The sequence below is a fragment of the Cervus canadensis genome, chromosome 28 (assembly GCF_019320065.1).
Source record: "Cervus canadensis isolate Bull #8, Minnesota chromosome 28, ASM1932006v1, whole genome shotgun sequence".
Taxonomy (NCBI): Eukaryota; Metazoa; Chordata; class Mammalia; order Artiodactyla; family Cervidae; genus Cervus; species Cervus canadensis.
The window spans coordinates 20,815,428-20,883,132 of NC_057413.1; the positions used below are offsets into that span (position 1 = coordinate 20,815,428).

The window sequence follows — 67,705 nt, forward strand, 5'->3', positions numbered from 1 at the left end:
TGGGATTCTCTAGGCAAGAATACTGGAGTGGGAAGCCATTCCCTTCTCCAGGGGATCTTCCCGACTGCTTCGTAAATAGTTGCTGAATGATTAAATCAATGGATGAATAAATGCTCAGCTCTTAAAGCTCAGCTGCTTAATGAAAGCAGCTCTTAAGGCCTAGGGGACACTAAGAGAAAAATGATTAGTGAATGTCTAAGGGGGAATTTAAAGGATGGATAAATAAATGTCAGTGATACTAACGGAGGGTTATCAGAAGGAAAGAGAATAAAAGGGCATCCCAAATGAACTTGAAGGAGAGGCAACATCTGGGAGAAACCGTTAGCCTTAAGCTTGGATTTAAAGGGAGAGGGACAAAGGAGGCTTCCAGGAGGGAAAACAAAGTCTCACAAGAGAGGAAGTAATGCTTAAGGGAAAGAGCTTAGAATTCGGAAGTGGGAAATCTGAATTTCAGTCCCACTTCTGCCTCTAACCCGCTGTTTGAGCCCAGGCAAATCTCTTACCACGATGGAATCCAAGTTGTCACTGTAAAATATCTGGATTCTCAACCCTACAGCTGATAAATGGCTAAACAAGAGATCAGGCAATATGGATGACAGTTCTTTACAACCCTGGTCACATTTTTGAGCATCAAGATTTCTCATTTAATCTGACCTAATCTTTGTCCTCTATGTCAGTCTTAAATTCATACTGCCTGAAGCTGCCCTGAGCCTCAGAGGATGTTTTACCCAGAGTTCTTGGAGCCATTGAATAGGAAAGTCACCATGCTCTATTAGGATCAGTCATGTTAAAGCACACTGTAAACAGCAGTCTTTAAAAAAAAAAAAAAAGTATTTCTGGAAGCAATCTAGGTTGAAGATACTCTTTGGGAAGGAGTATAGTGAGTGGGAATTGAGAAAGAGTAATGGTTTCCTTCATTAATGCTCCTTACCCCTGGCCCTCTTCTCCCACTTTCAGTTTTTTCCCCCAAGATGCTTCACATGCTTTGTTCAGGCTTTTTCATTTCTCTCCAACTCAACCCAACCCATCCTTCATTTACAAACCACCTCCTCCAGGAAGCCTTCCTGAAATAGTTTCCACTCATTCTCTGACCTGTAAACAAAACCCTCCACTCACTCTTCTCTCTTTAGCACACCTTTACAATTTGGTAATGACAGATCTTGGTCGATGATGGAGATACCTTATTTGTTTCATCACACTCCCTGATTCAGTAATGGCAGATTTTGGATGATGATGGATATACTTTACCCGCCTTATCATACTTCCTAAGGGCAGGGGCCATGGCTGGCTTGTCATCAGTCTCCCAAACACCTTTTCTTACCTGCTTTTCCCCCTCCAAGGCTCCTAAAGACTTGTAGGCTCTTTAAAAACACGGGGATGTTGGAGACACATAGTCTTTCAAGGCAGAAGCCTGGTGTGTCTCCCTTTGCCTGGCAAAGCAATAAAGCTATTCTTAAAAAAAAAAAAAAAAAAGATGTGGATGTTACTGATATGGGGAAGAGATAGACTGAAAAATAAAAGAAGAAAAAAAGGAAGAGATGGAAAAGAAATGAGGGAATTATACAAGGCCTTCCCACCTCTAGCATCTCCATTGCCACCCACGGATGTCTGACTACAACATTCCACAGCATCACAAGCAGATATCCTGAATGGAGTTGGAAAGGGGTGGGAACAGTTATGTTGGAGACACCTGTATTAAGAAGATGTGGTGCTAATTGAGAGGCAGGATGCAGTCAGGACCAACTAGAGCAGAGCAAGCCAAGCCAAGCCAATACACCAAAAATCAGCTCTGCCCATCCGGTTCTCTGAAGATAGAATAAACCCAAGGGAGAATTAGAGAATCAAGTGTAGAATTGTTGGGGATTCTGGCAAGGAAGGGAGAAAGTCTTAAAAACTGAGACAGTGAAACTACCGAACCACTGAAGCTCGTGTGGTCTAGAGCCCATGCTCTGCAATAAGAGAGTAACCCCTGCTCACCAGCAACTAGAGAAAGCTAGCATGCAGCAATGGAGACCTAGTGCAACCACAAAATAAATTAATTTAATTAAATTAAAAAGACAAATTATCACGAACTTTTGTTTGAAATCTGTGAAACAACACACATTTGTTATCTTATAGTTTTGTAGTTCAGAAGCCTAAAATGGGCCTTACAGGGTGTCAGCGTGCTGGACTCCATCTGGAATCCATCTCCTTGCCTTCTCCAGCTTCTAGTGGCCACCTACCTCCTTTGCTCATGGCTCCCCATCCTCAGTCTTCAAAGCCAGCAGTGTCAGGCTGAGTACTCTTGTGACTCTTTAATCCAAAGAGGAAGATTGTCTTCTTCTGCTTCTGTCCCCCACCTTTTTTGGCCACACCACAATGCATACCAATCAATTCTTAGTTCCCTGACCAGGTATCCAATCCGCATTCGCAGCAGTGGAAGTGTGGAGTCTTAATCACTGGACTGCCAGGGAAGGCCCTGTCCTCCACTTTTAAAGACCCTTGGTAATCTAGAATAATTTCCCTACTTAAAACTCAACTGATTAGCAACCTTAATTCCATCTGCAAGCTTAATTCTGCCATGTAAGGTAACATGTTCACAGGAATTAGAACAAGGGCATCTCTAGGGGTTCGTTATTCTTCCTATCATAACATGGAAGTCCATTTCACAACATAGATTTTGGTCATATCTGTAGCCATTTGCTTGAGTAGCTGTGCGTTTTATGAGCAGGGAGCTGGGAGGTTTGTTTCAAGATGAGTGTACTTTGTTTATCAGAGTGTCATGTTTGAGTGTCTCCCTGAAGTAAAGGGGGAGAAGGATGCCTGGAGGGGTTGCCTAATAACCTGCTTCTGCTCCATAAAGACTTACTGCTGTTGTATTGTTGTTTTTGTTGACAATAAAACTAATGACAGAGTGTCTTTGCATGTTTTCTTCCAGTATGTCTATCTGTCCCTAAAAAATCCGGGTGTCCATCCCAGTGATACAGTATGTATGAGACTACCTGTGGCATATGTGTGGTTTTGCATTATATGAGTGTATCTGCCTATTAGGTCTGCAATTGGGGGCATTTAGACATTGCTGTATGCACACGCATGTTTGTGCAACAGTGTGTGATTGCAGTTGTAGACATCTGAATGTTTACTTATTCACAACCCCCCCCAGGAGTACCCAGACAGAACAGCCTAGCATGAGAAAGGCAGAGGAACTAGGAAGAGGAGGAGAGAAGAGGAGGGCGGAGGAGGAAAGAGACAGAGACGGAGATAATGACACAGCATGAGGAAAAATCTGGAAAAAAAAAAAAAAAAATCAGAAAGTAGCTTTCCTGGTGGTCCAGTGATTAAGAATTCTTCTGTCAATGCAGGGGACATAGGTGCGATCCCTGGTCTGGGAAGATTCCACATGCCAGGGGACAACTAAGCCTCCTGTGCCACAACTTCTGAGACTGTGCTCTAGAGCCCAGAGACCACAGCTACTGAGGCCTGCGCGCCTAGAGCCTGGGCCCCACAACAAAAGAAGACACTGCAATGAGAAGCCTGCTCACTGAAGCTAGAGATGGACTGTGTGCAATAACGAAGACCCAGCGCAGTCAAAAATTAATAAATAAATGAAATTTAAAAAAATATAGAAGGGAGTTCTAGGGATCTGAAATTAAAGAGGGGCAGGGTGGAGTCACAGCAAGGCCATAAATCAGAAGATCTGGGTATGGCTTCACTTCAGGTCATTGCCTGGCTGTGTGACCTTCACAATGCCAGCTGTCTGGGCCTCAGTTGACCAAAAGAGTGAAAATAGATAACCTTTGGGCACATGCCAAAGAAGGAGAGGAGAGAAAAGTAGAAATAAAAACATACACAGGGAAAAGAGAGAGAAACGACTAGAAACAGAGAAATAGGAAGAAACAAGAGAGGCCTGGGAGCCAGCCAGAGGTAGAGCGGAGAGAACCCGACCAGGACTCCTTGAGGCAGGAGTGTGGGCGCCTGCTCCCCACCCCTTACCCCCAAACTTCGGTGTCCTTAAGCCCTTAATAGGTAAGGCAGGAAGATGGAGAGAGGCGCCTGGAATGACAGCCACACGCCAGCGCTCAGAGGCCCGCCAAAGCCACACAAACCAGATCTGTCTTCAGTGCCCCCAGCCCCCCAGATGTAGGTGTGCCAGCCACCTGGAATGACTCATACCCTGGCGATGTGGGCACACATGCCAAAAGCGATCCTGGGCACCCTGCCCACCTGCACACTGCAGGCCAAGGGGAAGGCGAGATTCCGGCTCTTAAGGGAGGTGGGGGCGGGGAGGGGGTGTTGGTGATACGGGCTACCCACACACACCTTGCTACTTTGCTACCTTGCCCCCAGAGCGCCTCCTAGCGACCACCTGCTCGGCTCGATATCTAAGTGTCCCTTCCACCCTCCTCCCCCGAACCTTACTGGGAAGCGGGAGAACCAGATGGGGTGTTACGCAAGGCCTGATGTTTACCTCCCGCAGGGGCCTCCTCCCTCCCTATAAAGCCTGACGTGGTGGGGAGATTGGCGGAGACAGACTGGTCGAAGACCGAGGCGATCCCAGGAGAGCGCCAGGAAAGCGTCAGAAAGTTAATGCGGGAGGCGGAGAGCGGGGCAGAGACGCAGCCAGCAGCCGAGGCGCACCGCCATCTGCGCAGCCGAAGGCGGTCGCGGTGGTCGCGGAGGGGACGGCGCCCGGGCGCTGGCTCCCCATGGAGGCGTCCGAGCTTCTGGGACCCGGGCTGGTGGAGCGTCTGGAGCAGCTGGCGACGTGCCCGCTGTGCGGGGGCCCCTTCGAGGACCCGGTGCTCCTGGCGTGTGAGCACAGCTTCTGCCGCGCGTGTCTGGCCCGCCGCTGGGGGACCCCGCCGGCAACCGGCCCCGAGACGCCCCCCACCGCCTGTCCGTGCTGCGGCCTGCCGTGCCCCCGCCGCAGCCTGAGGTCTAACGTGCGGCTGGCGGTGGAGGTGCGCATCAGCCGCGGGCTGCGGGAGAAGCTGGCCGAGCCCGGGGCGCGCGCAGGGAAACGCCGAGGCGGGCGCATCCCTACCATGGGCTGCCTGGACCCGCAGGGAGAGGTGAGGCGGGGTGCGCTTCGCGAGTCCGCAGCTGTCCGCGGAAGGGGCGATCGGCTGGGGGGAAAGGCAAGTCCCGACCCGAGGCCCTTCTAGAAGTTTAGGCAAAAGGAGTTGGGAGGAGACCGGCTGAGGACGAGGGGGCGGCGGCTGTCAACTGAGAGGTGCCGGGACGCACGGCGGGGAGTTGAAGCTGCGCCCAGAGCCAAGGGGGCTGGACGGATGCCTGGCTCTTATTAGAGGGGCTGGAGGGAAGGGGCTGGGGCACTAGACCGAACGCAGGGAGACCCCCGAGGCCCTGCGAAGAGCGCGCGAACTGGGAAGCTGGGAAAGACGCCACTGGGCGCCCGTGAGAAGGCCTGGCGGGGAGGAAAGGGGAGGAAGCAGACCGGGGCGGGAGCGAGCTGGGGGCCTGGGAGGTTGGTGAGGGAGATCGTAACTCGCCCAAGGGAGGAGGAGCAGGAGGGAGGGCGGAGAAAAAGCGGGAGTGGAGGAGAGAAGGAGGGGGGCTGTCAAAAGGAGGGAAGAAGAGAGGCAGGTCCAAACTTTTCTGCTGCGTCCTGGGGTAGGTCCCCGTGCTCCGGTCTGGACCTTGCTGTATTGTTTGTTATTGTTGTTCTCAGCTCCTCCCAGGGCCCCAGGCAGAGGCGGTCACGGGTGGAGGCAAGATCCGGGAGAACAGCCTGGGGACCCCTGGCTCCTCTCCACTTCCCACCCTGATCACCCACCCTCCCACTCTCCCTCCTGGGCCTCTGACTCCTTGGCGGTCAACCATCCTCGTTCCCTTGCCCGACCCCCAGGCGCCCCGGATTCCCTACTGGCTTCTTGCCAGCAGCCGAGCCGGTCTAGAGTCTTGTTTCCACCCTTTGAAGTCTACACATACCTAATTAGTCTAGGTGTAATTGGCATAACTAGACAAGTTGTCTTTCCTCTCTCCCCTTCACCATCCCTCTGGTCTGCCCCAGTCTTCCCCACTGGACAGAGAAATGGAAAGAGGGAATCCTAGACTTTGGAAAGGGAGCACCCCGCGCCCTCTCCTGGCTCCCAGGGTGCCCTGCAGGTCGGCGGGGCCTTCTGGGACACATCCAAGTCCAGCTGCCTCCTTGGTCAGGGTAGAGAGACACAGAACAAAAGGCCCAGTAAACGCCACTGGGCTTTTATGGCAAGAGGGGAAGCGGTTTTATTATAAGACTTCTGTAAACGAACTCTTAGCCTAAGGACTCGAGGTATGTGTTTGGTCTCTGTGATGGATAAAGCGGGATGTTTATCTGGGATACACCCTCAGGAAGGTGGATGAAGATAGGGGCCACAGACATAGAGAAGGGAGGTGGGGAGGAAGTAGGGAAAGGCGAGGACTCCGGGGGCAGGAAAAGGCCGGGATGAGACTAGGGAAGGGGAACTGAGTGGCTCTGGGGGGAGGGAGGCGGATGGTGGGGGGTGGGGTTCGGGGGATGAGCAAGTGGTGACCGACAGGAAAGAAAGGTCATGCAAGGAGAAGGGGAGTGAGAGGAATAAGGAGCACATGGGGCTAAAGACGTGAGATCACTCTGAGATGTGGAGAGGGCCTTCACCAGAACAGACCCAGCCACCTGAGGGCGGGGGAGCTTCCCTCAGGATGAAGCCCGGAGCTCACATCCATGTTTTTTTCTGTCCACTCCAGGATATGAAGATGACATGGAAAAGGTGAGTTCCATTTTTACTGTTTCTTCCTTTCCACTACCAGCGGCCACATCCATCACCTTGTCACGGGAACCACATCTTTGTCCCCACTCCCAGACAGGTTTCCTGGGTTGGCCTCACCCTTTTCTGCCCCAGAGATGTGAGTGGGGGAGGGGTGCAGGCATCAGAGGGCAGAGAGTGTCTACGGATTTCTTGACCCTTCTCCCTCATCCCTCCAGGTTTGATGCCCCAACATCTAAGGCGTCTAATTCAGAGGACGAGCTCCCTGAAGAGTACCCAGTAGTCAAAAACATGCTTCACAGGCTGACGGGTAAGGAGGGCAGAAGAGAGGCAACTAAATGAGAGGCTTTTCAGTTTGTTCCCTTTTCTCAAATATGATCCAGTCCTTTTTGATGTCTCTGTTAATTTCCTAGGGCTGCCGTAACCAAGCATCTCACACTAAGTGGCTTAACAGAAATTTAGTGTCTCATGATTCTGCAAACAGAAGTCAGGTGTCAACAGCATTGGTTCTTTCTGATCCCTGAAAGGGAGACTCTGTTCCAGGACTTCTCTCTTAGCTTCCCTCAGCCTCAGGTGTTCCTTGGCCTGTGGATGGCATTCTCCCTGTGTCTTCCCTCTAGACACACTTCCCTCTATACACACTTTTTGGGTCCAAACTTTCCCTTTGTATAAGGACATGGGTTATATTGGATTAGGGTCCACCCTAATGACCTCATTTTGATTACCTTTATAAAGATTCTATTTCCAAATACAGTCAAATTCTGAGGTCTTGGGGGGACTTCTTATCTTTGGGGGCGGGAAGAACACGATTTAACCCATAACAAGGTCAATCCTTAACCCTCATGTTCCAGCCATTCTCCCCGCTTTCCTGTTTACTCACACAACAGAGCCCTGGAGGTCAGGTGCTTCTGACCTGCTGTCACCACCTCTCATCACTCCCTTCCAGAAGTGTCCCAGAACTCGCGTGTCTCCTTGCCCCTGGGGCTCTGGGCCTTCTCTGCAGCTTCTGGGGAGTTCCTTCCATCACTCCCACGGCTGCCCTCTGCCCCTCTTTAAACTGCCTAGAGAAGTTGCTCCACCCTCCTGGACACCCACCATCCCACCGACCCAGATGGCTTCTAGTACCCCTAGTCCAGAAATCTTTTTTCAAAGCACCCCATACCCACAAGGCCAAGGACTACTTCTTTCTGGTCCCTTGGCTATCACCGCCTTCTCTCTCCTCCGCCCCACCCTCCCTCTAGAACTAGGCCTGTCTACTCCCACCTATTCCCGTGGGTGGTGGGCTGGTTTCTCAGGATACTTCGGATTCCTCCCTCAGCCCTCCCCCCCCCCCCACTTGGGGTGCTGGTTTCTGGTATCAGTCCTCCTCTTTAGCTCCACCTTTCCCATCCTGTTGACCCAGCTCCCACGCCCTGCCCCAGATGCTGCAGATTGAGGTATCGATCCTCCCGCTCCTAAGAAGTCAGTCCAGCTTCACTCTCCCCAAGGCCACAAACCAGGAAACCCCTCCCCTATGCTCCTGCCCTGGGCCGGCAAGGACCTTCTCCAGGCCCAACTCTCCGGAAGGAAGTGGCCCATCAGCGCAGGCGGGGTCTCGCCCAGCCTCCTCTTCATTCGCCTTCACCCTCGGTGGTCCTACGGCCGCCTTCGTAGAGCGCTGTTGTGAGCCTCTGGCGTCCGACCCCGCCTCCGCCTGGGAAAGCCCTCTCACACGGTCTTCCTCGCGCCTTCCTCTCTCCAGCCGACCTGACCTTGGATCCTGGCACGGCACACCGCCGCCTGCTCGTCTCTGAGGACCGCCGCAGCGTCCGACTGGCCCCACCGGGGACACCGGCGCCCCCCGACGGCCCGGCGCGCTTCGATCAGCTTCCGGCGGTGCTGGGCGCCCAAGGCTTCGCGGCTGGCCGCCACTGCTGGGAGGTGGAGACCGCGGACGCCGCCTCCCGCGGAGACTCTTCCGGAGAGGATGAGGACGACGGGGAGAGCCTCTACGCCCTGGGCGCGGCCGGGGAGTCGGTGCGACGCAAGGGCCGAGTAGGGCTGTGCCCCGCGGGGTCCGTGTGGGCCGTGGAGGGTCGCGGCGGCCGGTTGTGGGCGCTCACCGCCCCGGAGCCCATCCCGCTGGGCGGCGCCAGGCCCCCGCCGCGGCGCATCCGCGTGGACTTGGACTGGGAGCGGGGCCGCGTGGCCTTCTACGACGGCCGCTCCCTCGACTTGCTCTTCGCCTTCCAGGCGCCGGGTCCCCTCGGGGAGCGCGTCTTCCCGCTGCTGTGCACCCGCGACGCCCGCGCCCAGCTCCGCATCGTGCCCGCGGAAGGCTGAGAAGCTCGCCCACAACCCTCGTTCTGGCCTGGCCCAAATGAGGCAGCTTCCTCTTGAGCACGGACATCCTTACTCATTACAGGGATCCTGTCCGCGCCCACCGGGCAAGTGTATTGATAAGCACCCCGGACCTCCCCCCCTCCATTTTCTCCAAATAGGACCTCCACTGGCCTCCAATTTCCACATCCATGCCCAAAGCTGAATTCCTGAACCCCCTTCCCCCCATCTTGGGATGCTCCTCCCCCTCGGTTATCTCAGTACTTCCCCCAGGGATCCCTCCCCTTCTATATTTCCCAGGCTTGATTGGGGAAGAGGTCCTGCCCCACCAGTACTGGTAAATGGCCCATTTTAATACGCAGAGGGCCAGCTGGTCAAATATTTACCTCCCACCCCTGCCGCTCCTCCTGGCAAAGAAGAGCACGGTGCCCTCTCCACAGCTCTGAGGTTTGGGCTTCCCTGCCTCGTCCACTCTGAGGTTTCTCTTCAAGACCCTCCTCCCCTAAAACAAGAGGCTTAACTGTGGCCTGGGCCTTAGGGCTCTCTGTTTTTGGGAGATGGGGGGCAGGACAGTTCTATTCCACCCTGACAACCTTCCATGTTTACAGCTATTTCTTGTTAAGAATCTTAACCAATATCCCGTTTCCCCCGCCAGCCCCACAACCAGCTCCTTGTGAGTATGGCACATACTTGTAACATGGAACCAATGGTGCTACCTCTCCATTTCTCAACCTGGGAACGACCCAGACACCCCAAATTTGCCCTTGTATATATAGCCTCACTTCTTTCCCCATATGTATAAATGGGTCCATATTTAACACATTTTTATGTTGGGTTATTTATTTTGTGCATCTGTGGCAATAAATGAGATCTCAGTGGTGGTATGGATTTGACTGATCTCTGCAACCGTGCACTGCAAAAGGCCTGGAAAATGATATCCAGATCCCAGTAAGGAGTGGGGAGGGCTGGGAGGGCTGGACATCTGGGCTGGGAGAGACATCAAGGCCTTGGAAGGAAGGGGTAAGATTGCATCTCTTGGCTCCCTCCCTTTTCCATCCCCTCCCAGGGACCCAGGCCCCTAGGGCCGGGTTGGATCTGTTTCCTAAGTTGGAAGACCAAAGGCTGAGGAGATAGTGGGCTCTAAGTGACTAGTCTTGGAGCCAGTTTTGTCAGAAACCCTAGTCACATGAGAACGGTGAGGAGAGAGGACATGCCTATTTTTTTCCCCCCATTTCTCATTAAAGGTGAGAATGGCAAAGACCTCCCTCTCTCCTAACTCCTCTTAAGGGCTTGAGGGAAGTGGGCAGGAGAGGAGGGAAAGGGCTAGGAGCCCTGAGGTCTCACAGAAGACCTCACATCCCACAGGCAAGGACTAAGAGTTAGGATGACATAAATACATTAGTGGAAGAGCTCTAAGCCAGGATTAACAAGCATAGCTGGAGCAAGATTGCCTGGAATCTGACTAGGACCCTGGCAGTGAAAGCTGGGGCTGCTGGAAACCCATATTAACTGTTTGGAACTCAAGTAGAGAGTGCAAGGGGCCAAGGTAACTGGATCCCAGGACAGGCAGTTTGGCAGTGAGAACAAAGGAAAAAGATTGGGATCAAGATGGCTGGATCCCTGGAGAGAGAAGGCTGGGTATTGTAAGGAGAAATGAGGGCTGGGGGAACCCAGAAGCCTGGGTTCTGGAATAGCAGCAAGTCAGAATTCCAGGATCTCTGTCCACCTTCCTCTCCCTCTTCCCTTTGTCAGGCAGAGGAGAGGGGAGGAGGGGGCTGGAGAAGGGATCAAATCATGGGTTTAGTCCCCGAGTAGCCACATGAATACATTCAGGGCCAGACAGACACAGGAATGGTGGGGGAGCGAGGAATTTAGTGCTGCATGGGCCCTGGAGGGGGCTGGGAGGGGTCAGGAGGCTGGGGAGGGGTGGTGGGGCTTGGTCCCGGGGTTGCATGACGCCGTCCTTTGCGGTGGCCCCGAACACAGTGTGTATGACCACAGCCCTCCTCTTCCTCGTCATCACTCTCCGTGGAGCTCTCGCCAAAGGCCCGAGGTTTCTCATAAATACAGCAGCCTGGATTTGATGCAGGAGCCCAGTGAAAAAGGAGGAAGAGTTCAGATGTAGTGTCAGTTCCATTCCCACCGGATCTCAGTCAAAATTCCTACTTCCCACCATTTTCTCCTTCTACCTTCCAGATCCAGCTTCCCCAGGCCTACACCCTGGGACTCTGTCACCCACCCACCTTGCTTTGCCAGCCGGGAATCCAAAGCTCCTCTTCTCCCACCTCAAATACCTCTTGACTTTAGGCCTTGGCACATAGAAATTCAAGCCCTTCCCTACCTCTTTCCCTCTAATTTAACCTCCTCTCCCTGATAACAGAGAACCACCAAGGCAGCCACAGGACTGTGAGCATCTGGGGGCTTCGCGAAGGCTAGTGAATGCCAGAAAGCAAAAGATATGCTGAGGGGAGCCAGGACTCCAGCGTTACTGTGGGGCAGCAATTACTCACATTTTGATGAGCGGCGGCCCATGTGTTCATTGTCCACAGTATCACTCGTCCATTCCACCTTTTTCTCTGGCTTCCGTTTCCGAAGTTTGATGGTTAGGCTCCGGTTTTCCTGGAAGGTTAAGAAGGATAGACATACCTAGCTAGTCCCCTCCTACTAACTCTTCCCGCTTCCTCCCTGGGGCCTCCTTTCTTCCCTTCCCCAGTTCAATCAGGATCACAAACACAGCAACAGAGGAGCTGATGCTGGGAGAAGATAGAACAGGTTTTTGACCTCAAGGAGTCCCTTGAGGAATTCTGTTCTTAGTAACTACTGGTATACAGAGAAGATACAATTCCTAACCTAGGGAGAGTCCCAGCAAATCTTCAAAGGAAAATATAATTCTTGCTGTTCCTCCGTCTTCCTCCCCAAAACATCCTTGGTGGTATTAATACATGGAAATTATTTTCTCAGTCACCAACACCTAAACTTTGATCTCCCTTTCTTTTCCCAGAACCCCTATTCTTTTTCCCATTAAAGAAATAACTCTGTTCTCACATCTCTCATCCTCAAGCCCAGCCCTCCCAACCTGTTTTCCACCTATTCTCCAGCATCCTGGCATCTCTAGTAACTATTACTCTAAACTCCCTTAATCCAAGGGTTATTAAGTCCGACAGGAACTTCTCCCTTTGAAAGAAATGTTTTTGCAAAAATGCTATTTTTCTCTACATGTCTGATTTTTCAAAATACTCTCATCATCTCCCTTTTCTTGTACTCTCATTCCCTCTGCTTCCGTTTGCAATAATCCCTTCAAGTAATATTTATTGATAAGCATGCTTCGTGTTAAATTTCCCTACAATGAGTTTCCAACCATGCGTTCTTACACAACCCTTCATTTCCCCCAGCACATCCCTTGCTCATTAATCGCCAAGTTCGCGGTCTTTCAGTACTTACACACACCACCATCCCAAGCAGCATCACCTACATCTTAACTCTATTGCATGTCACTTGACCAGCCTTCTGCACCAACTCTGACACACCAAAAAATCCCTAATGCCCTGCGATTCTCCCAAACCCACTTTCTCCCATATCCCCAGGCCCAGCCCACCCAGCTACTCTCCAAAGCCCTATCCCTTCCCTCCCGGTATCTCCCAGACCCCTAAACAGCACCGCCCCCCGCCTTTCTCACGGGCTCGGTTGTCACGGTAACCGTTGTCTCAGTGACGGTCTCACTCAGCCCGGCCCCTGCCTCCGCCATGGCTAAGGCTGAGGAGAGAAGCGGAGGAAAGGGGATGGGGCACCCTTCTGTCTTTTCTGTGTCTCTGAGGTCTAAGAGAATCGGTATCGATTCAGATTAGCAGCCAGGATCCTCCACCTTCTTTTTTCCCCCTCCTCCTGGGCCTCCGCTGCCCCACCCCTGGGGATAACCTGTCCAACCCCACTTCCGGCTCCCTACTTCCGGGTGTGACGCGTTCTGTGGTCCCCCTTTTCCCTTCCTGGCACTAAATGCGTCAAAGCCCCGGGTCGCCGGATTAGTTCCGCCGTAATGTGACAGTGCGCAGGCGCCGCAAGGAGGCGACACAACTTTGGCGGAACAGGCGTCACTTCGGTACGGGAGCCGGAGGCGGGGCGAGCAATGACTGCCTGATCCTGCAAACGCAGAGGTTGAGCAGGAATCCGCGGTGGAGGTTAGAGCTGGGCCTGTTGCTGAAGACTGGGTACCGCACCCGGTTCAGACGTCCCGTAGCTGAGTCCATCCCATTGCCATCCCTTGTGTGTGTGTGTGTGTGTGTAGCTGAGTCCATCCCATTGCCATCCCTTGTATGTGTGTGTGTGTGTGTGTGTGTGTGTGTGTGTGTAGCTGAGTCCATCCCATTGCCATTCCTTGTGTGTGTGTGTATGTGTGTGTGTAGCTGAGTCCATCCCATTGCCATCCCTTGTGTGTGTGTGTGTGTGTATGTGTAGCTGAGTCCATCCCATTGCCATCCCGTGTGTGTGTGTGTGTGTGTGTAAAAAACTAAGGGGCAATAGCAATGATCCTACCACAGCCTAACTTCATTTCCTTTGTCTGGGAATTAGGCAATTGGGACCTGGGAGCAGCTGGAAACACACTCGATTCAGAGTTTTAATCCTCCTTCTGTGCCGGTAGGGGTTGGAGCAGGGCATTTAATGTGCCTTCAACATGGATTCTTTCCTGTCACTGGCACGTGAAACACTCTAGAGTCTGCATTTTAGCTCCAAGTCTACAACAGCTAATGGGGAAGACTGGCAAAAATACTAGCAAAATATAAGACATTAGAATATTAACGTAGATGTTAAGACTCATCTGTGAAACTGAATTTAGTCACATGCTGCCTACACATGCTCTGAGGTGGAGATGAGAAAGCTTAAACACAGAAATGGTCATCAGTTCATTTCAGTCACTCAGTCGTGTCCAACTCTTTGCAATCCCATGGACTGCAGCATGCCAGGCTTCCCTGTCCATCACCAACTCCCAGAGCTTACTCAAACTCATGTCCATCGAGGCAGTGATGCCATCCAACCATCTCATCCTCTGTCATCCCCTTCTCCTCTTGCCTTGAGTCTTTCCCAGCATCACGGTCTTTTCAAATGAGTCAGTTCCTCGCATCAGGTGGCCAAAGTATTGGAGTTTCAGCTTCAGCATCAGTCCTACCAGTGAATATTCAGGACTGATTTTGTTTAGGATGGACTGGTTGGATCTTTTTGCTGTCCAAGGGACTCTCAAGAGTCTTCTCCAACACCACAGTTCAAAAGCATCAGTTCTTCAGTGCTCAGCTTTCTTTATAGTCCAACTCTCACATCCATACATGACTATTGGAAAAGCCATAGCTTTGGCTAGACGGACCTTTGTTGACAAAGTAATGTCTCTGCTTTTTAATAAGCTGTCTAGGTTGGTCATAACTTTTCTTCCAAGGAGCAAGCATCTTTTAATTTCACGGCTGCAATCACCATCTGCAGTGACTTTGGAGCCCCCAAAAATAAAGTCTGTCACTGTTCCCCTATCTATTTGCCATGAAGTGATGGGACCGGATGCCATGATCTTAGTTTTCTGAATGTTGAGCTTTAAGCCAACTTTTTCACTCTCGTCTTTCACTTTCATCAAGAAGCTCTTTAGTTCTTCTTCACTTTCTGCCATAAGGGTGGTGTCATCTGCATATCTGAGGCTATTGATATTTCGCCCAGTGATCTTGATTCCAGCTTGTGCTTCATCCAGTCCAGTACTTCTCATGATGTACTCTGCATATAAGTTTTAAGCAGGGTGACAGTATACATACTCCTTTGCTCATTTGGAACCATGTGTTGTTCCATGTCCAGTTCTAACTGTTGCTTCTTAACCTGCATAGATTTCTCAGGAGGCAAGTCAGGTGGTCTGGTAGTCCCATGTCTTTAAGAATTTTCCACAGTTTGTTGTGATCCACACAGTCAAAGGCTTTGGCATAGCCAATAAAGTAGGTGTTTTTTCTGGAACTCTATTGCTTTTTCGATGATCCAGTGGATGTTGGCTCTTTGATCTCTGGTTTCCCTGCCTTTTCTAAAACCAGCTTGAACATCTGGAAGTTCATAAATTACAATATAAGCCAGTTTGTAAGATAAAAATACGTGTGTTTCTCAAGGAGCAAAAGAGTGGTAAAGAACAGGCAAGCAGACGAATGACTTTTTTAGATAAAGAAAGCAGCTTATAAAGTACTTGTGTGTACTGAAGAAAATGGATTCCTGTATTGCAGGGATGTAAGGAGTTTCAGTTGACTGACAGGTAGACATGGTTATGAGGCCCTGTAAACTTTGCAAGAAACTTGGACTTTATCTAGTCAGTGAAAGGCTTAAAGTATAGCAGACATGAACAGATTTTATTAGATTTCAGGAGTGTGGCAGTAAAGTCAATTACCAGAAATGTTCAAACATACAGTGGAGGAAACTGTCTTGCCCATCTGTCTAAGTTGCCATGGATAGCATATCAGTTCAGTTCAGTCGCTCAGTCGTATCCAACTCTTTGTGACCCATTGGACTGCAGCAAGCCAGGCTTCCATGTCCATCAACTCCTGGGGCTTGCTCAAACTCATGAGAACTCCCAAAATAGAAAGGGCCACACAACTGTAAGATAATCATGACTGCCACCTTCTAGTCACTACTTAAACCAAAGAATGCAGGAATACTAATTCCCAGGCTGAAATTTGAATATGCTGATTGTGCCTGGACTAAATATTTGTTTGCCTTTAAAGTTTTTGGCTCAAACTGAAAAAAATAAGCTACGACTCAGCATGTAGAGTAAAGCCCATTAAAATAAAAAATCATTGTGGAGTGGGATTCCTGTTGATTTTTTTTTCTTTCTACTTTTCTCTATATAAATCTGTTACAGTGTAAAAAAATGTGTGTATACACACACACACACACACACACACACATATATATATATAACATTATCTCAAGAGCAATAAAAAAATTTCCAGAATGTCCACTTGTGTCTTTGAGTGTAGATTTTATTGTTCAAACTTACATATCAAATGAATCTGATTCAGAGCTTTCTGTTGAAGCTCACTATCCAAACTCCCACTTTTTGTTTCCCTAAACTCAGGAACCAAGTAAGATTTAGCTAACAAGGGAATACTTATAATTGCCTTTTTATGTTATTAGCCTCATTCCTGGCTCCATTTTTTATCCTAGTTTTTTATTTTTTTTCCCCCTTTTTCTTTCTGCTGTACTAATTTATATTCCTTTTTTGTCACTGATACATTTGTTGAGAGAATGAATATATCTCTCTAAGCTAATATAAATTTCTTTTGGAACAAGATAGATTATAAATCACATACGTATGTCTGGCTTTTGTAGAAAAATATAACTTTAATAAGGACACTCAATTAGGGTAGGAGTACTCTGGGGACAATGGTAATCCACACATGATGATCTGCTTTTCCTCTGAGAGCAGAACACTGCAATCGGGAGATGGACAAAGGACCTAAGAACCCAATATCCTTCAGCTTCCAAGTAAGAAAACGATTGTGAGTCGCTCAGGAAAAAAATCAAGAATCTTCCTTCTCTTGGAACCTATAGAGAAAGAAAGGACTTGTTACATTTGACCAAAGGAAGAGGTACTAGCAGTGTAAGATGAAAGAAATAATCAAGGAAGGACTTTCATTTATGACCATAGAGGACTCGCTCCCCTAAAAACCCTCCACAAATTCAAGACAATTAAAAATGCTGGGATTAAAAATGTATCTTGCAAATTATGAATTAAGTCAAGATTTCTTAGGAAAACAAAAAGCACTAGCCATAAAAGAAGAACAAATAAACTAGACCTCATAAAAATGAAAAACTGGTCACTTAAAAAAAAATGTTAAGAAAATAAATAGGCCAGGCTGAGAAATACTCCCCAAAGGCATTTCTAACTATAAATATTTTTAATCCATTGATGAGAAGGCAAGAAAGTAAAGGCAATCTTCGTACTGAGTGAAACTATATAAAATCAGGAATCTAGACAGGTACATTAAAACTGAAGCCCCTGGTAAGCTGGTGCCCTTGCTGTTTTGATAGCCACATGAGTGAACCAGAGACAAGCCTACAATATCTGATAGGAGATACTTTGAATAAGTTTGAAACCCCCAAAGGGCTACACCTGTGTATAAAAGTGAACAAGAAAAAAAAAAAATCCAACTCTGCAGAAGAGGAATTTGACTGTCTCACTAGGTAGAGGGAGAAAAAATTAAAAATTTCCCTCTAGAATTTCTAATCAAAAGCTGGCCTTACATTGGATTTGCAGCCCAAACACATGAAGCTGAGAATTTATTTAAAGTCATTCCAGCTTGGTAGTGCTTCAAGGCACCTGAAGAGGAACACACATGCCAAGAATATAGTTTTCACTGCAGGCCTCAAAGAATCCCATAGTCCAAATTCTAAAAAATCTGAGCTTATATTAAAAACTACAAAACAAAAAAAGCACCATGAGAAAAGTCTGCAGGAATAATGGCAGCATCAGACCCGTAAAAACTATGGGTATGAGAATTAGGAGACACAGAATATAAATATCATGCTTTATATATTTAAATATAATATATGTAAGAATTAAAAATAATTTTAGGATTAAAGAATCATGAATTATTAAAAGTGATTGAGGAGACTTGAAAAATAAGCAGAACTCAAAAAAAATTTTTTTAAGTACCAATAACTCACATAAACTGAAGACAGAATTAGTGAAGTGGAAGAAAGACCAGAAGAATTTACCCAGAAGCAATATAAAGAGAAAATAGATGGAAAATTATGAAAGGGTGAGAGAAATGGAGTAGTGGGTAAAGTCTAATAAGCAATTAGTTAATTAGAACTCCAAAATGTGAGAACATAGGTAAAGGCAATATTCAATGAGATATGGCAGATAATTTTCCAAGGTTGATGGAAAAGAAAAAAAAAAATCAATCTTTACTTTCAGAAAGCCCAACAAATCCTAAACATGATAAACAAAAGAAAGCCACATCCAGATATACTGTAGTGAAACCACAGAACACCAAAGACAAAGGGGAGTTCTCAAAACTATTCAGAAAATCATGTTCTTTAAATCACCCATGACTAATTCTCACCAAAGTAAACCTACCTTGAGTACAGTGGAAGATGCAACAGTAATACCCAGATCATCAAGCAACATTTGCCTTTTGTATTTTTTTTTCTTTCTTTTTAAATATCTTAAAAGGTTTAATTCACCAAGTATAAAAAGGATAAGAAAAGTGTAATTTTCTAAAATAAAAAACGACTACAAGTTTCCCTATTATTTCAATTGTACAGAAGAGAGGGATGGGACCAAAGAACACAACTGTTTATTCAGTACAAAAAGCAAATCACTGGATTTATTTAGGTCGCAAACAGACCGAGAAAGGGCAGAGAGGAGAGAAAGGATACGCACTTGCAGTTGGTACAGGTGTAGAAGACGGTCTGCCCTTCATCCGCTGATCGCATCTGCCTGGTGTGGTACGCCATCCCCTCGTGCCCACATCGAGAGCAGCGCCTGTCAACCTGGGAAGCAACTGGTGGGATTAATAATTCCCCTTTCCGCTCACAGACATGGGGCTGTCACAGTCTCCAGACTCTGACGTTTTAAAGACCCCTCTTCCCTCTTAGAGGCGCAGTGGTAAAGAATCCGCCTGCCAATGCTGGAGACGCGGGTTCCATCCCTGGCTCGGGAAGATCCCCTGGAGGAGGAAATGGCAATCCGCTCCAGTATTCTTACCTGGAAAATTTCATGGACAGAGGAGCCTGGCAGGCTACAGTCCTCGGGGTCGCAAAGAGTCAGACACGACTCAGCATAGCACACACCCTTCCCTCTTGGAATTGGGTACAAAACTCTCCAGATTTGAGCAATCGCCCCTCCATTTCTTTCCCACCCTCCTTTGATGGGCCCAGTCCTCGATGTCATTCACTCACCACGGGTCCCTGGAACTCAGGTCCTTCCTCCATCGACAAAGGCATGGCTGTCCCCAGTTTGTTAAATACAACTGAGGTCTTCACAACCTTCCCCTCAAAGTCTGCGCAAGCAGTAAGAACTGGTTGTGGAGACAGTCAGGAGGGCTGACACCCATAACTCCCTCTCGGTTAGGACAGGGGGGCCTTATATTCTTCCCTTCAGGTTTCGACCCAAGGCCAAAAGTGCCTGATTCTCTGCTTCAGGGTCCCCCTCTTCAATCCAACCGATATTAGGGTCCTCAAGCCACTGACTCTTTCACGCTGGGCCCCCGGCCGGGGTCGCTGCGTACAAGCCCCTTACCTCGCACGTTGATGGAGAAGCCACAGCGGATACAGGCGACCGCATCCTGAGCCCCGGGCAGAGGCAGGACCGAGCCGCAATCTGGGCAGAAATCCAAGTCCGACTGAAAGCTGGAGCAGATGCCGTTGAGGTCCATGACGGAGGGTGGTCGAGGGCTGGGAAGGAGAGATTGCTAACAAAAGAGAGTCGCTCCCTCTCCTCCCCTATTCTGTCCTTGGACCTACGCATACAGAACTCGAGTCCTTCTCCCACGTACGCCTGTGCCTCTAAGACCAAGAAGCCCATATATCCATAATTTCAAGCCGGGGTCCGGTACTTCGACTTGGGGGCTTACCTAGGACAGGCGAGAAGAGGAAGTCAACTCCGCGAGCTAGAACGTCGGCTCTACGCTGCAGCGAAGTAGCGAGAGCAGGGCGGGCTAGAGCGCCCTGTCGTCCGGCCTGTCGATTGGCTGTTACGTCATAATTAATCGCAATCTTGGTCCCGGGAGGGAGAGGAACCTCTCTGAAGGAAGGTTGTAGCGCTACCTTCAGGCTGGTTTTGTGGCGTTGGATAAGACAACAGGTGATTGAAGCTGAGCCACCGGTTGTTTTCCCCCTCAGTACCCAGTTCTAGGAACTACAACTTCCTCTGTTCCTGAGTTGTTGTTGTTTAAAATAAAAATTAAAAAAAAAAAAAAAAAGCGAAACATTCTGGGAGTTACAGTTCTAGCGCTCCTCGGACCTCGCGATGCAAGCAAGGGCGCTCTGCAGAGCACCGCCTGGCTCGAGTGCTGGGCCCTTGGCGACGAAGAATTGATGCTTTTGAACCGTGGTGTTGGAGAAGACTCTTGAGAGTCCCTTGGACTGCAAGGAGATCAAACCAGTCAAGCCTAAAGGAAATCAGTCCTGAATATTCACTGGAAGTACTGATGCTAAAGCTGAAACTCCAATATTCTGGCCACCTGATGCGAAGAACTGACTTATTGGAAAAGACCCTCATGCTGGGAAAGATTGAAGGCAGGAGGAGAAGGGGAGGACAGAGGATGAGGTGGTTAGATGGCATCACCGACTCGATGGACGTGAGTTTGAGCAAGCTCCGGGAGTTGGTGATGGACAGGGAAGCCTGGCGTGCTGCAGTCCATGGGGTCGCAAAAAGGAGTACGACACGACTGAGCGACTGAACTGAACTGGGCCTTTGGAAGGGGTGAGTCGACCTCTTACGGGGCATGAAGTAGAGAGAGTGAAGGCGGAGGAGGAATGCCTAGTCACTAGGAACGAAAGGAAGCAGGGATGAAGTAGGACACTTAGGAAGGGGCTCTAGACTTTGGAGGTAGTGAAGCAGAAGAGATTGGGACTCCTTCCTCTATAGATGCCTGTCAGATGAGGGAGGTTAGCATTAGTCAAGGGAGCAGCCTTGTGATGACGACTATCAAGGTTTGCTTTCAGTTGCAGACCCCTTCCACCTTGTCCCCCGCCTCCCATCCGGCCAGCTCTACATCATCATTGCATCCATTAGATGGAGAGTTGACATATCCCTGATCTTTTATAAAACATGAGGACAAGTGTCTTAAAAGTCTTGCTATTTTAATTCATCTGGAACCTACAATCTAAAGTGTAGAATCTTGTCCTGAAGGGACAGCTTCTAGATGAGTTTCTTAGTTCTCTCCCAGTCCACCCACCCCCTCTCAACCTCATAGCTGTGCTAAGCTGCTTATGTGTGAAAGTTCTGGAGCCATCACTATTTTCTCCTGTTTGAAAGAGAACCAGCTGTTGTCACTCCTAGAGAGGTTTTGATCCGCTACTCTCTGCAATAATGGAAATACACAAACTAGTGAGAGGGTTAAAACTGATCAATCTACTAGAAAGTGACAAGCCCCATAATAATTTGTCTTACAAGGAGAGATCTGCTGAGCCCATGATGGTTGGCAAGTTTTTATTCTCTCTTCTCTGTGTGTCTGTCTCCTTTGAAAATAGAAATTGAAATTAGTCCAACTTTCCCTTTCAGTATCAGTTCAGCTGCTCAGTTGTGTCTGACTCTCTGCGACCCCATGAACCGCAGCACGCCAGGCCTCCCTGTCCATCACCAACTCCCGGAGTTTACCCAAACTCATGTCCATTGAGTCAGTGATGCCATCCAACCATCTCATCCTCTGTTGTCCCCTTCTCCTCCTGCCCTCAATCTTTCCCAGCATTAGGGTCTTTTCAAATGAGTCAGCTCTTCGCATCAGGTGGCCAAAATACTGGAGTCTCAGCTTCAACATCAGTCCTCCCTTCCAATGAACACCCAGGACTGATCTCCTTTAGGATGGTCTGGTTGGATCTCCTTGCAGTCCAAGGGACTCTCAAGAGTCTTCTCCAACACCACAGTTCAAAAGCATCAGTTCTTTGGCGTTCAGCTTTCTTTATAGTCCAACTCTCACATCCATACATGACTACTGGAAAAACCATAGCCTTGACTAGACAGACCTTTGTTGGCAAAGTAATGTCTCTGCTTTTATTATGCTGTCTAGGTTGGTCATAACTTTCCTTCCAAGGAGTAAGCGTCTTTTAATTTCATGGCTGCATTGACAAAACTCAGTGAAGATCCACAATGAGTTGAATACTGTCCTAATGCAGCAAAGTAACTAAGCATTATAAGGCATGACTCTTTCCCAACACAAGCTCAACAGTCTGTTCTGTTCGTATTTATTAAGCACATATGCCAGTCTTTGAGCTGAAGCTGTGGCTGTCAAGCTAAAAACTGTGTCTCTGACCTTAAGGAATACAAATGAATAATTAGAATGCAATGAAAGTACACTTACAGGACAAAATGAGAGCCCAGGAAAGGCATAAACAACAGATATGCCTGTATACTTCAAGGAGGACTATTTATTAAATGTTTCAATAAAAAATTGAAATGTAAGAGAAGAAGATGCTCATTCTGTGGTGAGGATAATCACCAATCAACAAATCATTAATTTTGAGAACTTGGAATTACAGACTCTAATGTTAGGTACTGTGCTAGGTACTGTGTACACAGAAATAAAAGTAAGGTGGTCATATTTTTAAAATCTCAAAATAAGTATATGTAGTCAGGCAAGAGGTTAATGCCCAAGAGGTTAATGCGATCCAATATTTGATATCAGATCCTTTCTAATATGATAGATAGATTCTGTATTTGTAGATAAAAAAAATTATAGCTCCTACTCTATGAGTCTGAATTTCAGCATCAAAATGTTAAAAGTGATATATGGATACAGATATCACAGTGGAAACCAGGATTGATTTTCAAATGAGTTGAAGTAAAAAAATATTATGTTCATAGGGAGGCAAAAATTGCTGTTACACAGAGAAGACTGGGCAGATTTTATGGTCAAGTCTTGACCTGAGGAGAATGGACAACTGCCATTTATTGAGAACTTACCATATATAAAGCATTGTGCCAGGATCTTTAATTCTCATTTGTTCTTTATAACTCCAAGAGGCAAATTTTTGTCTTATAGTTCCATTTTATAGATGAGGAAACTGATTTAGAGAGAGACTGAGTTACCTACCCTGAGTTACACACCTGGGAAATGGTGGAATTAGGATTCAGGCATAGCCCTATAAGGCTTCAAAGTCCATGCTGTGTAAACCATAAACGGTATAAATAAAGGCACAGAGATGAGATGCCAGGCATCCTTAGTGGCTTAAATATGACCTCACAGTAAACTCAGATTAGACCAGAGATGACACACAGAGAGTTGGTAGTCTTCACTTGTGTTGCCATCAGCTTGTCCTGTAAATAAACCCAGAGTGACCCTAGATTCTCATCCCTAGTGGATCAACAGGGAATAGTCTCAATGGATTTAGGTTGAAGAATGACAGGCAGAATAAGGCAGGCAAGCAGAGAGTGAACAAATAAGAATAGAATTTCAGAACAAAAGATTATAGGGCAGAGATGCTGTATGTGGTGATAGAGGCAGAGAGGGCCCGGCTCAAGAAACTGTACAAAGAGAATGAACCGATAGCACCGAAGTCTAAACTTATCCCAGAAGACAAAGGAGGAAACCGGACTGAGCAGTATGTCGTAAATGTGCTTGGACAACACTTCACCAAGGAGCCCGTCTCTTCCCATGCCCAGTCCCTGGTGCAAGATTCAGAATGGTTCATGTTGAGTCCACAGGAGAAGTATGCTTTTAAGTTTATATGAGAGGATTACACTTGGCCCTCTATATTGGAGGTTTCCCTATCCACAGATTCAATTGTGGATGGAAAATACTCAGGGAAAACAGAATTATGGAAAGTTCCCAAAAGCTAAACTTGAACTTGCCACTTACTGGCAACTGTTACATAGTATTTACATTGTATTTACAACTATTTACATTGTAGTAGGTATTATAAGTAATTGAGAGATAATTTAAGGTATATGGGAGGATGTGCCAAGGTTATATGCAGATATGATATCATTTTATATAAGGGATTAGCACATGGATTTTGGTATCTGGAGGAAGCAGGTCCTGGAACCAAGGGACATTGGTGGGGAGAGTGGTCCACAAATACTGAGGGATGACTGTATGCTCTTATTTATATGTCCTTATTTTTAAAAGAGTTTTCGTTATTTGTCACCATAGGAATGTCATGGTTTCTCATCAGAAAATGGCCCTGTTGTAGTCCTACCTATTCCCAGGTGTTTTCTTTCTGAGGGAAATATCCTTGGCCTTGGCCAAAATAATTGGATTCTTTTGATTCAGTTGATATGAGAGCAAATTTGTTCTGACATCTCCCACCTTATGTTTTACCTTTGCTTTTTTATCTTACAGATTGGCCTGGGCTAAAGTATCAAAAGACCCTAGGATTGCAGAAGGTCAACAGTCTCCACTGGAGAAAAAAATATTGGTAAATAAATCATCCTAACATCATACTGTTTGAAAAGACTAGAAGAAGGAAAGTTAGGTTTAAAATCCTACTGGCACCCAAGTGACACTTTGCGGTAATGTGTCCACACTGGCAAATATTTTCCAGCTAAATCTTTACTTGCAAAACAAAGTATTATTTTCAAAACTCCCAACACTATTTTAAAAAACAAAACAACTAGTTATTGATTTTGGTGGTAAGAACACCAACTTTGAGAGCTTGCAGGCTCACCTAGGAGTGATGGAAGTAAAATCCCTGTTACTCCAAAGTTAATGACAGGTCCTTTCTTCCCCCACCTCCACCCCCACCATGGTCCTTTCTTGGTGTCAATAATGAGAATAGGCTCCTGTTTAAATATGTTCAAAGTAAAAAGATGGTCATATTACAAAATTCTGCACCTCACCTTGACAGAGTCTAGGTGGCGTACATACATCAGAAGCAAAACAACTGATAATTCAAAAATATCAAGAGGAGTATGAAATACGCTGTAGGGAGCAAGGGCTTTCCCTTGACTACTGGCTTGCCAAAGCGGAGTCTTACTATAATAAAAGAATAATGGAAACGGTGAAAGAACAAGAGAAAGGCAGTGAAATCAAGAAGAGATTGGAGGGAAAAACAACCCAAAGCATAGAGAGACAAAAACGGTTTTATTTGCTACCCGAGAGAGAAATGAAACACATAGAAAGGCACATACATCGAGGTGGACAGATCAGAGAGTTTAACAGTAAAACATTTAAACAATCAACACCACACTCTAGTGACATAAAATTTCCCAGAATTGTGCCGGAAGAGCATGGCATCCAGAACACACAGAGAAGAAAGCAGGTAAATGAGAGAGAACAGATACAGATTAAAGATCACCGGGAACGCATGATTCGAGGGAGAGAACTTGTAGAGCAAAAACTCAAGGAAAGAATCTTGAGAAAAGACCAGAGCCAGCCTCCTGTTCGTAAGAAGTGTGAGAGCATAAAGAGCATAAAAAAAGAGATAAAAGAGTATGAAAGTGTTATTGCATACCCACTTTTCCAGCCATCCGGTAGCAGTCGGATTAAAGTGAATGTTCTGATGGAAAAGTCTCAGAATAGAGAAGAAAACAACACAATGATCAAGCCACTTCAAAGAAGATTCTTAACTATGCCACCCTTTTTGAGAAGTCAAATAGGAAAAATAAAAGATTCAGTGCTTTCATGATGAGATCATGTCTCTTAAATGAACCTTTATTTTTTAAATAGGAGAAATCAAACAAAAGTTTAATAACATATACATGAGAGAGACCCTGGAAAACTGAGTAACTCCCCCCACCACACACACTTTTTTTTTAATGCTGGTCTGTTCCACAAGGTTCAGTGACGTTTCTCATTTATACAGAAGCGTCAGATAGTTCTGGAGTTTAAAACCAGCTTGGCTATTTTTCATTGCCTTGTGTTTGTTCAAGTTGCTTATCCTTTTGATGTTCATTACTAATCTGTAAAGTTGGAAAATAATAGTTCCTAGCATTTATAAGAGGACTTCATTTTTGTGAAACAGTAGCATGTATCAGATATTTCATAAATATTGGGTTTTCCATTTGGAAAGACCTGGGTTGGGCAAAGATGGTGAATAAGGAATTGTTCTAATCTGCCTCTTCCATTCCTCCTACCCTCAGCCTCAAAGGTTATCTTGAGATTGCTGTAGGTCACCATGCAGTTTTTTTGTTTTCTATTCATATCTTTATCAGGGAAGTACAAACCAGGCTGTAAAAGTCTAACTTATAACATGTAATTTATTTGTATGAGAAACTTAATTTTGAGAACCTTCTATGTGCCAGGCATTGTTAGTTACTGAGATGAATTAAGAGAAATCCTTGCTCTAGCCGGTTTACAGCTAATGGCATAGATCACTCTATGAACAGATAATAAAATAGGGTTATGACAGAGGTATGTCTAGGTGTGTACAGAGGAGGGACATCTAACCTAGGTGAGCAGAGTGAGGAAGAAGGTCAGAGTATAAAGTTGTAGTAATCTCTCATATTTCTGCCAGCTCCATATTTTGTCAGTTTCTATCACCCACTTAAACAAGACCTTCCCAATGTCTGGATTCACTTAGAGGTAACCCAACTCACCTTCTCTCAAATAGAGATCCTTCCAAAAGTTGGTAAATTTGGGGTTCAGAATTGGTGAATAGAGAAGCCGAAAAATGGAAACTGGATGGCCTAAGGAATATTATACTTCAGTTGTGATCATCCTGATGCCTACCCTTTTGTATCAGCAGGACACCCTTTACAAAAATGCAGATATTGCTAGATCAGTGCTGTCAATAGATCTTTCTGTGGTGATGTAACTCTTCTATAGCTTTGCTCTTCAATACAGTAGTGGTTTCTCACATGTGGCTACTGAGCATTTGAAATGTGGCTAGTGCAACTGAGGGACTGAATTTTTCATTTTATTTCACTTGCATTGATTTAAAATTGTTACATGTGAAAAAAAAATAAATAAATAAAAAATAAATAAATAAATAAAAAATAAAATTGTTACATGTGGCAAGTGACCACCATGTTGTACAGCATGGTTCTAGATAAATATAACTCTTGTGTTAGACCTCAATCCCACAGTCCGTTTCTTGCCTTTAACAATATTTGCAGGTATAATAGATCACTTACCTTAGTATCAGTTTAGTTTCCTTTATATTTGAGATGCTCCTTAATCCCACAAAGAGATTAAAAAATTACTGTAGGCAACTTCTATGTGGACATGAGATGATTGAAGTTGCTTAAATTGGGTTTAGGAACTCGCCCTCCCCTTGCTCCTTTTGGAATGTGACCAGGACACCTACCAAAATCTTATTCCTACTCACCTGATTTGCCTTATGCAGACTTTTTTTGTCCTGTTGTTCTCTAATCTTCCATCTTCATGTCACAGTTTTAGATTATATACCTTGCAAAAATGTGGATCATCAGCATGCAAGAAGCAAAAGACTTAGAAATCCAAATCACTAGGGTACTGATAAGCCATTTGAATTGCGTGGGGTAGAAAAGTAACCTGATACATAGCTGCTGGTAATTGTTTACCAGGCAGATATTCACTGTTGGACCATCCTTTTGACCTGTAAATGTACTCAAATCTCTCCCATCTAAATAAGCTTCTATGTGCAGAAATTCCCTGGCAGTTCAGTAGCTAAGACTCCGTGCTCTCACTGCTGAGGTCCTGGTCAGGGAACTAAAATCCCAAAAGCTGAGTGGCATGACCAAAAAAATTTTTTTAATTAAAAAATGTAAAAAAAGAATAAATAAGCTACTTTGCTATTTATCTGCACTCCTTCATAGTAAAGTCTCTTTAGAACGTCTATACCGGCTCCCTGCATTCTGGCTTCAGTGCCCATCCGTCCACCAAATCCCTTTCTGCTGAGTCATCAGCAAAGAGCTCCATGTGGCTATATCCAATGAACAGTTAAGGGTGGAATGAAGAGAAGAATGTGCCAACAACAGCAGAAGACCCAATAGGCATTTGGCAGCAAGAGGAGTCAAGAATTTAAGGGTAGGAATGCAGTATGTAGAAAATGAGAGAGCAGAGAAGAGCAGTCGTGCTGAGAAGCTGGAGATCAGGCAGGGCACAGTGGGACCTGTTTAAGAAACTGGAGTAAAGTACCAAAGGAACAAGATAAGCAAGCAGTCATAAGACTCAGGATAAAACACTGGAATATGAATAGAAGCACTGACAGATCCAAACTATTGAATTGGTCCCCACTTAGGATCGAACAAGTTCTGAGTCTTAGGCTGAGCTGAGCTGACAATTGAGGGTTTAAGAAAGTCCAAACTACTTTTCCGGCGGTGACGACCTCCTCACGAGAACATGCCTCTCGCAAAGGATCTTCTTCATCCCTCTCCAGAAGAGGAGAAGAGGAAACACAAGAAGAAGCGCCTGGTGCAGAGCCCCAATTCCTATTTCATGGATGTAAAATGCCCAGGATGCTATAAAATCACCACCGTCTTTAGCCATGCACAAACAGTAGTTTTGTGTGTTGGCTGCTCTACTGTCCTCTGCCAGCCTACAGGAGGAAAAGCAAGGCTTACAGAAGGATGCTCTTTCAGACGGAAGCAGCACTGAAAGCACCCTGTATCAAGATGAACGGGAAACCATCCCAATAAACATGTTTTGGATAAAAAAAAAAAAGGAAGTCCAAACTAGGTACTTCCCTGGAGGTCCAGTGGCTAAGACTTCTTGCTCCCAGTGCAGGGGGCCTGAGTTCAATTCGTGGTCTGGGAACTAGATTCCACATGTTGCAACTAAAAGATCAAAGATCCTATATGCCACAACTAAGACCTGATGCAGATATATATATATATGTATTTTTTTTTAGAAAGTCCAAAATAGAAACAGAGATTATCAGGTCACAGAGCAGGAGACAAAACAGATAATTACTATAACCCTCATACTGAGTCACTTAACATGAGATAAGATTTTAATTCATTAAAGCATGCCTGATATTATCTCTAACCATGAACGTCATAGTGGCTTGAAAAATGAGCCTCAGGATGTAAGATGTACAAGGCTGGTGTATTTTAAATAGAGCTAAAGTCTTACAAACTAGAATAAGTCTGAATATGTGGCATTTTAAAATACTAATGTGGTAGGAAACATAAAAAATTGATTGATACCTTGACTATCATCCCATTGTCAAGTGGCTTTGCAATAAAAGGCACATCACGTTGTGTGAGGCCTTCCCAGGTGGCACAGTGGTAAAGAATCCACCTGCCAAAGCAAGATACACAAGAGTTGTGAGTTCAGTCCCTGGGTCAGAAAGATACTGAGGAGTAGGAAATAGCAACCTGCTCCAGTATTCTTGTCTGGAAAATTCCATGGATGGAGGAGCCTGGTAGGCTACAGTTCAAGGAGTCACAAAGAGTTGGACACAACTGAGTACACACACACACACACACACACATTTATCTACTTACGTGTATGAGAGAAATCAGAATTATACAGATCAAAGTTGTGTTTTCTGGAAAGCCAAAACCATGACACATTAGTTTCAATGGTATGGATGGAGGAGGGTGGACTAGAATAACAGCACTGTACCCTAAAGTGTGGGCTTCCCCAGTGTGTCTGTGGGTAAAAAAAAAATCTGTCTGCAATGCTGGAGCCATAGGTGATGCAGATTTAATCCCTGGGTTTGGAAGATCCCCTGGATGAGGACATAGCAAGCCATTCCAGTATTTTTGCTTGGAGAGTCCCATGGACAGAGGAGCCTGGTAGGCTGTAGTCCATAGGGTCACATTGAGTCAAACATGACTGAAGCAACTTAGCACACACACACCCTAAAGTGTCAACACTCAACAGACACCACTAATAGCCCTTGAGGGGCTCAAAGAGCCAATGAAGCCCATCTGCCAGGAGCAGGAGTGGACAATGCCCCATGCTGTGTGGCCTCACTTATGGTAAGACAAGTCAACCTTTGACAGTAGTCACAGTCCAAATCAGAAACTGGGTCCTGGGACTTCCCTGGTGGTTCAGTGGCTAAGACTCCAAGCTCCCAATCTGGGGGTCCAGGGTTCAATCCCTGTCAGAGAACTAGAACCCACTTGGAGCAGCTGAGAGTTCACATGCTGCAACTAAAGATCCCACCTGCCATGCAGCAACAAAGACCACAACTAAGACCCAGTGCAGCCAAATTAAGTAAATAAACATTGAAAAAAAAAATCTGACTCCTTTACTTTGTGCCTAGTTGATGATGGTGAATATCTTGCCATGTCTGGTGTGATGATGGACTCAGGCAGCAGGGGAGACAGTTCACAAAACATGTTTCCATCTGCAGCTTGATTAGTCAACCCCATCAGAGACTAGACTCATTCTGTGCGGATTCACCTGAGTGACCCAGATGGTGGTAGCTTACGATGAACGATGTCGGAGTCGTGATCTCTGAAGAAGATTTAGCTTCAGGACCAGGGACCAGGCTTGATCACTCAAGAACTTTTGTGTAGCAGAGTTTTATTAAAATATAAAAAGGGACAGAGAAAGCTTCTGACATAGACATCAGAAGGGGGCGGAGAGTGCCTACGCTCACCAGTCTTTGCAAGGGAACTATATACCTTATTACAGTAAAGGTCTTACCAGAGGCATTCCCACTACATACATCTTGAGATAACAAGATTAGTCGAAAGGTTCTTGTTAAGGAGAAACTTGTCCTAGAGCAAGATACATTGTTATATTGACTAAGACAAAGCAATGTAGAAAAAAAGTTTGTCCTTTTCTCCTCCTTGAGAGCCTCAGACCCCTTTCTCCTTGAGGGCCCTGGATCCCTTCCTCCTCAAGGGCCCTGGATCCCTTCCTCCTCAAGGGCCCTGGGCTCCTTATCAACCTACCTAAGGATGAACTTTCTCAATGGTTAGATAAGCATTTATGATTTATTTCCACAGTTTCCAGCTCCAAAGAGAGATGCCTAACCAGTCTAGTTTTCAAGCGGCAGACCAAATAGGTTGGCAACAGCCCAAGGCAGTAAGACTACAGGAAGGTTGATCAAAGGGATTATTGGTGAGAGGTACGAAATGGCCTTGAGTTCTGCCCACCAAGAGGACTGACAACAGCCATTTTTGGCTCTACATCACTGGCAATGAGACTGAATGGCTGAATCAGCCAGGGAGAGAGTTGAATTTCAGCTTAGCTGAACCACAGTGAACCAGGGCCAGACATTTAGGGAAATCTCTGTGAACTGAGAGCCACATGAACCAGCAGCTCTGCTTCAGTTGGCAGAGTAGGGGGTGAAGTTTTCCCCAGAGGGATATCTGCCACTTTTTCATGTAAAGTAGAAATGTTGAGGCCAGGTCAGCCACATCCTAAATATACCATTTCTAAGTGAGGATTATTAAATCCTTCCCACTTTGTTAGAAGTTGAGTCCAAGTTGTAGCATGTCTGACTCTTTGCAACCTCAGGGACAGAAGCCCGCCAGGCTGCTCTGCCCATGGGATTCTTCAGGCAAGAATACTGGAGTGGGTTGCCATATCCTACTCCAGGAGATCCTGAGTCCAAGTTGACCTACCCCCAAATGTGAATATTAAGTAAGAGTGTCCGAAGGCCTCCATGTGTTAGGTGTTTAGTTTCAATAGGAGCCCAGTAGCAAGCTGATGTGGCTTTTCAAAAAAAGAAAAGTGTACCCAGTAACCATGGTAGAAAGGTGGCTGGTCCAAAACCCTAAGGGGTGCCACTGAACACAGGCTGCCTCCACCACCATCTCCACCAGCCTACTATATCCATCTGACTCTGTGGGTACCTCCTCAACCTGCCCACATGCATCATCTGTCTGCAAAGGCAGATCACTGGTTCAGGTACCTTGGGAATACTCAGGTTTAAAACCTATATCTAGGGACTTCCCTGGTGGTCCAGTGGCTAAGACTCTGTGCTCTCAATGCAGGGGGACTTGGGTTCCATCCCTGATCTGGGAACTAGATCCCACATGCTACAACTATTAATAATAAAGATGATGAGTGCTGCAACTAAAAGACCTGGTACAGCCAAAACATAAATCAGTTCAGTTCAGTTCAGTCCAATCGCTCAGTCATGTCCAACTCTTTGCAACCCCACAAACCACAGCATGCCAGGCCTCCCTGTCCATCACCAACTCCCAGAGTCCACCCAAACCCATGTCCATCGAATTGGTGATGCCATCCAACCATCTCATCCTCTGTTGTCCCTTTCTTCTCCTGCCCTCAATCTTTCCCAGCATCAGGGTCTATTCAAATGAGTTAGCACTTCGCATCAGGTGGCCAAAGTATTGGAGTTTCAGCTTCAACATCAGTCCTACCAATGAATATTCAGGACTGATTTTGTTTAGGATGGACTGGTTGGATCTCCTTGCAGTCCAAGGGACTCTCAAGAGTCTTCTCCGGCACTACAGTTCAAAAGCATCAATTCTTCAGCGCTCAGCTTTCTTTATACTACAACTCTCACATCCATACATGACCACTGGAAAAACCATAGCCTCCTTTGTTGGCAAAGTAATGTCTCTGCTTTTTAATATGCTATCTAGGTTGGTCATAACTTTCCTTCCAAGGAGTAAGCGTCTTTTAATTTCATGGCTGCAATCACCATCTGCAGTGATTTTGGAGTCCAGAAAAATAAAGTCTGACACTGTTTCCACTGTTTCCCCATCTATCTGCCATGAAGTGATGGGACCGGATGCCATGATCTTAGTTTTCTGAATGTTGAGGTTTAAACCAACTTTTTCACTCTCCTCTTTCACTTTCATCAAGAGGCTCTTTAGTTCTTCACTTTCTGCCATAAGGGTGGTGTCATCTGCATATCTGAGGTTATTGATATTTCTCTGGCAATCTTGATTCCAGCTTGTGCTTCCTCCAGCTCTGCGTTTCTCATGATGTACTCTGCATATAAGTTAAGTAAGCAGGGTGACAATATACAGCCTTGACATACTCCTTTTCCTATTTGGAACCAGTCTGTTGTTCCATATCCAGTTCTAACTGTTGCTTCCTGACCTTCATACAGGTTTCTCAAGAGGCAGGTCAGGTGGTCTGGTATTCCCATCTCTTTCAGAATTTTCCACAGTTTATTGTGATCCACACAGTCAAAGGCTTTGGCATAGTCAATAAAGCAGAAATGGATGTTTTTCTGGAACTCTCTTGCTTTTTCGATGATCCATCGGATGCTGGCAATTTGATCTCTGGTACCTCTGCCTTTTCTAAAACCAGTTTGAACATCTGGAAGTTTACGGTTCCTGTTAGACTCTTTAGTGACCCCATGGACTGTAGCCAGGCTCCTCCATTCATGAGATTTTCCAGGTAAGAATACTGGAGTCGGTTGCCATTTCCTTGTCTAGGGTATCTTCGCAACCCAGGGATCAAATCCAGGTCTCCTGCATTGCAGGCAGATTCTTTACCATCTCAGCTACAGTGGTAAAGAACCACTTTACCACTCCAGTTCAGGAGAGGCGGGTTTGATCCTTGGGTCAGGAAGATCCCCTGGAGAAAGGAATGGTAACCCACTTCAGTATTCTTGCCTGGGGAATTCCATGGACAGAGAAGCCTGGTCCATGGGGTCACAAAGAGTCGGAGACGACCAAGCTACTAACATATTCTTTACCACTGAGCTACCTGGGTAGCCCAATTGTGTGTTTTCATCAGAAATAATTCAATCCCTTTCTCTTCAAGAGTGAATTAAGACTGGGAATGAGATCCTAGCCCTGGGTGGAACCAGCAGCTACAATTGGTAGGAGGGACGGGCTAGTGGGGTGGGCGGTTCCTTTTTCTTTCAAGCTTCCTAGATTGTTGTGAACTCTTGACTTTGGCGGTCCCACAAGCAAAACCGGGCAGGGTACGCGGTGGGCCTGCGGAAACCGGCGAGGAGAGCGGGGCCGGGACGGGGCCCTGGCAGGGCCGGGGCGGGGTCGCGGGCGCCCGGTACACTTGCGCTGGGTTGGAGCGGCTAGCCGCTGGCCCACCGGAAGTCCTACGTCCTGGAGCCCCGGTCCTCGGCAGCGGCGGGTGAGTAAGGGCAGCGGGGACTTGAGCTCGCGGTGGTGGAGGCTAGTGAAAGGTTTGTCCCGCGGTCTTCCGCCCCTGACCTCGGCAGGCGAGGGGAGCATCGCGCCCCGAGTCCTGGCGGAGTTTCCAAGCCCTGGGGGCCCCTGGGGAAACCTGGACTACTCAGGGTGGGGCCCGGTGCAGCGACCACTCACTCCCTGGGGATTCGGCCCAGAGCACGGGCTGCTAGCACGTGTTGAAAAAGTCGGGGTCCCAGCAACGAGGTTTCGGGGCAGACGGGCATCGGCCAATGCAGTTCCCGTCAGCGGGACCCGTTCAGTGGGTATTGAGGAGCGGGCCACGCAATCGTGAGCGAAACTCTCCTGCCCGCGGGAGCCTCCGAGGCTGGGGCCCGAGCCCGGCGCGCAGTGGCCGGAGGTGAGCGCCGTGGGCCCGCGATTTGACCCGGCAGAGCTAGGACCGAGCAGAGCCCCGAAGACCGGATGAGAAGGGCGAAGGCCCGAGGGTCGTTCTGCCTGGCCGGAGGGCAGAAAACTCCAGTGGCTGAAGCAGCGGCGAGGGCGGACCCCCGAAGCATGGAGGGTGTGTTGGGGGTTTCAGTGGTTCTCAGAATCGCTACGGGAAACAATGGACGGGTTTGGGGTTAGAGATCCGGTGGACTCAGAGCACTGGAAAATGGCGACACATTCCCTCGAGGGGTTTACGTTCTTGGAAGGGCGGGGACGGGCCCTGAACTGATAAACAGGTCTGCGCCTAGAGTCATAAGTTATCCCAGCCGCCTTGCACTAGCCGGCCAACCGGTTTGAGCTCTGGGGCGAGTGGATATAGAAAGTACTGTCGAAGTCAACGTGCCAGGCGCAGGCGGCAGCGGCCAGAAATTCAGACTCCATAGTCATGCTTTCTCCCCAAACCAGACAACCAGCCTAGAATCTGGACCGAGCGCCCCTGGCCACCACCCCCAGCAAATGCTTTTGAGAAAGACTTAACAAGGGTGGGTCTTTCCTGAGGGAAAACAAGAGAGCCAGAACTTTGAGGATACGATTATAGAGACTTTTGAAGTGTTACTTTTACTGTGTTCCACGGGCTAGTAGAATAATCCAGACCTGCACCATCTCACCGCTTGATTGTGGATGGGCTTGAAGGGAAGGGAGGGAGGGACCAGCTTCACCTCCTAGGAAAAGCACCTTTCCTGTCAGCTTTCTTTTTAGCAATCCTGTTAACTTCATCGTTGAACGCCCTTTGCCTTTCTGGCATTTTCAATTCTACCACCTTTCAAAAAAGTGAAAGGAAGAACGTCAACAGGTTTAAGTCTTCATTCTTTTCATTCCATTCATTCCATCTGGAGGGAGGCCTAGCGGGATGAGTGGCAGTCCGCAGGAGGAGGTGGGAGTTCCGCCATGTTTGGGCAGAGCAGGAACTTCCCCGGTTGGATCGCAGCTCCAGCGCTGGCTCCCTGGGAGCCCTGTGTAAGTGTTGGTTGTTGGGCTGTTACCTTTCTTTTTTCTTTTTTTTTTTTTTTAACTGTCGTTAAACTAACTCTGCTGCGGGGCATGCAGGATCCCCATCAGGGATCAAGCCTGGACTTTTAACCACCAGACGAACAGAGAAAGTCCCTCCCTTATCATTCTTTACAAGGATCTGTATGTGTTAAAAAATCACAGAATCATCTTAGATGGGATCTTAGAGAGTCTCCTTTAATCTTATTTTCCAGTAAATCCACATCAGAATGAAGACACTTGCACAAGGCTGTTTGTGACAGAACCAGGGCTGGTTACCTCAGGCATATGCTTTCTTTCCAGAATACCATACTGCCACCTTAGAGGGGGCTTTGGGACAGCGGGAATCTTGTCCTTGGTGATAGAGTCCATGCTTTGAATGCTAACTCTGCTGTGGACTGGGAGCATCCCTGAGCACATTACCTAGCCTCTCTGTACTTTTTTTTTTTTTTCAATTATTTTTATTGGTTGGAGGCTAATTACTTCGCAACATTGCAGTGGGTTTTGTCATACATTGACATGAATCAGCCATGGAGTCTCTCTGTACTTTAGATTACTTAAAATGGGGTTATTAATCATGACCTCATGAGGCAGTACTGAGAAGTTTTAGGTACAAATCGGGGGTTCAATAACTTGGTGTTTCCTGACCAAATTAGGAAGCTCATTCCCCCTCTTGATAAACTGATAAGTTTTGTTTCTCTCTGACCTCAGGTTCCTGGAGGTGGGCAGCAACTAGAAGCGGGGTGAAGCAGAAGACAGACGACACCTGCAGAGCTGGCATTACTGAAGAGTGACTGCTGAGCCAAGGGGGACCAGGTCCCTGCACTCTGTGGAGCTTGAAGGGAATCAAAGGTGTTCTCAGTTGTGAAAGAGGAGAGTTTGGACAGCAGAACAAAAAAGGAAGATAGCCCCCTGGAGCAGATACCTTTGACACAGGAGGCCAGTTCAAACCCTTTGCAAAAGCCTTTGCCAAGTCTCTCCATCTGCTCAGTCGCTGGAAGGTAGATAGCCCCAGGATGGAGCCTAGTCAGCCTTGGGGGCCAGGCCAGGCAAGGATAAAGCTAAAAACAGACAGCATTGAAGAGAAGGTGTCTGACCAGCCGAAGCCAGTGGAACCTGTACAGAAGCTGCTCCCTCAGGTGGATGAGGAGGACCTGCTGAAAGCCCAGAAGGGAGAGAGCTGGTGGAAGATGTGGGTGAAGGTGAGGAGACCAAGCCAGAGGGAGGGAGGGAGGGCCTGGGTCCTGGACTCCAGGAGCTCTTTCATCCATTATCCTGTCTGCAGACCAAATGGAATCTCAGAGAGTTCCAAGCTGAAAAGGAGAAGGGGCTTTGAGTCCTTTTTTCAGATTCCACACCAGCCTGGAATCCTTCAAGGGCTACTTGCTGAAATTCATCATAGTGGCAGCCTTTCATCCTTCCTACTTGTACATTCAGTACATACCCCTCCCTTCTCCCCCTGCATTGTTCTCTCTTCCTCTCCACCCTTCCTTTCCTGTTTGTACATTAAAGTTGCTGATTCTGTATTTGTCTTTTCCTATTTCTTCCCTCCTTCCATGGTTTTCCTTTTCTCTTAGTGTTCTGAACCTTTAGACTGGATGTCTATCTGTCTGTATACAAACTCCCTGAATCTTTCCTGTTCTTCCAGAAGCCAGTCACCTTTGAGGATGTGGCAGTGACCTTCACCCAGGAAGAGTGGAAATGTCTAGATGCCAGTCAGAGGGTCCTCTACCAGGATGTTATATCAGAGACTGTCAGAAACCTGATGTCTGTGGGTAAGAGGCTGGGGTTCCTCACAAGCTCTCTGTCCCAGGCCTTTGGGACATCTGGTTTCCCTGGATAGGTAGATCAGTTCACAATTATCTTCACTGATCCTTGGTTTTGGTTCTTTATGTTCCAGGTGGGAAAGATCTGGGTTACTAGGCTCAGGGTGAAAGAAGGAATGAAAGCTTGCATGAAGGCAAAGATAACACTTGTAACATGATAACAGTGTTTTCAAAGAATGCAAATCTGCCTATTCATCCAACCAGTATTTACTGAGCCATTTGTCTTCGCTGGTGGCTCAGCTGGTAAAGAATCTGCCCTCAGTGCTGGAGACCTGGGTTCGATCCCTGGGTTGGGAAGATCCCCTGGAGAAGGGAAAGGCTACCCACTCCAGTATTTTGGCCTGGAGAATTCCATGGACTGTATAGTCCATGGGGTAGCAAAGAGTCACGACTGAGCGACTTTCACTCACTCACTCACTCACTTGTCTTATGTACCCGACACTTTGTTGGAATCTGGAATCTGGCCTTTTGCGTGTCTCCTCCTAGCACTTAAATGTCCCAGATTATGGCTCTTAAACCACAGATATGCAAGAAGGGAGCCTCTTGTCCCCATGAGGTGTGAAGGGGCTGAGCCTGGGACCTCAGCTCTTCCTCTCCTTCCCATCCCCCAGATGGAATCTTTCTGTCTAATCTAGATCTGACCGCCAAGCTTGAGCAAGAAGAGAAACAGTGGGAAGCAGATCTCTGTTCCCCGAATGGAGAAGGCTTTCATTCAGGTGAGAATTGCAAAGGAGAGAGGAGAGTGAAAAGGGCCCAGGACATGCCTCAGGAGGATGGAAACGCCTAAGAGGAACAGGGCTCTGAATACCTGGTTCTAGCTTACATGCTTCCTGCCTAGACATCATCTGCTCAAGTCCCCTGGCTTCAAGAAGATGAGTATCTGAGCCATTCAGGATGAGTGAATATCTTCAGTTTCCAGAGACAGAGAGATTCCATGTCAGTTGCTTATGACAGCGATAGCCTCTTGATTAAAAAGTCCTTCCCAGGAGAAAAAGAAAGGGATGGGAGATAAGCTTGATGCTGAGTTGGACTAAGGATGACTTGTTCCTGAGAGTAGAATAAGGACTTGAGAGAAATTTAAGTCTAAGCTGACCCCACTCCTGGTTTGCCAGGACAGTTCTGGTTTATGCTTCTCACCTTAGCTTGATTCTTAATAGCACCTCTGGTCACCCAAGTATCCCAATCCTCATGATATATTATGAGGTCACCTGTGGGTATCTGGGGTGTCTGGGAGTTTGATCAATATTGAAAATGAGAGGAATTAGCACATAATGTAAATAAACTACACTTCAGTTATTGAAAAAAGAAAATGAAAAGAAATGGATTTCAAGAAATGTGGTTAAAATTTTGATCTCTGATATTGTTGGAAGATTCCAGTTAAATTTTTATTTGCTTTTAATTTGAAAACCCAAAAGTTTATTCTTATCTCTGGTCTCTGAGGTGTAAGAGTGAGGGTGAATGTCGGGTGGGAGAGGAAGCAGTGTGGACTGAGCAGAGAGCTGTGTCAGGGCTGTCATGATGAATCCCATCTTTCTTCTTGTTCCCTCCAGGAGGCAAGAAGGAAGGATGCCAAGAACAGAGTCAGAGTGTGGGAGATGAAGGGACTGTTGATGACAAGAAGGCCTCCCTTGCTCACAGAGGCTCAGGCCCAACCTCTCCTCCAGCTGGGTCCCCGGACAAGACACCAGCGTTGCCAGAATCCTGGGCTCGGCCAGCCTTTACCTGTCACACCTGTGGCAAGTGCTTCAGTAAGCGCTCCAGCCTCTACAACCACCAGCTTGTTCACAACAGCGCCCAGTGTGGGAAGTCCTTCCAGAACCCCAAGGACCTCAGCTCCGGCCGGCGCAAGCAACTCAGGGAGAGGCCCTTCCGCTGCTCACTCTGTGGCAAGACCTACTGCGATGCTTCTGGACTGAGCCGTCACCGCCGTGTCCATCTGGGCTACCGGCCGCACGCGTGCCCCTTCTGTGGGAAGTGCTTCCGGGACCAGTCTGAGCTCAAACGCCACCAGAAGACGCACCAAGGCCAGAAGCTGGGGGCTGGAAACCAGAAGCATATTGTGAGGACTCCGGATACCAGAGCTGGATTACAGGGGCCAGCAACAGGGAACCATGCACCAGTGGCTGGGACCCAAGGACCCACACTTAAAACCAAGGGTCCCCAGACTGAGCCCCAGCCGTCAATAGACAGGAACCAGGCACCTGCCACCAAGAACCTGGTAACCACTGTGAGCGCTCAGGCCCCAGTTATTACGGCCCCGGAGCCTGTGACCAGAACCCCAGGCCCAGAGCCTGTGACCAGAACCCTGGCAGCCAACATGCGAGCCACCCGGCTGAACACCAAGTCCAACTCTCACCCAGAGAAGCCTTCAAGACGCAAGGTCTTCTCTTGCCCTCATTGTCCCTTGACTTTTAGCAAGAAAACCCGTCTCTCCAGTCATCAGAAGGTCCATTTCACAGAGCAGTCCAACCGCTGCTTCCACTGTGGCAAGTCCTTCACTTTATTCTCCGGGCTGATCCGGCACCAGCAGACTCATTGGAAGCAGAGGATCTACTGTTGCCCTATCTGCGACGTCTGCTTTGGGGAGAAAGAGGACCTTTTGGGTCACTGGGGGGGCTACAGAAGCAAGGGGCTGTTCCTGGGCAGTCCCCACAAGTGCTGGGCCATCCTGGGTCAGTGGCTCGGCTTCTTTCCCAATGCCTCTGCTGTGGCAGGGAAGGAAATGGATCTTTCTCCTGGATCTAGACCCTCAGGAAACGGGAGGAAGGGAGAGGAAAAGGCACGCAGAAGAAAGAAAGCAGAGAAGGCAGTGAAGGTCTTGGAAGGGAAATGAATGGCCTGTCCGCCCGAGGTCTTTCTCTGTTTGGTTTTCCAGAGGAATGACCTCCAGGGTAAGGAGACTGGGATAGAGGAAGAGAGGTGAGGGGATAGTGGAGGACATACAGAAAGGAAAGGGGACAAGAAGTGGCACTTGGAAACTTGTATTGTTATTAATTAGCACCTAGCTTGTTTCTTTGTGTCTGATAGACCATTAAGTAGTAATTGTTCAAAAAGACAGTGGATCTTCAATAGGTATGAAGATGGGAGGGAAAGGATGAGAGAAGGGGAAGTCTGAGGGGCCCATCTGGAGGGGTGTGGAAGTAGAAGGGAGGTGTTTGAAAGCAGGCGTGTTGCTCCCTTCTCATCCCTTGCTCCCCTGGCTCCTCGCTGAGCTGCCCAGGCAAGATGGAGCTCTGGCCAGCACTCTATGGGTTTCTCCCCAGGTCCTCACTCTGCAGGTCACTTGGCTCTCTCCTGGATATTGTGGACTTTTCCTGCACCTTCTCTTCAACCCTTCACACCCCTCAGCTCTGCCTACCAGGGCTGAGATCTTGAAAGAAATGACCACCATTTGCAAAGCTGATGTGTTGTAATTTGCAACGAGGAGGTTCCTGGTCTCCATTTCATGGCAGAGACCCTCTTGTCTGTGTTACTCTGCAGCACAGGTGTCCTCTGACAGAAGAACACCTGCCTGGCTATAGCCTGAGAGGATTTCCAGGTGGAAGACAAGCCAAGGAGCAGAACGATGTGGGCAGCAAAAAGGGGGAGAGGAAGGAAGGAGCTGGGGAAAGGGACAGACAAGGTAATGACAGAAGAGAAGTCGATCCTGTTTGGAATTCAGAGCATTCCTGAAGTGCAGATTGCAATGTCCCCGCAGCGAAGAGGGAGGCCAGTGAATGTGCAACTCAATGGATGTGACATCCCCAAGGACTGATCCTTGGACCAGCCAGGCTCTTCTGCATCTCAGCCAAGATGCGGCGTCCTTCAGAAGGGGTTTCCTAGAAGGAGAAAATAACTTGAAAAAGCTGTCAACATTTTCTGTCATGAAACTGTTAAACCAGAGAGAAGACAGACCCTGAGGAGTCACCCAGCATCAGAGGTGAGGCCCGGAGCAGCTGCTGGAGGGAATGAATGAACGGATGGGAAAGGAGGCATCCCTAGTAGTGGGATTCTTGATAGTGGGGCTCATAGCTGGGGCAGATCAGGCAGCAGATTAGAGCGCCTTCAGCTCCCATCGCCCAGGAGACATCCCTCCACCCAGGCTTGCCAGTCCCGTCCTTTCCTCTTGGATTTTGATCCCTCAGTAGCCCCCTCTTCCCCTTGCTGCTGCTCTCTCTCTATTTTGCTCTCAGCTTATGAGAAAGTGAAGAAAACTTACTTAGCTCTTCAAGAAATTGCCCTGAAAACAAAGAGAAATAGGTGATGAGCTGAAGATGACTGGCTCCTCCCACATCCTCCCTGTGGACTTTGTAATCATGCCCTTCCCCCCTGCCACTAAGACAGCCCTCAGATCTCAATAAGTGGTTCACTTCTTGGATTCTCTGAGGAGCCTGGGGTTGGCCATGGGGACAGAGCAGGAAGGACGTTCCGGCTCTGAATCTTGAACCCTGCTCCCATCCACCCTCTTTATGTTTCCCATTCAGGGCTGGCTTGGTCCCTCCAGCTCAGCGGTCCCGTCTGCGGCCCCAACACTGCACCTGCTAGTCTGCGGTGTAGCCAGTTATAGCAGATGATCAAGGCCACCAGGGGTCCGAGAACTGGCACGATGACAAATAGGGTTATCTTCCAGCAGGGCACCATCAGGAAGTGGGGATCTGAATTATTTGCCACAAAACAAACAGGATTAACATGTGTCCCCACCTTGTGTCCCACCCACCCCCTCCATTTATTATTGCCTTTCTTTGGGATTGGGGGTTCTTAACCTGGGTCCCAAAATAGTTTGGATAGAATCCAGGGAGTTCATGAATTTGCATGAGAAAAGCACTACATTTTTATTTTCACTAACTTCGAACTGAATTTAGCTTTTTCTTCCTGAAAAAAGGACTGTAGGTAACAAATCAGTTATCAGTGGTACCTGTGACTTTATCACCAGTGGAACAGCATTCCCATCAGAGTTGTTTCTGAAGTCTCAAAATACTGTTTATCAATATTTTGAAATACCAGATTGTTAGACTTGCCACTACATTTTATTATTTAATCTATAGTTTTGTTATTTAAAGAAACATTGGTTACTTTAATCACAAATTTGTTTATATTGCAATAACTTTCAAAACAATGGTATTCTTTGTAATCATATGTGTTGTATTTTATGTGTACATTTCAAAACATTCTGGGAAGGGAGCGGTTCATGAGGCTTCACCAGACTATTGAAGAGTACAGAGTTAAGACCTTTGTTATTTGAATTCTGTAAAACAAAGATCTTGGTCCTCCCCTTTGACTGGAGACTGTGTGTTTTTTTCTACACACTGATTAAATGCCAGGGTGGAGTCAGGGACACCTCCAGCCTTCAGAAGCAAAGGCAGTTGGGGAAGGCTGCTCAGGGCAGGGACCATATTAAAATTTCTGCAACATCCACTCAACAAGTATTTGGGTGCCTTTCTGTTGTAGGCATTGTCCTTAGGCACTAGATGATCTGCAGTGAACAAAAAGGACAGAAACCATGGCCTTGGGCCAACCTTTTTTTTCTTCCCTGCTGTGTGGCATGCAGGATCTTAGTTCCCCCACCAGGGATCAAACCTGTATCCCCCTACAGTGGAAGTGCAGAGTCTTCCACAGTGGAAGTGCAGAGTCTTCCGCAGTGGACTGCCAGGGAAGTCCAGGCCAACATTCCAGGGGGGGTGTCTTCCCTTTCCCCACTAAGTCTTCCCCGAGGAGTCAGTTACTTATTCTGTACTCATGAAAACTCATTTTTCCTCATGATTTGTCAATGATGTATAAGTACTTTTGTTCGCCAGTTAATTTATGTGTATGTATCACTTCCCCAACTAGACATCAAATTGATGTGCAAAGACTCTGTTTACCTCTCCTTTGTAATTCCTAAAAAAATAAATCATGTACGTAAAGTATTTGTAATTCCTAGAATGAGTTAACATTGGGAAGCTGTTAGTTATAGTACCACAGATGAAAGTATGTGCTTGTGAGCTCAGTCATGTCCAACTCTTTCCGACCCATGGACTGTAGCCCACCTGGTCCCTCTGTCTGTGCGGTTTTTCAGGCAAGAATACTGAAGTGAGTTGTTATTTCCTCCTCTAATGATCTTCCCAGCCTAAAGATCGAACCCACATCTCCTGCATTGCCAGCAGATTCTTTATCACCGGGCCACCTGGGAAGCTCTAAGTGTTATTAATTAATAATGCTATTATCTAACCAATCTTAGATGCAGATGGTGACATTCAAAGAAAGAACAAGAGAAGGAGAAAACCAACCGGGAGCCGGGGGTCGTTTCGTCCCCAGGTGTCAGGAGTCTTGTAAACACCAAGCTGACCTGGGGGGCAGGGTATCCCAGAACTTACCAAAAGTCCGGTGGAGATTCTCTGAAAGAAGAAAAAATGCAAATGAACTTAGTAGTGCGCTTGCAATGATCCTTTCTCCTCTGAGCCTTTGTTATTTAATCACTTTGAATTGTTTGTAGTTGTAAGTGGTGCTCGTGATGGAGGAAGGGAAGCTGTAGGATTTTACTTCTGCTCTCCCTGAAGGCAGGGAAGAGGAATGAAACTGTACGACTGGCTTTAGGAGTTTTCAATAGTGAAGTTCCTGCTCCAAGGAGCACAGGGTGTCGGGGCAGAGACAGAGATGGTCAGAGAAAATGACCATTTCAGTTATGAGGAAGGTCTGGGGAGGGAAGGTACCTGGAACTCACCTATCTCTGCCCAGAGTTTTCCTAAAATAGAAAAAGGCAACATTAATTCTACCGCAGGCAGTATATGGGGCCCTCCACACCCACTGCCCTGGGCCTTTGTGCAGGCTCTTTTCTCAGCAGCCTAGGAGCATCCTTAGCGTGAGAACCAGATTTGAATCGCGGGCTTCAGGCTCATTCTTTGGCTATTGCCTGGGTTAAAGAAAGTGGAGAACCTCGGCAGACAGCAATGTCCACCAACACCCCAAACCAACTGTTACCTCCCCCACTGCTCTCTGCTCCTTTTCCTGCTGGTTCTGGGGTCACACGGGCACTCCACCTGCTGGGCTGTCAATTTGTTAGTCTAAAGCTACTTCCCATCTGGAGGAGGAAAGAAGGAACTAAACATTTAGTTGAGCAACTGCTTTTTGACCGGCTCTGTATTAGGCACTTTACATAACACTGTCCCCTACCTTCTAGGAGGGAGGGTGTTATCTCTGCCTGAAACAGACAAGGCAGCTGAGACTTGGAGGAGGGTTCTGGTCATTGAGCAGGACCCAAACCCAGGCTGCCCAATTCCACTAGTCAGGTCCTTTCTCCTCAGCCATGTGGGTGAAGAGGTTACTGAGTATCTGGGACGAGGACATGGGGAGAGAAGACCCCACCAATGTCACCCCTACATATACTCCAAACCCTCCTTGCTGCTTTAGCCTCAGGAAGGGGAAGGGGAAGGGGAAGGAGGCCCTATAGGCTTTGGCTTTGAGAACACTTGGTGGAGGGGAGAAGTCTTGACATGAACGCTCTTGGGCACAAGAGGCAGCTTCAGACAGCTGGACCCCAGTCCTCGGTGTTGTATGGAGAAGGAGTCCCTACTACGTGCTAGGGACTTATACTTATTACAGTATCTTTGCTTAAACCTAATAACACAGATCTGCCAAATTCTGAAGCTCATGCTCTCCCAGAAGGATGAGCTGCTGTGTATGGTACAGGGGCCAGAAAATAGGGGTTTCAGTTTGAGCTCTGCCACTTACAAGCTGTACCAGCTTGAGTAAATCTCTGAACCACTCCAAGCCTCAGGTACCTCCTCTGTAAAATGGGGTTATTACATATCAGCCCTACCTCTTAGCGAAACTATAGGTCCTGTTACCTAAGTGATATAAAACTTATCATTATGGAGTTCTGAACCCAGGAGTCCCTCAAAAATAGATGTCAGCTGACCAAGCTCCAAGAGGCCAGGCACTTCAGGGACGGTGCCCCGCCAGCCGCCCTCCAGCCTGTACCTCGGAGTCTGCGCTGCAGGCACAGGAAGACGAGGCCCACGGTGATCTGCAGGAGGAGCACTGGCAGGACGGCGATGAGCACCAGCACGCCGGGGTTGATCCAGTAGAAGGGATCTGAAAGGCAGAACCGAACCGGGGAGGCCCAGTGCTCATCCCCAACACCCAGCAGAGTGCCCAAAGATGACTCAGAACTGACATCTGAGCTTAGGCTTAAAGGAAAAGTGGTTGTTTCCAGGCAGGGCCGGTAGTTTAGAATGACAGGAGTCTATATATTGGGCAAGTCTTGGAGAGTTTTGAGGACCACAGAAGAGACTTAGATCTGACCCTCAAGGTCACGGGGGTACCCTGAAGGATTCCATGATGAGGAGTGACAAGATCTGACACACTCACTGACTGCAGGATGGGGGGCGGGGGGTGGGGGGGCAGTCAATTAAGAGGCCATGAAAATAGTGAAAGTAAAAATCAGCCTGAACTAGGACAGTGTAGGAAATCCAGGTGAACTTAAACAGGAAAAAAAAAGTCTTTTTAGTAACTTTTAAACTAAAATGTAGTGTTTCTTTCAATTATGTTTGTAGGTAACACTCTGAAAACAATATGAACAGAACCTGAGACTTTGTCATCCCTAAAACGCACAACTATTTTCATATCACAGTTGGTGCAGAAATCTCAAAATATCACCTATGTTCACCGTTTTGAAATGACACTCTGATCAGGGCCACCTCATATCTTATTTAAAGGTAACCTGGAGCAACACGATTTTGCTAACTATTTCAGTACAGGTATATTATTTGTTTCAAATATCCTTCTGAGAAGGGGTCTGTCGACTTTACCAGTCCGACAGAAGAGTACACGACACAAAGAAAAGTTCAGAATCTCTTCTGGAGATTTTGAGAAAGTGGAATCCATGGATTTGGTAGATGGGGACTGGAAAGGATAGAGAGGGGGTAAACTTTGCCTTTCTGGCGCCATCTAGTGCCCATTTTAGAGTCTGCCCTTCAGTGCCTCAAAGCTCTCCCCCTGTAGTCTCAGCTTGCAGAGACTGCGCTTTTCATTTTGTTCTCTGCTTTAGGGGGCTAAGGGCTTCCCTGGTGGCTCAGTTGGTAAAGAATCCGCCCTCAATGCGGGCGACCTGGGTTCGATCCTGGGTTGAGAAAATCCCCTGGAGAAGGGAAACGTTACCCACTCCAGTATTCTGTCCTGGAGAACTCCATGGACTGTATAGTCCATTGGGTTGCAAAGAGTCCAACATGACTGAGTGACTTTTACTTACTCACTTGGGCTAAATAAAGATACTGACATCAGGGTAGGCATTAAGTCACAGCAAAAAACCTCAAACTGGTTTTTGAGAAGGAGTCAAACAGACCCCTTCTCAAACTGGTTTCTTAGGTAAAAATACCACCCTTCAAGCTGCAGTTTCATGTTCTTGTCTGTTACTGTGTCCCCCAGGAGAAAACACAGTCAACTCTGCTTTCAGAGTTCTTATCAGAAGTAACCTGGAGCAACATTATTTAGCAATTACATACTTTAGTTCCTTTCTTTGTACACGTTTTATATTTTAACAAAGGGTTAGAATCACAAAATGAGAGAGAAGCAAACATTGTGAGACTTCTGATGTAAAGAGATAAGTGAAGTATATAGCATCACCTACGAAATATGGCTGACAAAACAAATCAGATCTGAATCTGATGGTGCATATTCTCATCTATGAGTTCACAGGAAATAAAGGGTATGGAACACCATGTTGAATAACATGGGAATGACGTCGTGGAAAACTCTACAGGGTGAATACTTACCTGTGGATCTTGTTTGGATTGGATTCAAGCAAACCAACTGTAAAAATGTATTTATAAAATAATCAGAAAAATGTGAACACACACCGGGTATTAATAAGAATTTCTGTTAAAGTTTAAGAGATGTCGCAGTAATATTTTGGCTATGATTTTGTTTTGTTTGATGAGTTTTTCTATTTGAGACATACAGTCTTGAGGATTTAGCATGACATGATAATGCTGTCTAGGATTTGCCTGAGTAATTCAGCTGGGGAGTAAGTTGATGAATGGGGTCGAGTGAAACAGGTTGTCAGTCCTTGGGTCATAACTGCTGCAGTCAGGTGATGGGAACTGGGAGGCTCATTATAATAATCTCTCTACTTCTGAAAGTTTTTTACAGTTTCATAATGAAGAGTTTAAGAAAGGTTTAGAGACAACTAGTAATAAAATCATAAAAGTGACAAGGAAAATATAAAGTTGGAAAGTGAGATTAGAAACTCTTTAGAGAAAAAGGGGAGGTAATTACACCTGAGAATCCCATGGACAGAGGAGCCCGACAGGCTACAGTCCATGGGATCACAAGAGTTGGACATGACTTAGCGACTAAACCACCAATTCCATCTGAAATTTGGCAATCACATACTTACTGCATTTCGGTCCTAAATTTGTCTTGGCTTCCTGGAGCAACAGGCTAGGTGAGTGGTCCCTTATGAAATACTTTTTTTTTTTTAAAGACTCTTAAGCATGCAGATTATGAGACAGGAGGAAGTGGGTTGTATTATGGAAATCTACCCAAAGGAAAACTTTCTCCCCGGGGAGTTTTTTTTTTTTTTTTGAGGGAGTAGGGATGGGAAATGTACTGGGGGAGGCAGTTTTTGAGCAAGGAGGAAGTTATTGAACAGGAATAAGGAAAATCAGCCAACTGGAGAGGTCCTCACTCTTAGACTCCCTTGCAGGTAAAAATCCCCCAGTGAGAACAGCTGTATGAAGAACATTCAGTGCTACACAAAGCTATTTTCACATGCCTGAAATCCCTCTGTAGAAACAGGGCTTTGTTATCCCACATACAATGCCATCTTCTGGTCCCAGCACTGCGACAGTGGCCCTTGAGACACAAAAGTGATCGATTGTCCGATGTTTGTGCTGCAGGTGGGGAGGAGGGAAGGAAAATGACCTGAGGCTCTGGCCTCAGAATATTTTTGATCCTCAATTATATAGCAATTAACTTTCAAATCTCCGCCTCCTTGTACACATCCTAACTCCCCAGGGATAGATAAAACAAAACAAAATTTCAAAGTCATCCATCACACAAAACATACTGCAATGAAATTCTGGAGAAAGGAAGCAATGGGGGTAAAATCTACAGGTAACATCTCTTTCTATGAATTTATTCAGACATTTTTTCTGCTTGTTTAATTCACTTGCAGCTATATTTATCAGGAATATGTTCTTCAAAAATGTACCTCATCTACAAAAACACCACAAACACATCAACCGAGGAATTCATTGTAATAGGATTTGATCAATTTGACCCCTTAGGAATAGGGCTCTTGTTTATAACAAATATACAGAAAGACAATACAAAGCAAAAGAAGAAGGGGAAAAGTCCATTTGGATACTTCGATTAACTTTTAGATAATTCATATTCCCCTCGAGTAGCACAAAATAACCACAAATTGATTATTCTGGATCTTGCTGCCTGCCTTTATCATTTTTTTTAATATTTAAAATTAAAAAATTTCCCTAAGGATATCCACAAATACATTATATATACATTTGCTTTGTATATATATGTATATATACAAATGCATTATATATACATTTTTATATAAGTGGATAAGTATGATGATATGGATAAAGTTACAGTCCTTTTTCTTTTTCAGTTGGATCACACCCTATCCTCCTTTCTTTCCCCCAAAGTGAACCATATTAACTTTCTTATGGATGTCTTTTTATATGTTTCTCTGATATAAAACATAAGGTTTTGTTCTGTTCCCTATATTCTATAGCTTTCTTTTGTTATCCAACAATACCCTGTGAAATGCCTCCAGGCTGTCTGGTATGGCCCTAAAGCAATTTCTTCTGTGGCTCCATGATTTTCACTATATGGACAACAGTGTTTACTCAGTCACTCCCTACTCTTGGGTATGGACTCTGATTCTGGCTTCTTTCTCATGCAGAATAATGATGTAGCAGACGTCGTGGGCATAGGAATTCCTATGTACTGATGTGTGTTCTCTATGGAGTTAATTCCCAGGAGTGAGCTGTTTGGGTTATAGGATTTCATCTCAACTGAGAGAATGATCAGAGGCTCAGAGGAAGGTCTTGGCCATCGAACAGACAATACCTACTGATAGATGCACTACTCACCTTCCACTTTCAATTCCATGGCTGCCTCCTCTTGGTAAGAGTGATCTCGGAAGAAACAGGTAAAACCTCCTTCATCTGAGAACCTCACATTCCGGATCCTGAGGGTCACCTTCCCCTCCCCAATGGTCTCTTTCAGCAGCTGCGTGCGGCCCCGGTATTCAGGTGCCTGCTCTTCGTCTTGGTCCTTGCCATTTCGGTAGAGATGAACCACCCTGGAGAAGGGGGGCCGATACCACCCCACCTCCATGCCTGTAGCGTTCTTTCCTGGAGATATGCGACAGGGCAATTCCACTTCATCCCCCACCAGCGCCCGGATGGGGTGCCCTGGTCCTATTACTCTGAACTGTCCTGTCCAAGACACCAAAGAAAAGAAACTGAGCGTCAGAGGGAACCTGGACAAACAAGTCCTTCGTGGGAAGGAAGGGCTGCTTCAACAGGGAAAGAAGAAGGAGCTTGATTTTTAAATGGAATTCTAGAGCCAGGGAGAAGCTCAGTTTTTCTTAAAGGTCTCTGGTTGGAGAGATACCACAAGTTCCCTGCATAGACCATTCTAGCCAGTGGCCATCCCAGCCCATAGGAATGTGGCCAAACATTGCACAGTTTAATGGTCCCGTGGGCCTTCCTATTCAGACTTGGCCAGATTGATTCTTACTCTCCCCTTAGTGGTTTTGCTTTGGTCACTTCACTGCTACCACCTCCCTATCACTTCTCAGCTCTCTGTCCTTGTTCACACCCTGGTCCCAAATTCTTCTCTGAGATCACCCTAGAGGTGGCTCTATTTTCTTCTTCATTTCCTCTGTTTCTTCAGCCCTCTCTATAGCTCCTGGACCCTGCCCAGACATGCTCCCAGTCTGTTTTCATCTGTGGGATGTATCTCCTCGTCAGACTGGGAGCAACTGGGAGATGAGGCTGCTTTCTCCATTAGACCTGCAAAGATTTCCTGAAGGCATGCATAGGCCCCCTCTGTTAGGTGGTTCCTTGAGGTTGGGACTGTGTCTTCTGAGAGCAGGGCTCCTCTGTAAAAACTTATTAGTGTCTGATCATGCAGAACAGAACTCTCAAATGTGACAAGACACTTCAACAAACATTTATCGAGGTTTACCATGGGACAAGTGTGACTAAGCATTTTATATGTTTCATCTCATTGAACCCTGACAGCAACTCCAAAAGGTTGTTGTTATGATATTCCCTATTTGATAGGTGAGAAATCAAAGCTGGAGAGATAGGTAAGAACCAAGTTCAGGGAGAGCCCTGAGTTAAGGTCGCATGATGGAGTTGGGGTCCCTTCTGAAGGCTGTAGGTTGGCACTGAAGGCCTCTGAGGGGAACCATGTCAGCACATCTATGTTTCAGAAAGATCACTTGCAGGCAACTTGAGGATGTGTTGAAGGAGGTGAGCCCGGGGAACTAGCCTTTCTGTTCTCAGAGTCTCCCCAGGGCAGGAATAAAGAGAAATCTTACCTGCAGAGCTGGAAGTCAAGTGGAGGAGGAGGAAGAGGAGGGAGGGGAGACAGCTGGGCAGAGAGGAGCTCAATAAACTGGCCATCTCCACTGTCGGTGGGGACAGAGAGCCCCTGCAGCAGGGTCAGGCCAAGGAGAGGCCCTTGGGGTGCATGTCCCCACCCCTGAAAAAGTCCTAGGGGAGGATCGGGGAGGGCAGAACTGCCCTGGCCCTGCCTCCTCCCCAGCAGAACCACAGCTGTGCTCCGAGGCACAGCCCCATGTCATCCCTGCCAGGACTTACACAAAAGGACCACAGAGCCAGGGGATGACCAGGGTTTGCCTTCCCCACCCCCTCAGAGCTGGAGCAGAGGCTGCCTGGTACTGGGCCTTCCTCCCCCACTCCCTCCCAGGGGAGCGGCCAGCCTTCCAGGGGGCTTCTAGGATCTGACCTGTTGGGATGAATCACTCACTGGACCTCAGGCTGAAGCTTGTCCAAGTGATCTGCAAGGTCTCCTCAACCCCTTGCCTTCAGGTGCTAGCCAAGGGAGAGAGATCTGTGTTGGATTTTTTAAAAAATGAAGAAGAAACATTTAGACTTAGTTTCCTATTTCTACCATCTACTGTCATCACCAGGCCATTCATTCCTCTTGATGTCTGACCTCCCTCTCTCTCACCACAAATCCAAATGCCCTTCCTTATGTTCTGATGTGTTGCTTGGGTTTAGTTAGCTTCTCCCTCCCAAAGAATATTAGTACAGTTTGGAAAGTCACAAGGCGAGTGTCCCAAGTTGATGGCCACCTATGCTTGGAGAGGCAGACATGAAGAGAGTATTATAAAATTTGCAAAGTCAGTGACTGTCAATCAACACAGGCATTGAGGACAGACCAGCAACTAGGATACATCCTCCAGCCAGCGCATCACTCTCCAGTTTCCTCCGTGTCACAAGGAAAGTGAGATCTGGGATGGAACCTGCATGGAACAGACCATGGGGTCGCAAAGAGTTGGACACTGAGCAACCAAATAAACAAATAAGAATCCATTTTCCTTGCATTGGACGCTCAGAGCCCCAACCACCGGATGGCTAAGGAAGTCCCCACGAGCTAGGATTTGAAGTCACTTTACCTCTGAAGAGCTCACTTCCCTTGCCTCCATGCCCTCGACTGCCTCACATCTTTGAAAAGGGGGTGGGTTTCTGGAGCTGGGGTGACCAGTCCCTTGGATGACATGGTCTCTGGACAAGGGGAGAGAATGGGGAAACAGAGCCGGTGGTGTTGCCACTTACAGAAATCGCTATAGGAGCCTCTGGGTTTGCTGAGCATGGGGTTGTGTCTAACAATAACCCTGTGCTGTTGGTCAGGCTGGTCGTGACAGTCAGCAGTTAATTGTTACTTTAATTTTGTGTGGCATATGTTATATGCTGTTACAAATATTCTTCAGTGGTCTCTTGCTCTCCTCAGTAGTTTCCATTTGATCCACACCTCTCACCAGGTCTGATAACAGTCTGTGTACACAGTCATGTATGCAGAGTGACATGTTATAAATATGTTAATGTATATGTTAGTCAACACACTATCCGTATGTGAAATAGTGCTTACTCAATAATTGGGAGCTTACCTAGATGTTCCGTAATATCAGTACTGCGTAAGATTTTTTAGAGAATGTGTAAAATAAAGATCATGCACTGTTTGCTTCTTATGTTTACTTAATAATGCATGAAGTGAAGTGAAGTTGCTCAGTTGTGTCCAACTCTTTGCGAACCCGTGGACTGTAGCCCACCAGGCTTCTCTGTCCATGGGATTCTCCAGGCAAGAATACTGGAGTGGGTTGCCAGTTCCTTCTCCATAATAATGCATAATCCCACATTAATACATAATATAGCCCTCTTGAAGTTTTGAAAATGGATTCTTATTTGTTTATTTGGTTTTTCAGTGTCCGACTCTTGGCAACCCCATGGTCTGTCCATGAAATTCTCCAGGCAAGAATACTGAAGTGGGTTGCCATGACCTTCTCCAGAGGATTTTCCCAACCCAGGGATTGAGCCCATGTCTCCTGTATTTCAGGCAGATTCTTTACCATCTGAGCTACCAGCTACTAGGTTACATATAAATGTATTCCATTAACTTAAATTAATAAATATTTATTAGAAATCATGTGTGTCAATCCTTATATTAGGCTCTGATTGTAAAAGTTTCAGCAGGACAAAGAAAAAGTTTTTTTTTTTTTTCTTCTTTGGCCCATACCATGAGGCTTGTGGGATCTTAGTTTCCTGATCAGGGTTGAACCCGGACCTCCTTCAGTGGAAGCCTGGAGTCGATGCCACTGGAAAGCCAGGGAATTTCCAAGAAGATTCTAGCTTTCTCTATGGTTTCACTCTTGATATGTCACAGTGGCTTTGTTTTCATTTTTGCTATTTAATATTGCATTTCTTCAGGCATCAGGGTGAATGCAGGCCTTCCCACGTGCCTGGGGTCCTGTCCCTCCACTGGGCACAACACATGTGTATGCCTGACTCCACGTCTCTCCTGTGCCCAGGCTCCTGCTGGGGGGCACTGAGAGGGGCAGTGGTTCCTGGGGGGAGTTGAAGACATCTGAAAACCAGTCCCGCGGAGATTAAGAAGCAAGATCAAGCTTGAATCTAGGCCCCAAACCCTCAGCACACGTTCTAGTACCCCATTGGACTTCACTTACAAAACACAAATGGAAAGAAAAGTGTTAAGAATTTCAAGACAGCGACACAGAGGGCAGTTCCCTGGTGGCCCAGTGGATAAGACTCCATGCTCCCAATGCAGGGGGCCTGGTTTGGTCCCTGTCAGGGAACTAGATCTTGCATGCTGCAACTAAAACCAGAGCAGCAAAAAAAAAAAAAAAAAGATAATGACACAGAGCATCACAGCCCAAACACAGTGTTCCCTCCTAATCATGGGGTCCCATGCAGCTGCGCTGGTTGATTGCTCATGAAGTTCACTGCGTTCTATACAGGTGCAGTTGTTCAGCTCAAAGAGCATGTACAGTTGCAGTTTTAATAAATTGCCCTGCACAAAGCTGTATACTCTGTACATGCGAACATACTATAGCTCAGCTTCCTCCTCTGCAAGTGGAGGAGAATGACATCTGTCCCATTAGGACTGTGAACAGAATTACAGGAAGGAACCCACGGGAACTGTGAATGGTACACAGTAAACACTCTGTAAGTGCCCTTATTTGCTCTCACTTGCCGTGATTTTTTTCTTTTGGAGCTCCCCCTAGTGGTACAAATATCAAGAGGAAATTGATATTTTCCGCTTTTGTGGCCTTATTTTCACAGTATGCTGCTGCTGCTGCTGCTAAGGCGCTTCAGTCGTGTCCGACTCCGTGCGACCCCATAGATGGCAGCCAACCAGGCTCCTTCCTCCCTGGGATTCTCCAGGCAAGAATACTGGAGTGGGATGCCATTTCCTTCTCCACCCATGTGCTTAAACTGGTTTGCAAGTTCCTAGGAGATTCGATAACTGATAGACTGTAAAACGTCTAATTTCTATCCATTTAGCCCAATGTTTCATGGGTCTACAGAAGAAATGAGAACACTGATCTGAGTCAAGCTGCTGCAGGTATCCAGCAAGTGAGTCCTTGTAGCCAAAACTTTATGTTTTATCTATCAATATTTCTTCCATGCTTGTGTCTTCTTTGTTATTATTCTGAATTTCACCACCAATATTTTCATTTTTCAAAAAGAAAAACATTCAACTTGTTATGAATCAGGTGAGTCAAGCATTTAGGCTTGCTCCCCACCCTGCCCCCCACCCCGTAAATGGGAATGAATTTGTGCTGATTTTGAGCAAAATGTAATGAGTTGTCCTATGGAAGAAGCGTTAAGCTGTTCTGAGGCTCCTCTTGGAGTAAAACAGGTGCAAGTCAGAGCTAGAGTTCAGTTCAATACAAAGGAGAATCTTCTCTCCATCAAACTGAGGGAGAGAGCTGGCATCCCATTCCTGGACGTCCAGCCAACTTAGAATGGCAGGTTAGGCTAGGTAACTCTAAGATGTTTTTCGTAGCTGTACGACCTTACGAGAATATACATTTTTCTTCTTTCTTCCCTTCTCCTCCTCACTTCCTTCCTACCTCCCTGATGCCTTCACTTTTCGGCAACGCCCACTAAAGATGTTGCAGGTGAAGACCCAGGAGGCGCTCCCAGTCTGCCTCGCAACAGGTGACGTATAAGGCTTTTGCGCCAAGAACTGGTTGCCAGGAGCCCTTGAGCGGCGGGGAATAAGGCAAAAGCGAGGCGCCTTTGGGCCGAAGAGTGACTTTCTGTTCCAACGGGCAAAGCTTTTCTTGCTCTTTCAGTTTAGATCCACCTCCCTTGGTTACCTAACTTCCTCCTCTGTCTCCTTCCTCTGCTTTTGTTCAGTCTGGATTAAGGAGCCCTTAAATGTTGCTGGGCCAATAGCTCAGGAGAGGGAAGATCCAGCTGGCCATTCTGGCACCTGGCCCAGTCCCTGAGGGCACCCACCTGCGAATGGCCCTTCTGTCACTACGCGGTTGCTCCTACGAAGGAAAACGCGGTGGCCATTTTGGAGCTGAGAGACTGTCTTTTTGTCCATCATCTTAGAGTCTGGCAATGACAGTTTTTTTCTTTTTTTCACCTACCAGAGAAAACTATACGGAGAGAGAATTCTGTTCGGAATTCTTACAACTTTTTCAGAACTCCCAATATCCCTATTCCGGGATATGACAGACTCTCTCTCTCCCTCCCTCCGCCCGCCCCCCCCCCCCCATATATATGCCTGGATGCTCAAGTGCAAATTCCAGCTCCATGCAACTGATTGATAAACATGCCAGACTCCAGTTTACTACCCTGTGGGAGAATCTGTTACCTTGGACAGAAAAAGAAACCTCAGCTTCTTTAACTGTAAATGGAAGTTTTGAGGTTGATGTGAGGACTGAATGAGACAAGGTCTGTAAGGTACTTAGGTCTGTGTCTGGCTCTCAAAGGCCATAATAACACCTTTTGTGCAGGGCCTGCCTGGGCATAGAAAGTCCGGCCATGAGAGCAGGACTCTATCTTGTTTTCCCTGCATCCTCCTAGGCTGGAAGAATGAGGGATACATAATAGAATATGGCTGTGTAAAGAATAAATGAAAAACTGGAATTTTCACCTTCAGATCGCCAGCATTTGTAGTCTCCTCTCTTTCAGGCTGTGGGTTCTGCCTTCAGGCACCTTCTTGCATTGTAATCCTTTTAGATCAATATTTACACTTTTATTTGGTCTATGATCATACAACTTGTTAACTCAGAGGTAGTATTTTTGACTTTTGATCTTGAATCCTGGATTAAGGGTTTTGTGTGATGAGGAACTTCAGATGTCTGCTTGCCTAAGGAGGGAACTATTTTGAGGGGTAAGGATGACCCATGATAAATGGCTTCGGTTGCTTTTCAGGGGCCAAATGTGGCTTACCTGGAGCCAGGATCTCCTCGCCCTTCCGTCTCACCTGTGCCATCCCTTAATATTATCCATGGGACTTCCCTGGTGATCTAGTAGTTAAGAATCCACCTTCCAACGCAGGGGATGAGGATTTGATCTCTGGTCGGAGAAGTGAGATCCCACATGCTGTGGGGCAACTAGAGCCCAAGCTCAGTAACAAGAGAAGCCCACTTACTACAGTGAAGACCCAGTGCAGTCTGTATATATATGTTATTCCCAACCTCCACTTCCAGAGCTTCCAAGACTTTCACAGGCACAGGACCCAAGTCTTTCTCTTTATGTCGTCTTCCCTCCTGCTCTAGGAAAGGAAGACATTTTTTCCCACCAGTGGCAATCCATCTCTGTGTTTATCCCAGGGGACGTTGATGCTGTGAACCCACAGCACCCGGCTGCTCAAGAATCGTTCAAGTGCCAGATGAGAAGACTGATGTCCAGTTTTGTTAATCAATCAAGTTGATTCAAACATATTCTTTCTTGTTGAATGAACGTTATGATAGGCATTTTGACTAATCAGAACAATTTGGTTCTCATTTGCCCTTGTCAGCAGCATTCTAAGTGGTTGGTATTGCAAAATCATGAGATATACTTTTATCTCAGAAAAAAAACTTATGGAGAGGGAAAAATATTATATTTATATGTTTGACTGTAGGTGTTTTTTAATCCTTTAGCCACGGACTTTATTGTTTGAATATTTGCAACTATTATTCTATACGTAAATTGTAATTTCTTACAAAACTCTATATTCCATATTGCTAGGTCACTTCACTCCCATTTTATACCAGATTTCCATTAAGAAGTAGTTTCCTAAATCACAATCTGCCTGATTGTGTGTTGTTGTTCAGTTGCTAAATTGTGTCCAGCTCTTTGTGATGCCATGGACTGTAGCCTGTTAATCTCCTGTACATGAGATTTCCCAGGCAAGAATACTGGAGTGAGTTGCTATTTCCTTCTCCATGACTGTAGGATTTTTTAATATGCTTCTTGAAACCATTCTTTCAAGTTCCTGACTTACTAACAACCACAGAAGTTCAACCAACTCAGTTAGTCTGTTGATGCTATTCCCTCAAAGAAGGACAAAGATTTTGAAAGGAGACAGTAAACTATTAAGAGAGGATTGGGGCCTTAAAATTAGTGAGAGTGGAGTTGAATGTGGAGATGTGTGTCTCTATGGGTGGGGTGGGCTAGACATTCGGTATAGTAGTTTTGTGTTGGTTATGGCTATGCTTCCAGTGTGGTCTTGAAACATTACAGCTATTTCTATTTCCCCAGCACAGCTTTCTGCTTAACTGGGGTTAATCAGGGCTACATGCTATTGCATTCTAATCAAGGCTAGGAAATTAGACATTTCCTTTTTGTTTCATACACTGTTTGATATAGTTTCACAGTGAACATATGGCCTTTATAATAATGATTAAAAAAAAAACAAAAAACAACTTACCAAACAAACAAACCTGGAAAGGCTCCTTAGTTGGGAAAAATAGTTTCTGGAGGAACTTAACCTTGCCTTGTAACCAGGGCCCTCTAGTGATTAAATTAAGTTATTGCTCTGAGATTGGACACATAGCAAGCATGGAGGGATGATGCTGGGTGAGGTTCAGCCAGGGTCTGTCCCTGTGAGAGTACTTAGTGGAGGACATATTGTACCATAGTTGGTTGACAAAGTTGTACAGAGTTTATACTCACTGAAATATTAATGCATCAATGAACTCACATTTAAGAACTTGGTGGTGTGTAACATACCAGCATTGAATGCAAATTGTGGAGGAAATAACTAATTTTCATTCTTGCGGGGTTTTTAACCTCCTCAAAATGTTTTCTATGATTGTATTAATATTTGTTCCTCACAATAATATGTGGCATAGGAAGATTAAATAAAAGCTTTATTCCTTTTTGTAGATGATGAAATTGAGACCAGAGATGCTGTGACGGGCCCCAGGTCGCCAGATGATTATTGTCAGGGTAAGACCTAGAACCCTGAATTCTAGGTTATCAGACTGGCATTCTTTTCCAGATGTTTCTGCTCCAGTTAGGGGTGGAGATATGCAGGCTTTGTTTTATATTTAGATATTTTATTAAGTTCAATTAGATATTGAACCTAGTGGTTCACTAAGTTTGCTCTACCATTTCTGTAGCTTTTAATTCCCTTTTTATACCTTTTTATTATTTTCCTCAAACTGAACTCTATTTGGAGACATTACTTTTAGCAACAGCATAAAATTTGTATATAATTAATTTTTTCATATTAATCAAACCTATTTTACATTATAACTTCCTCTAGTCTTCTAGTCATTGCTATGAGTATATGGGTTTGAATAATTCTACCCCAGAGTAAGGAACCTTGATATTTTAATTAGTTCTCATATCAAATATATATTGTCTGTTTTTATTTTTTAAATTGAAAAAAAAACACAGAGCCTGAAGCATGGATTTATTTTGCCATCTTCCTAGATTCCAGTTTTAAAATCACTTTTGCAGATCATAAGGACTATGAAGGCTGACACTATATCTCTCAGGTGTGTGACGCCCCAGAGTGCCTGGCATTGTGCTTTGCTCCACAAATATCTGTTGAATAAATGAAAAAAAAAAAAAAACCCTACAGCCAATGCGGTTTCCTTCACACACCTGTAATACTTTCAGTAATAGTTATGGAACAATAATATTTTCTTATGAGCCTCTTAACAATAATGCCAATGATATAGATAAAAACACTCTGAATCCTTTATTTTTCTGAGCAGACTTCTTGGCGATAGCCTCTTTTTCAGGCAAGTGTCCCCTTTTGTCTGTGTTCTGTGCTCAGTCTCTCAGTTGTGTCTGACTCTTTGCGACCCCATGGACTGTAGTCTGCCAGGCTCCTCTGTGCATGGGATTTTCCAGGCAAGAATACTGGAGTGGGTTGCCGTTTCCTTCTCCAGGGTATTTGTCCTGACCCAGGAATCAAACCAATGTCTCTTGCAGCTCCTGCATTGGCAGGTGGATTCTTTACCACTGAGCCACCTGGGAGGTCCTCCCTTTGCCAGTAGTTTGGTAATACTTGGCAACCCTGCCCCCCAAATTCATACACGATTTACCCATTTCTACTCTTTAGGAGTGATCCTGCCAATAAATCCTCACATGTGAGAATGATGCATGTACAGAATTATTCAATGCAGCTTTGTTTGTAATTGCAAAATATTATAAACTTCTTAGGGTCTATTAAAAGAGAGCTGATTGAATACATTTTCAGCCATTGAATGATGATTGTATGGAGACAGCCATCCAACAGAATGTTATTCAGCTATGATAAAGCAAGAGGAAGACCTTTGTGTATTATTATAGAACAATCTCTCCAAACATAATCACCATTGTGTCAGAAAAGGGGAAATATATTTGTTTAAATAGCCATAGTCTATCTCTGAAAGAATACAAAAGAAATCAATTCTGTCCATCATGAGGGCATGATAGAACTTCTTTTCTATACCCATTGTGAGGTGTTTGAGCTGAGACTAGGCCAGGGGGGACTTATAGGAGTGGAGGATGGGGACTCTTTTGGGGAGCCTCTGTGGGCTAGGAACTTTCACATCCAAGACTACCTCACTTGATCACCAGGAGACATATATTATTACCTCATTTTGAGAATGAGGCAAGGCACAGAGGGCTAAGCAATTATTTGTATATCTTGGAGCTGTGGCGTCTGGGTACTTCCTGGTGAGTCCAGGACCCGGTGCAGTAGCAGCATCCAGAGATGGAAAAGATCTAAGAATCTGAATGAAGGACTCTGAGAGGAGGCCAGTGCCCTCTCAGGGTTCTGTGAAGGGAAAAGGAAGCAGTTTCCCTTTGCTTGCTGCTTCAGACATCCTGGGGCTTCCCAGATGGCTACTGGTGGAGGATGGTGGGAGGGTATTCTTTCTGGGATGGGGAATCAGAAGGACTCCATGTTTCTGTTTCTAAATTAACCACAAACATTCAGTGAATTGTTGATGTTGTTGTTAAGTTGCTAAGCCATGTCAGACTCTTTGTGACCCCATGGACTAGCACAACAGGCTTCCCTGTCCTTCACTATCTCCCGAAGCTTGCTCAAGCTCATGTCCATTGAGTTGGTGATGCCATCCAACCATCTTATCCTCTTTGCCCCCTTCTCCTCCTGCCTTCAATCTTTCCCAAAATCAAGGTGTTTTTTTTTTTTTTTTTTTCCCAGTGAGTCAGCTCTTCACATCAGGTGGCCAAAGTATTGGAGTTTCAACTTCAGCATCAGTTCTTCCAATGAATATTCAGGGTTGATCTCCTTTAGGATTGACTGGTTTGATCTCCTTGTAGTCCAAGGGACTCTCAAGAGTCTTCTCCAACACCACAATTGGAAAGTATTAATTCTTCAGCACTCAGCCTTTTTGGTCCAACTCTCACATCCATACGTGACTATTGGAAAAACGAGAGCTTTGTGCAACACAAACCTTTGACAGCAAAGTGATATCTCTGCTTTTTAATATGCTGTTTAGGTTTGTCATAGCTTTTCTTCCAAGGAGCAAGGGTCTTTTAATTTTGTGGCTGCAGTCAATGTCCACAGTGATTTTGGAGCCCAAGAAGAAAATCTGCCTCTGTTTCCATTTTCCCCCATCTATGAATGCCTTCTACATTTGTTACTTTACAGGCAAACATTCATTTTCTTGGTCTTCCTGTCTGTTTGAGGCCTGGATCATCCTATAGTAACACTTAACGTACTTACACTGTGTCAGGGTTTCAATCATATAGAGTGCTTTATGTTGTCTGAACCTCACAATTATTTAGCAAAGCAAATGAGTGGGGGTAGAATTTTTCTTCCATTTATAGTTAGAAACTAGGGATCAGCGATGTCAGGTCACTTGCTCATATCGTGTGCTGTTTGCTAGCGTGCTGTTGATGGCTGATCTGATTCTTTGATTCCAGGTTGGTTTTTCTTTTTCCACTTCAAATTCTTTTCTCTTTTACTTATGTTTTGCTGCCTTTCCCTCATCTAAAATAATTCCCTAAATTATATTGCCTGTGAAGTTGTCTCATAACTGAGAAAAGTACAGACGTGACATATCTTATATTTCAAGTCTTACATCTTTCTCCTCCAAATAAGGAAGCATAACACTTGACTCTCTTTTTATTCTCCTCCACCAAAAAAAACATGTAAAAAAAGATGATGTATAAATAAACAAAATACATAAGTGCACCTCACAATATGGAATAAAAATGTTCTTGTAAACTATGTTCATGTAAATTGAGCAATTCATATTTTATTAGATAAATCTGAAGTCTAAATTTATTCTATTCTAGATACTTTTGCAATAAATCAGTTCTATTTCTAACATATTTTTTTGAGCTCACCTGAAGAAAGATATATCTGCTGCCCTGTCTCCCCACAAATAAAAGTAAACCAATTTCCTGGGGAAAAAAAAAAAAAAACCAAAACCAACAACAACCACATGCAACCTAAGGCTGCAGTAACTCCCAGATAGACTTTGGAGATTGCATGACCCCTCAGTGCCCACAGGAGGAAATTACTCAGGAGTTAAAATCAAGAAATGGTCGGAGACTTCCTGGGTGGTTCAGTGGTTAAGACACCACCCTTCCAATGCAGACAGTGCAGGTTCAATCCCTGGTGGGGTAACTAAGATCTCACGTGCCAAGCGGGTGGCCAAAAAAAAAAAGGTTGTAGATGCGCAGCCCATCCTAGTTGTGCTTCTCTTCTGAGCCATTTCATCCTCCTTCCCAACCAGTACATCCACATTCCTCCCTCCACATTACTCTCCTGTTTAGCTTGTGCCCTTTCCTCATAGGCCCCTAGAGTAGCAGCTATGTCATTACCGCCAGTCCCCTCAGTAACATGTTGGTAAGAGGGTAGGAAATTCAGGGATACTTGCTATTTAAAAATTTCCCCACAATGGCTTCAGTTGGTTTGGGTTTAGGGAGGGAGACTTCAAAGGGTGACTGTTCTCAGATTTAGGACAGTGAGCACAAGAGGAGGATGAAACAAGACACCCTGTCTTGCCTGCCGGCTGCTTGACAGCAACCAGGGGCAACAGGGTCACCAGTCCTTTTCCCAAGGTCCACTGGGTCTCCATCTTCTTTTTATTTGTCCCCTTCCCCTGTCCTACTTGTAATTAAAGAGACAGAATAGAAATGTGCTCCAGATACAGAGAGAAGATCTCTACCTTTGTCCCTATTTCACAGCAACATCCTAGAATAAAACCAAGAAGACTGATCTTTGGAAGGGCACCTTCCTTAAGAGCAGCAGAAAGGGCAGGAGGACCAGCTTTCCAGTAGCATCTTACTGTACTAGCATAGTACATGGACAACATGAGTGCTGCCATGTGGGTGAAAATTTATACACGCACTAGAACTATACCTAAAATGCCATTAGAGGAAATTTGAGGGTGATAGGAAATGAGCAGAGATCCTGCCAGGCTTAATACTGGTGAGCAAGCTTCAGTTTACTGATCCAACTAGGATGGGCCATGCAGCTAAAGGAAGGGTATGGGCATCCCAGCACCATGGACCGCATAACAACAGCATCTGCAAATAAGGCAACTAAGGAGAGATATCGCTACAAGTCGTTTAGTTGCTGAGTTGTGTGCATGGACTGTCCCATGGACAGTCCTCTGTCCCAGGCAAGAATAGTGGAGTGGGTTGCCATTTCCTTCTCCAGGGGATCTTCCTGACCCAGGGATTGAACCTTTGTCGACTGCATTGGCAGGTGGATTCTTTACTGCTGAGCCATCTAGGAAACCCATAGCTAAAAGGGGACATCTCAGAAAATACTGGAGAAGTCTTCCTGAAGAGGGACCCTGCCTGTGTTCCTGCCAATCCCCTGGCTCTGTCTATGCTTGGGTGAATCTACTCCTAACAGAAATCTTACTCATGTAATGTTTGCCCCAGTGTTTCCATCCACAACAGCATGGCTGATACACAGAGGACTCCCAGGGAGTCAGACGCCCGGGTGCTTTCAAAACACTTCCCACAGCTGGTCATCAGGCTGAGCAGGGTCTTTGGAGTCAGGTAAACAGATGTTCTGATCTCAGCTTATTATGTGTGAGACACTGGGCAGATTATTAAATTCATTTGCTTCTCATTTTCCTAGCTTATAAAAACAGAAATGATATCTATACCAGAGAATGTTATAAGGAGCAAGTGAGACAGTCTAAGTAAATCGTACAGCCCCAAACAGTTAATAATACAACAAATGCTATTATTATGATCCTGTAACTATAGGATGGAAAGACCTGCATGTATGGAGGGCATGTCACCCTTACGGCCCATGGAAGAAAGTACCTATTTCACCAATACCTGCAAGGTCTTTGACAAACAACAGAGGCCACAAAGAGGACTTCCCTGGTAGCTCAGCTGGTAAAGGATCGCCTTCAATGCAGGAGACTCTGGCTTGATTTTTGGGTCAGGAGGATCCCCTGGAGAATGGATAGGCTACGTACTCAGTGTTCTTGGGCTTCCCTCGTGACTCAGACAATAAAGAATCTGCCTGCAGTGCAGCAGACCTCGGTTCGATCCCTGGATTGGGAAAATCCCCTGGAGGAGGGCATGGCAACCACTCCAGTTTTCTTGCTTGGAGAACCCCCATGGACAGAGGAGCCTGGCGGGCTACAGCCCATGGAGTCACAAAAGTCAGACATGACTGAACGACTAAACACACAAAAAATGCAATCAGGCCAGCTTGGTTGGAGCATGGTGAGTGAGAGAAGGAAGGACCTAAGGCCTGGGTTTGTAGCCCAGTTCTGCTATTTATTGGCTGTGTGACCTTGGAGAGTTCATTTAAACTTTCTGAGCAGCAGTTTTCTCATCTGACAATGGAGATATTACCACACTGAAGCAGTTGAAAGGATTAAGAGAAATAATGTGAGTTCTTTGTAAATGATACACCAATAAGGTATTATGTTTCCATGCTGCTCTAAGTGTAATAAATACTGAAAGCATCTGAAGGTGTGGATGAGTCATGTTGGTTTTTAGAATTTCAGAATGATGTCTTGAAGAATAGGGAAGAGTTAAAACTCAGCAGGTGTTTGTTTACTCTAGGTTGCTAAAAGCAGAGCTTGCTTCACAGTTGTTTGAGGCTTTCTTTCTGCTAGGATTTGAGTGGTATGATATGATTCTCTGGACCAGGGCAGGACCCATCTGCCCCACTGTAATAGGGTCATGGTTTCCATATAGGGCCTTTATGGAAATCCTCAATGGTATTTTTATGGTGTAATCATGGTTGTGGTAGTTTAGTCGTTAAGTCATGTCTGACTCTTGTGACATCATGGACTGTAGCCTGCCAAGCTACTCTGTCCATGGGAGTTCCCAGGCAAGAATCCTGGAGTGGGTTGCCATTTCCTTCTCCAGGGGATCTTCCCAACCCAGGGGTCAAACTGAGGTTTTCTGCATTGCAGGCAGATTCTTTATGGACTGATCCACCAGGGAAGCCCTGTTTCTACGGTATTTCCATAAGCAGAATTTCTAGTCTGTATGTACACACACACACACACACACACACACACACACACATATAACTGAATCACCAGAAACTAATACAACATTGTAAATCAACTATACTTCAATAAAAATTAAAAAATAATAAAAAATTGGTTTTAGTTTGTTGCCTCAGATATGTTCATTTGACTCCTAAAAACATATATTTCTAGTTCAGATGACTTCTAAGGAAACTATTACAGCCAGTTGGAGTGCATGTATTTAAAATACATTACGTATTGTTATGCAGCCACTCATTGCTTTCCACAAAATAAAACTCTTTTAAAAACTACCTGAAAAAATAAAAAATTAAAAAATTAAAAAAATAAAAACTACCTGAACCGTGACAGGGTTCTGCCTGGCACAGTGTCTGATGCTCAATAAATATCTAATAAGTGAAAAAAACAAAAAACAAACAAACAAACAAAAATCATATATTTATAAATATTTTCTCATACTTATATAATGGGTTCCACACAACCTTTTCTGTAATTCCAAAATCCACAATGCTCTGAAAACCAAAAATTTTGTTTCTAAACTTGTTTGGTGGCAAAACCTGGCTTGACTTTCTTCCATTTTGTGGCAAAGCCAGAGGGTAAAGCTATTTATGGTCTTTACTCGACCTAGTATTAAGAGTCATGCATTTTACTGCAGAAACATAATTGTGCTTATTATGGGCTTGAGACCTGGATATACATATCAAATAATGGAGTTTTCAACATTCTGTGGTTTCTAATAGAAAAATCTGGGTGATGTGTCTTTTTACTCTGAATATTATTTGGTTAGTGTCCTAGAGTGCTCCAGTACTTTGGCCACCTGATGCGAAGAGCTGACTCATTTGAAAAGACCCTGCTGGGAAAGATTGAGGGCAGGAGGAGAAGGGGATGACAGAGGATGAGATGGTTGGATGGCATCACCGACTGAATGGACATGACTTTGGGTAAACTCTGGGAGTTGGTGGTGGGCAGGGAGGCCTGGCGTGCTGCGGTTCATGGGGTCACAAAGAGTTGGACACAACTGAGCGACTGAACTGAACTGAGTGTCCTAGGGTGCTTAGCACTAGTGAAAATCATGATAGATATGTGAATTGGACTTTCAGAAGAGAGAAATCTGTTACAACAAAATGAACAAGTAGAATCTCTACCAACCAATTTATACATGCATTCTGATGCATGTGTGTTTTGAAATGGTATGATTAATTATGCACAGTTATTCATACCTGGTGTATATACTTAGTTATATATATTTAATTAAACATGATACTTCCTTATCTTAAAATCCTTAAAAATTCAATCATCTCGTAGTTCTAGGAGTAGAAATACTTACTAGATTTGTTTGTGAGAACAGAATATTTTCTAGATCTGCTAACCTGATCTCATATACCTTTTATAAAAGAGACAAACTTACCACTGCCTTTGTTATTGCTTAGGTTGACCTAGTATTTCATTACATTGTGTTCATTCATTATTATAGAAGGGCTTACTTATGGAGAAATTATTTGCAGAGGTAATTCACCATGTCACCCTTATAATCTGGTTACTACTGGCCCAGAGCTCCTGAGAGACAGTGGTCCCCATGACCTCAGAGCATCTTGTGGGTATGGGAGGTAAGTACTGGGCCAGACATTTACAATATGGTTTTTTAATTTCATTGAAGTTTTGTGAATTCCTGATTGGATTCCCCTGTATATGCCTGAGTGAAGCCCAGCATGCAAGTAACTCGTGTTTGAATTTTTCATCTTTGTCCTATACCTTTTTCTAAACAGCAAGAACTGTGCAGGACAGAAAACCCAGCCTGAAGGTGATGTAAGAGGGTACAAATATCCTCCCTTCACACACTGCTGCTGCTTCAGATGGGAAGACAGAACTGAAATGCAGTGTGATCTTTGATGAAGAATGCCTTGGGTGAGAGTTGAATGAGAGATGTGCCTTGAAACTAAGTCTGGATGCACTGGAAAGTCTTTGGAAATGAATTCAAATATTGGCTCTGCTGATTTTGTATGGCAGTATCCTCTGATTTGCTTCTTAACTTCCCTAAATCAGAGTTTACTTGGCTCCAAAATTAAAACTTCCCTTGTGGCTCAGCTGGTAAAGAATCTGCCTGCAATGCGGGAGACCTGGGTTCAATCCCTGGGTTGGGAAGATCCCCTGGAGAAAGGGAAGGCTACCCGCTCCACTATTCTGGCCTGGAGAACTTCATGGACTATATAGTCCATGGGGTCGCAAAGAGTTAGACACGACTGAGTGACTTTCACTTTCACCTTTCACAAAATTAAAACATCACCATCTACTTTGCATGGTTGTGTGAAAATTATATTAGATGCCCCATGAAAGCATCTAGCAAATTATCAATTATCTGAGCTACTTTGGTTAATATGTTTTTAGGGCTTATGAGGTGTTAAGTTCTGGGCCTTTTCCTCTCAGGGTTGGACAGAACATGAGGCAGATGAGAGGAAAGAAACTGGAAGTATGGGAAATAAAATGAATATGGAAATTGGTCAGGTAATTGGTCATGGAAATTCTCAGTTAATCTGAGTGGGAACTCCACTGTTTCTATAAAAAAATAGTCCAAAACTGAGAAAAGAGGTGGTGTTACCAAAGGCATAAAGAATACAGGAGCGATGGAAGGATAGAATCAGGTCCAAGGACTTTTCTGGAGGAGAGGAGTTCTGAGCTGGGTGTGGAAGAAGGAAGTGGATTGACTGTGGGGAGGAGGGGTTAGGATACTCAGCTGTGACTGGGGAAGGACCTCAGTAAATCCCTGAGGAATATGGGCCAGGAAGCTGGGAAGCCATATTAGAGAGTACAAAGGTGTGAAAGGAAGAGTTGCAGCTACTGGTGGAAAAAGGTGAGTGGTTTGTATAATAAATATAATTGGAGCCTCTCTCCACATCCTCAGATGCTTCTGCCCGTTGAATAACAGATATTGGCTAGACTGCTTCAATGTGCTTTTGAAGGTTAAAAAAAAAAATTAAAAACAAGTATGATAAAGGTAATATTTGTAAAACATTTGAAAAAAAATTGAACCAATATGACCAAAAAAATGTATCTAATAATTTATGGTCCCAGAGGTAATCATAGCTAATATGTTGATGTATTTTCTTCCAGCTTTTAAACACATGTATACCACAATTGTACACATTTTGTATTCTGCTTCCCCCCCAAATTTGCTTATTTTCCCATGTAAATGTCATTAAACACTCTTTTAAACACATTTTTATAACTATTCCTTTGAATGAACAACATTTATTTATTGAATCAATAATTTATTGAATCAACATTCTGTGATTTGGACATTAAGTTAAAGTTATTTCCTTTCTGGGCT

General features: G+C 45.7%; 6 protein-coding genes and 1 long non-coding RNA gene across 16 annotated transcripts; 4 read left to right on the forward strand and 3 right to left on the reverse strand.

Moving 5' to 3' along the window:
• The first annotated feature begins 4,413 nt into the window (after positions 1-4,413).
• Positions 4,414-9,931, forward strand: RNF39 (ring finger protein 39). Of its 2 annotated transcripts, none has more exons than XM_043450352.1 (4): positions 4,414-5,117; positions 6,709-6,731; positions 6,947-7,038; positions 8,470-9,931. In XM_043450352.1, the coding sequence occupies exons 1-4, from the start codon at positions 4,686-4,688 to the stop codon at positions 9,048-9,050; spliced, it is 1,128 nt and encodes a 375-aa protein (XP_043306287.1). In that variant the 5' UTR covers positions 4,414-4,685; the 3' UTR covers positions 9,051-9,931. The 2 variants fall into 2 exon arrangements, with proteins under 2 accessions (XP_043306287.1, XP_043306288.1); XM_043450353.1 differs by having other exon boundaries at positions 4,417-5,051.
• Positions 9,861-13,020, reverse strand: PPP1R11 (protein phosphatase 1 regulatory inhibitor subunit 11). Of its 2 annotated transcripts, none has more exons than XM_043450354.1 (3): positions 12,724-13,020; positions 11,558-11,666; positions 9,861-11,121 (listed from the first exon to the last, which is right to left on the reverse strand). In XM_043450354.1, exons 1-3 carry the CDS (start codon positions 12,790-12,792, stop codon positions 10,919-10,921), a joined length of 381 nt encoding a protein of 126 aa, XP_043306289.1. In that variant the 5' UTR covers positions 12,793-13,020; the 3' UTR covers positions 9,861-10,918. The 2 variants fall into 2 exon arrangements, with proteins under 2 accessions (XP_043306289.1, XP_043306290.1); XM_043450355.1 differs by having other exon boundaries at positions 12,489-13,020.
• Positions 13,021-16,015: 2,995 nt separating this feature from the next.
• Positions 16,016-19,792, reverse strand: POLR1H (RNA polymerase I subunit H). Of its 3 annotated transcripts, XM_043450527.1 has the most exons (5): positions 19,634-19,792; positions 19,300-19,454; positions 18,960-19,060; positions 18,442-18,551; positions 16,016-16,598 (listed from the first exon to the last, which is right to left on the reverse strand). In XM_043450527.1, exons 2-5 carry the CDS (start codon positions 19,433-19,435, stop codon positions 16,574-16,576), a joined length of 372 nt encoding a protein of 123 aa, XP_043306462.1. In that variant the 5' UTR covers positions 19,436-19,454; positions 19,634-19,792; the 3' UTR covers positions 16,016-16,573. The 3 variants fall into 3 exon arrangements, with proteins under 3 accessions (XP_043306462.1, XP_043306461.1, XP_043306459.1); XM_043450526.1 differs by lacking the exon at positions 19,634-19,792 and having other exon boundaries at positions 19,300-19,627; XM_043450524.1 differs by lacking the exons at positions 18,960-19,060; positions 19,634-19,792 and having other exon boundaries at positions 19,300-19,627.
• Positions 19,793-20,428: 636 nt separating this feature from the next.
• On the forward strand, positions 20,429-25,347 carry LOC122429862. Its single transcript, XR_006266164.1, has 2 exons — positions 20,429-20,484; positions 24,062-25,347. It is a non-coding gene; the product is annotated as an uncharacterized LOC122429862 (long non-coding RNA).
• A 2,584-nt stretch (positions 25,348-27,931) lies between these two features.
• LOC122429501 (40S ribosomal protein S27) lies at positions 27,932-28,303 on the forward strand. Its single transcript, XM_043449838.1, has one exon. It carries the CDS (start codon positions 27,983-27,985, stop codon positions 28,235-28,237), a length of 255 nt encoding a protein of 84 aa, XP_043305773.1. The 5' UTR covers positions 27,932-27,982; the 3' UTR covers positions 28,238-28,303.
• Positions 28,304-33,379: 5,076 nt separating this feature from the next.
• On the forward strand, positions 33,380-41,762 carry ZFP57 (ZFP57 zinc finger protein). 5 transcript variants are annotated; one of them, XM_043449839.1, is made up of 5 exons: positions 33,380-33,622; positions 35,830-36,320; positions 36,767-36,893; positions 37,556-37,660; positions 38,495-41,762. In XM_043449839.1, the coding sequence occupies exons 2-5, from the start codon at positions 36,135-36,137 to the stop codon at positions 39,775-39,777; spliced, it is 1,701 nt and encodes a 566-aa protein (XP_043305774.1). In that variant the 5' UTR covers positions 33,380-33,622; positions 35,830-36,134; the 3' UTR covers positions 39,778-41,762. The 5 variants fall into 5 exon arrangements, with proteins under 5 accessions (XP_043305774.1, XP_043305777.1, XP_043305778.1 ...); XM_043449842.1 differs by having other exon boundaries at positions 33,381-33,622; positions 37,580-37,660; XM_043449840.1 differs by lacking the exon at positions 33,380-33,622 and adding an exon at positions 33,664-34,204.
• On the reverse strand, positions 38,305-50,763 carry MOG (myelin oligodendrocyte glycoprotein). 2 transcript variants are annotated; one of them, XM_043449845.1, is made up of 9 exons: positions 50,479-50,751; positions 49,019-49,366; positions 44,880-44,993; positions 43,624-43,644; positions 43,277-43,297; positions 41,462-41,578; positions 41,143-41,163; positions 39,301-40,762; positions 38,305-38,983 (listed from the first exon to the last, which is right to left on the reverse strand). In XM_043449845.1, exons 1-8 carry the CDS (start codon positions 50,561-50,563, stop codon positions 40,749-40,751), a joined length of 741 nt encoding a protein of 246 aa, XP_043305780.1. In that variant the 5' UTR covers positions 50,564-50,751; the 3' UTR covers positions 38,305-38,983; positions 39,301-40,748. The 2 variants fall into 2 exon arrangements, with proteins under 2 accessions (XP_043305780.1, XP_043305779.1); XM_043449844.1 differs by lacking the exon at positions 38,305-38,983 and having other exon boundaries at positions 39,910-41,163; positions 50,479-50,763.
• Positions 50,764-67,705: the final 16,942 nt, after the last annotated feature.

Coding starts and splice junctions, on each gene's coding strand:
- RNF39 (XM_043450352.1), top strand. CDS start 4,686: ATGGAGGCGTCCGAGCTTCTGGGACCCGGGCTGGTGGAGCGTCTGGAG. Junction 6,732..6,946: donor ATGAAGATGACATGGAAAAG/GTGAGTTCCATT, acceptor TCATCCCTCCAG/GTTTGATGCCCCAACATCTA. Junction 7,039..8,469: donor CATGCTTCACAGGCTGACGG/GTAAGGAGGGCA, acceptor TCCTCTCTCCAG/CCGACCTGACCTTGGATCCT.
- PPP1R11 (XM_043450354.1), bottom strand. CDS start 12,792: ATGGCGGAGGCAGGGGCCGGGCTGAGTGAGACCGTCACTGAGACAACG. Junction 11,667..12,723: donor TTACCGTGACAACCGAGCCC/GTGAGAAAGGCG, acceptor TTAACCTTCCAG/GAAAACCGGAGCCTAACCAT. Junction 11,122..11,557: donor GGGCCGCCGCTCATCAAAAT/GTGAGTAATTGC, acceptor CATCAAATCCAG/GCTGCTGTATTTATGAGAAA.
- POLR1H (XM_043450524.1), bottom strand. CDS start 19,584: ATGGGCTTCTTGGTCTTAGAGGCACAGGCGTACGTGGGAGAAGGACTC. Junction 18,552..19,299: donor CTTCTCCATCAACGTGCGAG/GTAAGGGGCTTG, acceptor GTTGCTTCCCAG/GTTGACAGGCGCTGCTCTCG. Junction 16,599..18,441: donor TACACCTGTACCAACTGCAA/GTGCGTATCCTT, acceptor CTTTCTCTATAG/GTTCCAAGAGAAGGAAGATT.
- LOC122429501 (XM_043449838.1), top strand. CDS start 27,983: ATGCCTCTCGCAAAGGATCTTCTTCATCCCTCTCCAGAAGAGGAGAAG.
- ZFP57 (XM_043449839.1), top strand. CDS start 36,135: ATGGAGCCTAGTCAGCCTTGGGGGCCAGGCCAGGCAAGGATAAAGCTA. Junction 36,321..36,766: donor GGTGGAAGATGTGGGTGAAG/GTGAGGAGACCA, acceptor CTGTTCTTCCAG/AAGCCAGTCACCTTTGAGGA. Junction 37,661..38,494: donor TGGAGAAGGCTTTCATTCAG/GTGAGAATTGCA, acceptor TGTTCCCTCCAG/GAGGCAAGAAGGAAGGATGC.
- MOG (XM_043449844.1), bottom strand. CDS start 50,563: ATGGCCAGTTTATTGAGCTCCTCTCTGCCCAGCTGTCTCCCCTCCCTC. Junction 44,994..49,018: donor CATGGAATTGAAAGTGGAAG/GTGAGTAGTGCA, acceptor TCTGCCTTTCAG/ATCCCTTCTACTGGATCAAC. Junction 41,579..43,276: donor GAATCTCCACCGGACTTTTG/GTAAGTTCTGGG, acceptor CAAATAATTCAG/ATCCCCACTTCCTGATGGTG.